The sequence below is a fragment of the Hemicordylus capensis genome, chromosome 3 (genome assembly GCF_027244095.1).
Source record: "Hemicordylus capensis ecotype Gifberg chromosome 3, rHemCap1.1.pri, whole genome shotgun sequence".
Taxonomy (NCBI): Eukaryota; Metazoa; Chordata; class Lepidosauria; order Squamata; family Cordylidae; genus Hemicordylus; species Hemicordylus capensis.
Window position 1 is genome coordinate 257,183,347 of NC_069659.1, and position 60,948 is coordinate 257,244,294.

General features: G+C 42.9%; 1 protein-coding gene across 2 annotated transcripts; it reads right to left on the reverse strand.

The window, feature by feature from the left end:
- Positions 1-1,008: 1,008 nt before the first annotated feature.
- MKI67 (marker of proliferation Ki-67) lies at positions 1,009-50,606 on the reverse strand. 2 transcript variants are annotated; one of them, XM_053310046.1, is made up of 15 exons: positions 50,398-50,606; positions 46,468-46,575; positions 41,876-41,957; positions 41,190-41,305; positions 38,963-39,032; positions 30,909-30,987; positions 26,614-28,107; positions 25,888-26,129; positions 23,343-23,709; positions 23,004-23,119; positions 17,952-18,144; positions 14,608-14,733; positions 8,550-10,912; positions 3,658-6,661; positions 1,009-1,492 (listed from the first exon to the last, which is right to left on the reverse strand). In XM_053310046.1, the coding sequence occupies exons 2-15, from the start codon at positions 46,557-46,559 to the stop codon at positions 1,356-1,358; spliced, it is 8,481 nt and encodes a 2,826-aa protein (XP_053166021.1). In that variant the 5' UTR covers positions 46,560-46,575; positions 50,398-50,606; the 3' UTR covers positions 1,009-1,355. The 2 variants fall into 2 exon arrangements, with proteins under 2 accessions (XP_053166021.1, XP_053166022.1); XM_053310047.1 differs by lacking the exon at positions 50,398-50,606 and adding an exon at positions 50,055-50,089.
- Between the last annotated feature and the right edge of the window lie 10,342 nt (positions 50,607-60,948).

Here is a 60,948-nt window from a genome sequence, read left to right on the forward strand (position 1 = left end):
TTCTCAGAGCCTTAAAAAGTTGTCCCACGTGCTAGCACATCTTGTAGAACCTAGTGTTGTGTCAAGATTGGTGATTGTTTGAAAGAAGCCTATTGTACAGTATTGTATCTGTAAAACAGAAAATTTAACCTATATTTCCATAACCTCATTCCCTAGCCTTTCATATTGGACATTACAGCTAAACTAACCCAACTAGAATCCCTAGTTCTCTGGGGCTGGAACAAGGATATCAAGACATGATTCTACCCACCTCAGTCTCTTCACTGCAAGATAGGATCAGGGTAGCAACTGAAACTTGTGCATACTTTGTGTGTCATGTTTGGCCTCATGGGGATTAAATGAAACAAATCAGAGAAATAACTAACATTTGGGAGATGTGAATAGCATTTTAAAATGTCATATAACTGTTTTCAGATACACAAAACTGCACATAATGGAACTCAAATATAGCAAGGTCCACCTGTGTACAAAACAGATATTAAACTCTACACAAATTTAATTTGGAAGACAACTGATCTGGATGCTGCTGCTTGCATTTTAAAATTCTAATTATTTCTTAAATTAGAAAAAAATATTACCAATTTACATTTTCCAAATGTTCTTGATGGGAAAGTAACATGTTGACTCAAGCTGACAGAAAGGTTGATCTTGGTGTTGTGAAACCTCTGCATTTTTTAAGAAGATGCCCTGGTGAACGTTGACATGTATTGGAAGCTCTTGGGCATCTATCTTAATCAAAGCATTGCCTACACTTAAAAGTAGAGTCCTGTTTACATGACACTGAATGCATCAGAAGGGAGACAAAATAAGTGGAACATACAGTCTGTTAATCCTGTGCATCCACTTGCTAGAGTGCTGTGGTGAAATATGGACTGTGTTTCTGCTTTGTTCTTAAAAAAAGAACAACTAGCACTGAGTTGCTGTTGCCTAAGAATAGAATGCAGCCCAGCATGTGCTCTTATGACACTCATATTAGTCTTGGACTGGAAGAGTATCATTGAAGGAAACTTTTAGACAAATGCATAGTTTAATGTCAAAATTCATAAACAGTAGTATCAACATTTAAAAATTATTACGACAATGCAGTTCAGAGCAGTAAAAACCCAAAACAGAAGCCCCATGTCCTTACATCTTTTTTAAGCCCCACAAACACTTGAAAAGATATTTACAGAATTTTGTATGATAAAGTATATCAAAAAAGGATCAAAATTAAGAACAAAGGATCAAAATTAAGAACAATTACCCAAAGAAAAAAAAATTTCTAAATTCAAAGTACTCTATAAAAACTGGATCTGAAAATCTTTCAGCCACACTTATTTTCTACATAGAAACGTTACAAAAGCCAGTATCAAATATTACAATATTTCTTTTCTTGTTCTTCTGCTTGCTCTCGTCTTGCTTTTTATTTCAGCAGCAGGCTCAGTCATGACTTTGGTTTGCTCTTCTTTCGTTTTCCTTCTTCCTTTTCGCATTATTGTACTTTCAATGTCCTCTGTAGATAAAATGTATTGTTAGCAGAAAGATATATATTATTTACATCATTTATATACCAGAAATAGACGTCCCCCCCTGCTTAGACAGTTTAGGCTAGAAAACCTACGACATAGACTTTGCAGCTAGACTAAGTATTTCAGAAGTTGGAGGGGGAGAAAGAAAGAATAATATAGAAGCAGGAAAGTGCACACTGAAATTCAGAAAAGGAACAATGTAAGAGTGAGAGATACAAGGCAAAAAGACACCATGGTAGGGAACAACAGTGGAGTAGCATGATTAGACAACAGGAAGAGCATTATTCTATTATCTGGTTGGTATCTCATTTCTGCTCATATTGCTTCAGTCTAGGGGAAAAAACCCAAACCATATTTAAACAGCTTCTTAGCTGCCTCTTCACCTCACCGAAAGACGTATCAGCACTGTGGAAGTATGGCTGAGACCATAAACTAACCCTTGAAAAACCTTATGCCTGACATGTAGGATGCAATTCCGCCCCCACCCCACCCTCAGATTCAAGGTGTAGAACTCTTTACTAGGCTTGTGCCAAAACGTTTCAGCTCCAGGGGCCATTTCGGTGCTTTGGCACCGGTGGGGGTAGTCCTTTAAGGGCGGGGGAGGGTGCACTCACCCCTCCCGCTGCATATCCCCCACCGGCGCTCAGTTACTTTCAAGCCCCTCGGGGGCGGCAGCGTTCCTCCCTGCCACCCAATTTTTGTCATCGGCCGGAAGTGGCTGGAAGAAGAAAGCGCGCGTGCGCCTGTTGCTGGCGTGCACGCGCCCGTCTGCCATGCGGGTGCTCGCGCATGACGGGCACATGCGTGGTTACTTCTTCCAGCCACTTCCAGCCGATAACAAAAACGGGGCAGCAGGGAGGAACGCTGCCGCCCTGAGGGGCTTGAAAGTAATGGAGTGCCGGCGGGGGATATGCGGCGGGAGGGGTGAGTGCACCCTCCCCCGCCCTTAAAGGACTACCCCCGCCAGTGCCGAAGAAACTTCGTGCACATCCCTACTCTTTACATTCCAAATAGGCTGGGTCAAGTTGCATCACTGTCTCCAAGGAGACAAATTCATAGGAACACAGGAAGCTGCCATATACTGAGTCAGACCATTGGTCTAACTAGCTCAGTATTTTCTTCACAGACTGGCAGCGGCTTCTGCAAGGTTGCAGGCAGGAATCTCTCTCAGCCCTATCTTGGAGAAGCCAGGGAGGGAACTTGAAACCTTCTGCTCTTCCCAGAGCGGCTTCATCCCCAGAGGGGAATATCTTGCAGTGCTCACACATCAAGTCTCCCATTCATATGCAACCAAGGCAGACCCTGCTTAGCTAAGGGGACAAGTCATGCTTGCTACCACAAGACCAGCTCTCCTCTCCTAATGTAATTATATGGAAGAACATAATTACACATTCTTTACTTGGAAACTGTGGCCGAGACTCTATGGGGCTAAAAAAATGCACTAAATCTCAAGGAAGGCAACTGGCCTACCACTGAGGGCAGAAACCAATTCTGTCTCTTCAGGTATCACGTGTAGCTCAGATTGTTTCATGTTAAATACATATTATTAACTTCATTCATATAAGATAGCCTGTAAGCATAACAGTTTGGCATGAATGGGTTGGTTGCCTGGTTACTTGCATTCCTGGAATGCACTTCTTTTTTACTCCCCCATACACCCTGCCTTAAGAATGCCACAGGGTTCCCAGATTTCATGTGTACAACTGAACTTTTTGATTCATGGTAGCAAAATAACAAAGAAGGAACTACTGTCGTTCTCTTTCCCTCACTAAGTTTGCCCAGCCATTATTAAAATATAAAGTTTTAAGTTGTTTTCCTCTTTCAGCCTTAATGGGGTGGAATCTAAAGAACCACAGTAGTTGTTAGGATTCTCTACTTCACCATATTCTATAAACAATGTAACAAATGTAAATTGTGAGAGATCTCAGACTAAAAACAGAAACAAAACACACACTGTGTTTACAGTATATGTCACTGACTGATTTATAAATCAGTTTTAGAATTAAGATCAGTAGTATAAATATTTCAAATGTATTACCATAACCTCTTATCAAAACCTTAAGATTCCTTAAACATTTTGAACCTAAAACATGCTATTCTTTAAATACACACATCTCTAAATGTAGAGAAATGAGAAAAAACGTCATACCTGCTGGTTTATTTTCTGGAAGCAAACTTTTCTTCGAATCACAAGAAGTGGCACTGATCTCTAGCTCATTGTTAACCTGCTTCCGTCTGCCTCGTTTGGATGATTGTTTTTCCAATGGGAGAGCTGAAAGTTCCAAATCATTCTTTTGATTGTTAGAAATGTTACTTTGATCCATGTTTTTTGGCAACCTTTTTCTTTTATTGACTTTTTGTTGGTTGTCCCCTAAATAATCTTTCATGGCAGAAACAGTATGATCTTTAGTACTAGCACCTACAGTCAATCTACATTTTTCTCTGAGAGAAACAGTTGCTTCAGGTCCATCAACATTTCTTCTACCTCTTCTGTGCGGTTTATCATCTGACACAGAAGTCTTTTCCAAATCTACATTGTGCTTTTCCTGGAATGTCTCCTCTTCAGGATGCTTGCATTTTCTTCTGGCTGATTTGGAATGTGGCACTATTTTATTATTTCTTCTATTACATTTTGCTAGAGTTCCCCCAATAGCATCACTTTCTTCAAGGGTGCTTTGATTTTCACTGGTAGTTTCACTTGGCAGTTTGCCTGAAGCAGATGAAGGTAGAGTGATGCTTACTTTGAGGGAAGGAGGTACTTGAGATGCATGAACATTCCCCCCCCTTCTGCTTATCTTTGGTTGGCCCTCATTTCCAATATTTTTCAAAGGTACATTTTTTACTTTTACAGGTGTGACCTCATTGTCATCTCCTAGTTGGCCATTACTTGCTGTTGACATTTCACAAGGAATTACCTTTCTTCTACCTCTTTTAGATACAGTATCTTTTGTCACACTTTGTAAGTCTTTTGCAAGTGGTTGTAAAACCACTTTTTCTTGGTTGCCATTATCAAGCAATCTAGATTTTTTACTGGCAGAAACTGAGCTTTCTGCAAATGTATTCTCTGTTTTTCTCCTTCTGCCCCTACGTGGCAGATTCTCATTTGGAACAGCTGCAGTTTCCAAAGTGAATTGTTGTTGTTCAACATTCTTGGTTGCTGGTGGCAAAGATGAAATTTCATTTTTGAAGGGATAAGCAGGGGTAATTTTTCTTCCTTTTTTTGACTGATTCTCTTTTATTAAAAAAGTATTTTTGACCACCATATTTTGGTCTTTTGTATTGGCCTCCTCTTTAGTATCATATTCTGAGAAAGTTTCATGAGGAATGACTTGCTTGCTTCTGCCTCTCCTGAGTGAAGCTTGTGTCACCTTTTGCCTTTTTGATGTCCTGTGCTCTGCAGGAGCTTGTGCATTTTCTAAGGACATATTTTGGGCTTCATTAGGACTCTCTTCAATTTTAAATTCTTGCAAAGAACATTTTTCTTGGTCAGAAGTGGAATTGTCAATTGATGGGCCTGCTTTTTCAAGAGTAATATTTTCCAAAGGCAAAGGTACAGTGACAGTCCTTTTCCCTTTGCCCCTTCTTGATGGATTCTCTTTTACAGTGACAATTGTATCTTGGCCTTTTGTATCAGCTGCCTGTTTACAGTCATTGTCTGTGGATGTTTCATGAGAGTTATTTTGCCTGCTTCGGCCTCTCCTGGATGGGTTTTCTTTTCTCACCTTTTGCCTTTTTGGTGGACTGTGCTGCTCTGCAGGAGTTGGCTCATTTTCCAAGGAGACCTTTTGGGTTTCATTAGACTTATCTTTATTTTGAATTACTTGCAAACCTTTTCCTTGGGCCAAACTGAAGCTGACTGCTGATGGGTTCTCTTTTGCAAGAGCAGGGTTTTCCAAGGAAAAATGTATGTTGTCTTCAAGTTTGTCTTCACAGATTTCTGCAATGGTGTGCTTCCTTGTAGAAAGAGATGTACCAGCAGCTGCTTTTCTTTTGCTCCTTCGCAATATATTTTCATTTGTAGGAGTACAGGTTTCCAAAAATGCATTCCTTTTTTCTTCCTGAGCACTACCTTCATCTCCAAGCACACTTGCATCAGAGTTCTCATTCTCCACTACAAAGTGAACCTTTTTTCCTTTCCCCCTTGTCACTGGGTTTTCCTGTGCTTCTAGTGAACCACTTTCCAAAATTTCTGTTTTATGCAGTTTAGGTGCTGTGAGTTCTAAACTTCCAGATTTATCCCCAACAGCTGTGCTTAATGTTTCAGTATCTGTTTGCACTGGCATAGCCTTTCTTCTCCTTGTATTTCTTTTAAGTAGGTTGTTTCCAGTGTAGTCCCTTGAAGTTTCAAGATTTTTGTTTTGCATGTTGTCTTGGGGATTCAGTTTTATAAGTTCAGACATCAGCTCAGGCTCCTTTTTTTTACCTTTTCTATTTCTAGATGTAACATAAGTTTTTGTAATTTGACAGCTACCATTTTCTTGGGTTGCTGCAGTGTCTTCTAAATCTAAGCTTGCTTCAGTTTTCCCATGTCTTTCAGCTGCCACCCTCTTCCTGTTTACAGGAAGCTGTATTTTGACAGGAGTTTCCGTTAAAGTTTCCATTATTTCTTGAGTTTGGCTTATGTCAACAGACTCCATGCTCCCATGTGTTTTTGCAGCATTTTTTCTAGAAGTTCTTCTTGAAGAGCTTTTTGTCATCTCTGAACCTTGAGCCACACATTTTTCAGTGACATTCTGGTCAAAGTTTTCATTTGTTTGCATACAGTTAGTTAATTTTGCACAGCTCTGTGTCATTTTTGTATTATGTTCTCCTGCAAAAGTGGATTTATTAATATTTCCTCTTCTAGTTCTTCTGATTGAAGACAATGGTTCAAGCATTTCTACATTTATTGTTGCAGGATTTCTCTGTTTTGCAGCTGGCTTTTTCACAGAAACCATTCTGGCTACATTTTGGAGATCCATTCCATCTAGAAAGCTTTCAGGGGCACACACTATTTTGTTAGTTTCTACATCTGTCTCTACTTTTACTTCATTAAGACAGCTAAATATAACTTGTCCAAAGTTGTCCTCTAATTTTAGTTCATTTTTACTGTCGTTCCTTGGTATTGCAAAAGGAGATTTTCTTTCAAATGAAGCTTCCAGTTTTGTTTCTTGCTGAAATGAAAAAATGATACTTTTATCTTTACCCATACATAACTAGATGGCAATCAATGACATTAATACTCATATATACAAACAGGACTATTGGATATAGTAATAACCAACAACCTGCCACCAAAAACGATTATTTCGTTTATGTTCATGCTTCAGACGGAAACAATGTTTTAAAATGACATGATCCTCAACTAAAAATTAAGTTCAAAGGAAGGACTAGTTTGGGAGTTGATGTAACATTTCCTTGAAGGTGTGATCCTCTGAGTATGAAGTCCTGCCTTCTAAGCACAAAGGAAGATTATCCACTGCCACTCAAATTCTGAGGTAGTGTGAAACTGCAAATGACAGAAATATATTGCCTTCAAATGTTACCATGAGAGCCTGTTTGTTGGTCCCCTGAGGAGCACCGCTCTGTATTTGGAACTACAAGCCTGTAGTCACCACTGCTTGCACTTTGGATCTCACAGGACCGTGAGAACTCCATTTTGTTTCACCTGTAGCAGACTCAAAGGGCATGTCACTATGGCAAGCAGATTGGGAGAAGGAACTCTCACATCAAGTTCAAAGCACAAGACTGCAGCAGGGCCTCCCCACGTAGTCACCCCCTGATTACTCAACAGGTGGGAAGCTGAAGTAGACATGATTTAATCAAGAGCTATTCCTTAAAGAATAATCCAAGTATTCTCCCTATGTTGGCACAGAGAACTATATTGGCACAGAAAAGTCAAGACAGCACAGCACCTCCTCAGGAAGGAGTGGTAAGAAATCAACAAGTCATATCCTTTTGCTAATGAGCTTGTTAATAGCTAGCTCAAGGCACTGGAAGTTTGCTTGTTTACATTTTAGTTACTCACAGATATTCTGACAGACACAAGAGATAAACTTTGATACATTCATTTGGCCTCTTCCCACACAGGTCTTTTCAGACCTTCCCTAACCTTTGTCCAGGGTTACTCTTCACTTTTGAATAGCACAATGGTATGTCCTGTGCTTTGTCCCTTTTGTCTGCCTTTGCAAGGTGTGCTTAGCATAACACCCTTGGGCAAGAATTTGCCTAAAAGTGGTGAAGACACCATTAATCAGTGTGTGTCTTCTAGGTCACCAGTGCCTTCTGTGTACCTCAGAACCACCACTCTTCCCCCCACATCTTGGTATTGGCCACATCTTGCCCTACACCACCACACCAGGTTTTCCTAATCTGGTCTGCCCAGCATTTGTGGCTGCAAGGTCCAATAAAATTTTGGATTTACTCTTGGTTCATGGACCCCTGCTGGTCTCTGGATCCTGTTCCTACCCCAGAGAAGACAAGTCTTTCAGTAAAGACTGAGCTGCAAGGTTTCAACTGTTTTATCTTTGAAGGAGTGAGGTAGTATATAATCCCTATCCTTAAAACTCTACTTAGCTTTCTCCTCATTTCTCCTTTAATCAAAATCTGTTCGTTCCTCTCTACCCAGCCTTGGGTGAACCTAGTTCGAATACTCAAGCCAAATTAACTCCTTGTGAGCCATAACGTAGTCTTTGCATCTTGTTGGTCTTGTTAGCCTATATCAGCTTAATATCATTGCTTAATAACAATTATTTCTCCCTAAACCCTCAAATAAAACCTTACTTTGTTTTTGAACTTTAAACCTCTCCATTCAGTTTCTTACCATGGCCAAAGCTTTGAAATGTATCATGAAGGTGGACTGCTCCATTTAAGATAGCTAAGTCTTCCACACAAGCCTAAAAAAGTAGCTCAGGGTCCCGCCAAGTCACTGGGAGCAGTTTCATTAACAAAATGTTGTGTAAGAGTACAAAATCATGCTAATGGCTTCCTCAACTGAAATAATGGGTGAACTGCCAATATAAAACAATCTTTCCCCACTATTTAAAATAAAACAAGACTCACCTTATATCCATCCACAGTGTCCAACATTTCTTTAACGCCGGTATAATCTATTTCAGGACTGAGAGAGCTCTGCTTAGGTTCAGCCATAAGTTTCTGCAATCCCAAGTAGTCATCAAATTGCATAAACCTTTGCTTTGGTGTCTTCAAAAGTTGACTAATGCCAACTATATCTTCCAGAGGTTCAGATTTTTGCTTCAGTGTTAATCTTTGAATTCCTTCCATGTCTTCCAATGGCTGCTCTTTTCCCTTAAGTACTTTAATAACTTGATTAATACCAAGTTCTCCCATAAACCGTTTTCTTTGTTTTTGTTTTTTCTTGGTAACACTTCCCATGACTTCCTCTAACATTTTATCTGGAGACTTTAAAAACGTAGAGCAGGCAATTTCATCTCTAATTGCCTCTATTTTGGACTGTGTCCTTGTGTGCCTCTTAGCTGTCAAAGGGGCCTCAGCAGCTTCTACTTCTTGCTTGAGCGTCTTGGCTACAAAAGAGGCCTCAGCAGCCTCTACATCTTGCTTGGGAGTCTTTGATTGCCTCTTGGCTGCTGAAAGGGCCTCATCAGCCTCCGCTTCTTGCATAGGTGTCCTCATTAGCGTCTTGATCCCAGAAAGGGCTTCAGCAATTTCCACTTCTTGCTTGGGCGTCCTTAAGCTCCTCTTGGTTGCTGAAGGGACTTCAGAAGCCTCAGCTTCTTGCATAGGTGTGCTCATTAGCATCGTGACCCCAGAAAGGGCTTTGGCAATTTCCACTTCTTGCTTGGCCGTCCTTAAGCTCCTCTTGGTTGCTGAAGGGACCTCAGCAGCCTCTACATCTTGCTGGGGAGTATCTGATTGCCTCTTGGCTGCTGAAGGGGCCTCATCAGCCTCCACTTCATGCACAGGTGTCCTCATTAGCACCTTGACCCCAGAAAGGGCTTTGGCAATTTCCACTTCTTGCTTGGGCGTCCTTGAGCTCCTCTTGGCTGCTGAAGGGACCTCAGAAGCCTCAGCTTCTTGCATAGGTGTGCTCATTAGCGTCTTGACCCCAGAAAGGGCTTCAGCAATTTCCACTTCTTGCTTGGGCGTCCTTAAGCTCCTCTTGGTTGCTGAAGGGACCTCAGAAGCCTCAGCTTCTTGCATAGGTGTGCTCATTAGCGTCGTGACCCCAGAAAGGGCTTTGGCAATTTCCACTTCTTGCTTGGGCGTCCTTGAGCTCCTCTTGGCTGCTGAAGGGACCTCAGAAGCCTCAGCTTCTTGCATAGGTGTCCTCATTAGCGTCTTGACCCCAGAAAGGGCTTCAGCAATTTCCACTTCTTGCTTGGGCGTCCTTAAGCTCCTCTTGGTTGCTGAAGGGACTTCAGAAGCCTCCACTTCTTGCATAGGTGTTCTCATTAGCACCTTGACCCCAGAAAGGGCTTTGGCAATCTCCACTTCTTGCTTGGGCGTCCTTGAGCTCCTCTTGGCTGCTGAAGGGACCTCAGCAGCCTCTACTTCTTGCTTGGGAGTCCTCAGGAGCATCTTGACTTCAGAAAGAACTTTGTCAGCCTCCATTTTTTGCTTGGGTGTGCTTGTGAGCCTCCTGATGCCTGACAGTGTTTTGTCAGCCTCTGTTTTTTGCTTGGGTGTCCTTTTGAGCCTCTTGACCCCTGAAAGGATTTTGTCAGCCTCTGCTTGTTGCATGGGTGTCCTCATGACCTCAGAAAGGGTTTCATCAATTTCCACTTCTTGCACAGGTGTCCTCATGAGCGTCTTGGCCACCGAAGGGGCCTCACCAGCTCCCGCTTCTTGAACAGGTATGTTCATGAGTGTATTGGCCTCCAAAGGGGCCTCAGCAGATTCCGCTTCTTGCATGGGAGTCCTCATGAGCCTCTTGACCCCAGAAAGAACTTCGTCGGCCTCCATCTTTTGCTTGGGCGTCCTCATGAGCCTCTTGATCCCCGACAGGGCTTCAGCAGCCTCAATTTTTTGCTTGGGCGTCCTCATGAGCCTCTTGACCCCAGAGAGGGTTTCGGCAGCCTCTATTTTTTGCTTGGGCGTCCTCATGAGCCTCTTGATCCCAGAGAGTTCATCGGCAACCTCTGTTTCTTGTATGGGAGTCCTCAATATCTCTTTGACTTCTGAAAGGGACTCTGAGAGGTTCAAATCTTGTTTTGGACTTTTTCTTTTATCCTGTACTCCTACTTTGGCTTCATTTACTGCTGTTACCAGTGAGCTGCTTTTCCTCGCAATCTTTTGTATGGCAGTATTCTCTCCTTCAGGAGTCACCTGTAGCTTGTCTTCTGTAAGACTGGAAACTGGAGGTATTTCTCTCAAGAAAGGTGATGCTACATTTTGATGACATCTTTTTGGGCTTGGTATGTTCAAAGGTGATAAAGTCATCTCTCCTATTAGAGATAAAATTGAAAAAAAATATTGAATGGACTGGTAAAAGAGGTAAGGGTGATTCTAAATGAAAAAGGGAATTCTTGTTTTTCCTAGAGAAGTAGAGCAGTCTGCCTGTTACCAAAGGGGAAATCCAGTTGCCAGAACCCCAGGAGGAGGGCTTCTCACTTGCCTAGACAAGTACAGAAAGAAGCCCCTCCTTCCAGCTACATCTTCAGTTCTCACAGTTGATTCAAGATGTAAAGAAAAAGCAGAGGATAGGAAAGATAGATTTTTCCAGAAGGCTATTCATAATCTGTGTACTTGTATTCAACAAGAGTGAGTCAAACTATCCTAGTTCCACCAAGAGGAGGAGAAATTTACTGACATGTTTAATCCTCTTGCTTCTGGCAGTAGAATATCCTATCAAATGGGATTTGATAGCAATATTTTAATCTGTGCTGATTTTTAAATATGATTTTAAATTTTGTACACTGCCTAGAGATGTACATATCAGATGGTATAAAAATGATAAATAAATAAATAAATAACTGAATGAATGTGAACCCTAGATGGGAAACAAGGAACAAAGTTATCAGAATCTAGGACATCCTATAACATTTTTCTTTCACCTTCACAGAGGACCACCTAGCTCCTCAGATGAGAGTTTGGGGCAGTATACAAATATGCTAAATTAATTAATTAAATAATAAATAATATCTATTAGATAATACCTTGCAAATGTGTGAATCTAACTTCCAAGATATATGTCTTCAGCCAAAGGCTGCTATATTCCTAAATCAATTGATTGCAAAATAGGAGATTTCTATGCAATGATTTGTATGTAAAAGCAACACATATGGAATCAACTTAACGGGGAAGAATGTTCTTGCAATGTGCTAAGGAAGACTAAAAAAACAAAGACTTGCATCACTGGGATACCAATATATTGTCTAAGCAAAACTGATATCCAATCTGTGCTATTCTCTCCCATGTGGAATTGGGACTAAATGAAGGAAGCATAAATTCCTGTTCAATGGAGGGGGGGTGGGATAAGGTGAAAAGGGTTTTTTTTTAAAAGCAGTGGAGAACATTTCAAGCTCTGAAACCTAGAGTTGAGTTGTGATGACCACTAGAAAAAGTCTTCAGCAACTCCCAAGGAATTTGTTCCTGTTCTCTTGCACAAAGGAGTACTTGACAACAATACTGGTGGATACGCTTCTAAAAACCAGCAACATGGACACCTTTAACTCTTCTGGGTCAATGAGCAACCAAAATGAATCTATGCCTGCACTTTCTAAACTCTTTTTCTCAGTTGAGAAAAAGAGGAAACACATCAAACAGGCCTATTGGCCACAAAGTGGTTATAAACACTGCACCCCCACTCCCAACTCCACACACTACTTGAGGAAAAAGGTCACTGTATGAAGTCGCAAAGAGGCCAAGTCTTTGGACACTCAAACTTTTCCACTATTCATTGAAATAGTTGGCTGTCTGCTCCTGCTGGTCCAAGGTCTCCACTTTGGAGATGCTTATCTCCGCTACACATTCTGCTAGCTGGATTCTGTCCAGGCTAAGATCTTGCTAGTTTCTAGGTGAAGACTTCTGGATCTGGTCCCTACCAGTTGACATACCAGTTCTTTTTACCTTCCTTGAATGTTTTATGAGTAGTTCAATGAGAAGAGGAAGATTCTAATCTAGAGGAGGGCTGGAAAGACTACCACAGGAATGTGTTTAGAGGGACTGAAGAAGCAAAAGCAGCAAGAGGTCAAGAACCCTTATATTCCTTCTCCTCAGAAGGAAGGGAGGGAGGGAGGGAGGGAGAGCTGCCTTTAAAAATCATTGGTTTCTACTATCTTATTTTTCAAACAATTTGTTGTTTGGCAACAACTTGCCAGTTTGGCCGCCTATTTTCTGGTAGCCACAACTATGGAAGCCATAGCCCTTACCAGTGTTTCCTCTAAGGCAGGCCTGCACAACATAAGGCCTGGGGGCCGGATTCGGCCCGCAGGGACTATTTTACTGGCCCCCAGGTCTCCTGCAGCAACACAGGAGCTGGAAACTGCCTTATAGTGCCATCCTATACATGTTTTCTCAGAAATATGTTCCATGGTGTACCCAGTAAAGCTTACTCTCATGTAAGCATGCCTAGCATTGCAGCCTGAAAGCAACAACAATTTAGGGAGAGGAAATAACTTGGCATTTGTTTGGGGCTGGCATGCACTCTAGGGGGCCCACTGATTGAGCAGGGACAGGACCTATTCTCTGGCCACTATCCTTGGTTAAAACTATGGATCCATTGACAGGGGAAATAGAGCCACAAACAGCTAATAATATTTAATTATAATGTAATAATGTGCTAAAAATTTGACCTCGGCCCCTGCACACCAAGTTGTGGATGGTTCCGGCCCACCAGGGCATTTGAGTTGTGCAGCCCTGCTCTAAGGCGTGCACATGTGTGCACGCTCACATGTATTTTGATGTGTGCTCAAATAATTTTGGGTCCCACTCAGGTTGAATCAGGAAGCCCCCACTCGGAATGCATGTGTGCACACAGTGCCTTGATACTGCCACCCAGAACAAACCTCATTCTGCACAGAGATGAAAAAACTTAGAGAGAACACTGGCCTTTACCTGCAAACTGAACTGAATCCAGGGAGGAGAAAGCAAACAAGGCTGCAAATAAATAAATAAATAAATAAATAATGTTCTATTTATCTTTCGTAGCCTTGAGTTAAGAAATAGCTACCAGCAAGCACATGTACCAAAAATAAAGGATCGTGAGGGTGGCAGCTGTTTGACCCCCGCTGAGAGGGATAGATGGCAGCACTTGAGGAGTGCGCGGGCACTGTGCAAAGTGTCATTCCCGTGGAGAAATGGGGATTAGGAGCACCCAAGAATACTGCTTTTCTGTGTGAGGAGAAGAGGTCACTGATGCCAAATAACTCACAATTAGAGCCTTTTAAAAAGCCTCTCTCTAGTTCATGATTTAAATAATTATTAATTTAAATAATTAATAATAAACCAAATAGAAGACTGGTTTACTTCCCTTACTTGGCACTCCAACAAATCCTGCCTGGCAGAACTGGCCAGGAGAGCCGCTCCTCCTGATGTCATTGAATCAGGGATTCTGTCTGCTACCAGATGGAGGTGCAATCTCACCTGAAAGACAGGCCTACTGCCACAAGGGAGGAAAAAACAAACACTTTCTCTAGTAGTCTTTTCAGCAAGACTACAAACATTGTAGAAGTCCCTATAGCTTTAGTACAAGAAGCCATAAGCATATACGATGTAGGGCGAACACATAGAAATATGCCAATTGGCTTTGGCTGTTAAGCCAAAAACTATTTTTCAACTACAAAACTGATAGAAATACCGCATACGTATGTTTTAAAAAAAGGAAGTTGTCAAACCTTGTGGAAAACATAAGCTTGCTTGCACCCTTATGCAGTTTGCAAGCTTCCAAATGGCCCTTACAAACCCTTGAGACAACCAGCTATATGGTGGTGGTGTTATTTGAACTTTCTTCAAATGTGGAGGATCACTGAAGTTACCAGATCACAGAAAACCTTTAGAATCATGACTTTATCCAGTTTCCAATGTTTACAGTTGGGTTGAGTTCAGACAGATCAAGTTACCACTTGAGGATTATTCACAATGGATGTTTTGAAAGAAAAGGAGAGAAAAAGCGGGGGGCGGGGGGAGAAGAGATACAAACCAGATTCTTCTGGAGTGTGTAATTCTGAGATTTCTTCTTCAGGTGGCATATTAGTCTTGTGAACAGAAGACAGACGAGAACTTCTCCGTTTCCAGTTTGGTGGACTGTTAAACATCTCAGCCATACCTAAAATAGCATTAAAGTCCAGTTAAAATATATTTCGTTTGTAGGCAACTAAGAGGAATAAATAAATAAATATATTTTATTTGTCTGCTCCTCAGAATAACCATCTTATATACAGTGCAATCCAAGCCCACAACATCACAAGCATTGATGCTCACAGCTGTTTGCAGCCACAAAATCTACAAGTAACATCAGAACGAACAAACTGTAGGAGCTCTTATGTTTCAATTTTTCCTCAGATTAATGATTCACTATGTGCTACAGATGAGTGGTCAAAAAGGACAACCCCAAAATCTATTGAGCTTAAATTAGTTGAACTGGTAAGACATTCAGGTGCAGTTATTATTTAATAGATCTCTTATCTTTCATTTTTGAATTAATGATGATGTGTTCCTATTTTAAAATTCAGTAGCTGAAAATTAGATAGGCTTATAATCAGGCATTCTGCTGTGGAGAATGGGGCTCACAAAATAGCTTACATCTTCAGAACAGCAGTGTAAGAATGAATTGTTTTGAACTGTTTCCAACAATGGACATTCTACCTAGCTGCAATGGCAAGGTGAGAGCGCAGGCCTTCTGAATCCCCTCCCTCACCCTCCACAAAAGTTTCCACATCATTATGTGGCCATTCCATCATCTTTATGTACCACTAGGAGCCAGCATCGCGTAATGGTTAGAGTGTTGGACTAGGAATGGGAAGACCCGAGTTCGAATCCCCATTCAACCATGACACTCACTGGTCAACTCTGGGCCAGTCATGCATCTCTCACCCTAACCTACCTCACAGGGTTGTTGTGAGGATAAAAATAACTGTGTACCGAGCTCCTCTGAGGAAGAGGGCGATATAAATGTTTTTTAAAAAATTTTTCCTTCTCTCTCTCTTCCTACCCCATCGCTTTTAGGGATGTGCCTGAAGCACGGTTCAAGCACTTTTTTGAAAAGGGTCCCAGGAACTTTAAGGAAAAGGAGAGCAGGTCCTTACCATGCAGCTTCCTGCTGGGGTGACACATGTCCCAATAATCCGCTACACGGCACCAGCACACATATGGCATATATCTGCAGGCACCATTTGCATGCTAGCGCTGCACGAGGAGTTATTAGGATGCATGCCGCCCCAGCAGGAAGCTGCATGGGGCTGTGGGGAGCAGCAAAGGAACCTGTTTTCCTGTTCCTGGGACCCTTTCTGAAAAAGTGCTCAAGGGATCAGGCACATCCTTAATCCATTTTTCATGTTGTATTACACCTATTAGATTGTAAAAGCCATTATTTTAAATTGTAAACCATCATGAGTGTATTGTAAAGAAAGGTGTTATCTAAATGTAGTATGTAAAAGTTACTTATCTCATGGATTTTTTCAAGTATGTCCTATAGTGGAAGGAGTAGAACAAATGGAAAAATACTACTACTAGATCTGAAGTTGTGAAGCTAACCCTGGATATAGAGGAAAGAGCATCTGCCACTATGCTGCATGTTTAACATTCGGCACCCTGAGAACTTCACATTTTAGATTTAGGTTTTTAGCATTTATACATGTCAAGATGGACTTGAAATTATGTAGTCAAAGCCTGATGAGTTCAGAAACTAGGAGAGGGCTTGAGCTTATTTATATAGAAAGGAGCTTCAGTTCTCAGTGTTACTTTCCTTTCACCATGACTAGTATGTAGACTAAACAAGTACATCCAAATCTGTTTAAACACAGTTCAGTTTTTCTTGGTGCAGGATATTGCATTAAAAAAACCGCCACAGGGCATTTGTCTAGGTATAATTAGAAGACTGACTCAAGTCAAAAGAAAAGGAGAAGAATTTGGGTCAAGGTTTCAGTGCATGAGAAAACCAAAGTGCTAAGTATATACTTTCAGATTAAACAGGTACGTTAAGATTTTAGTACAAGAGAAGATCAAAATACAACTTTAAATTGATATTAAGGTGCCAATTATTTAATCATGGTCAGTTACATCATTAGGACAGACTTCAGTATTACACTTGATTTAGGTGGTGACCTAGCTTTTCAACAATATCATAGCACCATCTGTTGGCAAAGTCAAGAGCTCGTATGTTGGCAAGGATAAAAACCCATTACACACCTCATGCTCCTCAGTTTCCTATTAAGCATGCTCATATGTTTTTCTATATTTAGAGACCGATAGCTCGATTTAATTTTATTTAAATGTACAATCTATCCCCAGTTCAGATGCAGCAGCAAACCATGGTTTGTCATTATGAGAGCAAATTCTGGCAGTCTTGCCTCTTCCTCTCTGTGGAGATTAGAAACTTCCACTTCTGCTTTACAGTAAATTACTGTTTTGTTTAAAAGCATTAACAATGGTTTGCCATCAAATCACAATTTTATATCCTTGTTCTATGGTAAACCATTGTTTGCTGTATTCAGAAAACACAAGAAACAGAAGCTTCTAATATCCCCACCCCCACCCAAACACACACATGGGGGAAGGGAGTACATAAGCCTGAGGCTTTACTAGTTCTCCATGGTAGGCAGGTCTATCGAAATGCATTCTATAGTGCACTGGTTGCAGAGATTAAGCTGAGCTCTAACACAATTAAAATCTTAACCATCTTTAATTCAATCTACTCATTTATTAAATCTGCAGAAGTTTGCATATTTTAAATGGTTCTAAAGAAAAACATTTCTTTCTTTTCACACAATCCACAAACATGTAGCAGAGACCATCTTAGAAGAGGCATTACTTCCTAGACAAGAGAGGAATGCCTCATAAAATGCACCTACCACCCATGGCATTTGAAAGTACTTGATTTTTTTAGAGGTTAAAAAAAATCTGCTACCTGATTAAAGATCTTGATTAAACATTTCACTCTACTAACTAGGTTGTATGTTATCTGATTAGACTACATTTGTGTAGGACTATTTAATGTTATTTAGTTTACAGAAAAGATATTTTATATTGCAACTGTTATGAATAAGGAACATGTTAATCAACATATTGGGATAGGCAGAGCAGTGCTTCCTGTTTCCTAGCCTTTTTCTTACTCAGATTATATGGTCATATGGAGCAAGGTGAGATAGTATTTCTTCCTGAAAGACCAAAACTGTTAGATTATAAAATATAATGATATTTGACCATCCAAACCAACCAGGTTCTCTCTCTGACCAGTCATTCAACTTCCTATAGGAACACAATGAACTCATGCCATTTTGTATACAATAGCAGAACTTCCATTTAATCAAGATTTCTACAATTTACCTGTAAAACTTTCATTTACATCACAAGGTTGCTTCAAAGGATAGTTGATCATCACTTTAGGGACTTGTGCAGCTCCACTTACGACATTGGTATGAGCCTTTCCAATCACAATTGGAGCAGGAGAATTTGCATGGCCTGTAGTAAAGTGCCCCTTAACTTTTCTTGTTGGAGTTTTAAACACTGAGACATTGTTCTGAAAAAAAGAATATAAGCATAACCCATTAAAAGCTCTAGTGCAGGCAGGAACTTTCAGTGTGAGGAACAGCTCTGTATTTCACAGTCTGCATGCACACCAAAGTCCAAATAAAAACCTCTAGCATATCCTGCACGGAGCATCCGCGTGCTAGGGCTTTATTGCTCACTCACTCACCCACTCTCTCTGCCCCCCTTCCCCCCCGCTCCCACTAGCCCTTCACTCACTCAGGGAGAGTTTCCTTGCGAGGAGGATGGCCGATCGGTGGCGGGAGAGCATACCGAGGGCTGGTCTCTGTCACCCTACTGAGTCTCCTTGTGAGGATGATGGCTAAGCTGGGGCTTGCTGTCTGGCCTTCATGGAGGGCCCTCAGTGCGCTTGTCCTCATGAGGAGACTCGGCGGGGCAACGGAGGCCCTGCAATGCCTCTGCTCAATGTCTCTTCTTTCTTCCTCCATCTCGGCCCTTCCTCCTCCTCGGCGGCAGCAGCTGCCCATCTGCCACTTAGCCCTACTCCGTGCCTTTTGTTTTTCAATCAACTCTCTCTCACAACATTTGCGAGATGTGCCACGTACCTCCTGAGATGTGATACATACACTCAGGCTATAGATAGACAGATAGATATATGTTTTCAGTTCATTGGTTCTCAAAGAGGTCCCTCCTTGTTCCAGTGGATCAAAGGTCCTGGATCAAGGAAGAACCTTCTCCAGCAAAAACCTAGACTGAGTGTGTTCTTGTAACACCCTCACTGAGCCACATCCTTTTCTTTTCACCATATTTTCTTTCTTTCTTTATCAAATTTGTACACCGTCCCAAACTTTCGTCTCTGGGCGGTTAACAACAGCATAAACCAAGTTAAAAACATATACAAAAAACTTAAAACAATTTAAAAATTTAAAAATAAATCAGAGATTAAAACCTAAAAAGATTTAGGAAGCTGAGAAAGCTTGGGTGAAAAGATGGGTTTTCAGGTGTTTCTTGAAAATTGCCAGAGATGAGGAGGATCGTATCTCAGCAGGAAGCGCATTCCACAATCTCAGGGCAGCAACCGAAAAGGCATGTCACTGTGTAGCCACCAAATGAATTGGCAGTAACTGGAGACTGACCTCCTCAGTCGACCTTAATGGGCGGTGGGGCTCATAGTGAAGAAGACGCTCTCTTCGATACCCAGGGCCTAAGCCATTTAGGGCTTTATAAGTTATAACTAGCACTTTGTATTTTGCCCGGAAACCTATCGGCAGCCAGTGTAGCTTCATCAGTAAAGGAGTAACATGGTGTATCCAAGATGACCCAGAGACCAACCTGGCTGCTGCATTCTGAACCAACTGAAGTTTCTGGACTACGTAAAAGGGAGCCTCACGTAGAGCACATTACAAAAGTCAAGTCTGGAGGTTACTAACAGATGTACCACTGTTTTGAGGTCATTGATCTTGAGAAATGGGTGCAGCTGGCGTATCAACTGGAGCTGATAGAAAGCACCCCTGGCCACCGCCTCAACCTGAAAAACCAGGGAGAGGTGTGAATCCAGAAGTACTCCCAGACTGCCAATATGTTCCTTTTGGGGAAGTGTGACCTCATCTAGAACAGGCAGATCAAAATAGTCTCTGGAGTTCTGACCCCTGCACGATAAATATTTCCATCTCATCTGGATTCAGCTTCAGTTGATTCTCCCTCATCCAGCCCATTACTGCTTCCAGACAGGCATTTAGGGAGATATGCCAGATCCTGAAGAAGTTGACATGGAGAAGTAGATCTGGGTGTCATCAGCGTACTGGTAACACCCACCTCCAAATCCCCTGATGATCTCTCCCAGCGGTTTCATGTAAATGTTAAAAAGCATTGGAGAAAGTACAGAGCCTTGAGGGACACCATACTCAAGCTCAGATTTCAAAGAGCAACAATCAACACCATCTGGAATCTATCCGAGAGGTAGGAGCAGAACCACTGTAAAACAGTGCCTTCCATCCCAAACTTCCCCAGACGTTCCAGAAGGATACTATGGTCAATAGTATTGAAAGCCGACGAGAGATCCAAAAGGACCAACGGAGTCACACTTCCTCTGTCCATTCCCAATTGGAGATCATCCATCAGGCTAACCAAGGCAGTTTCCACCCCATTGCACATCCGAAAACCTGTTTGAAATGGGTCTAGATAATCAGTTTCCTCCAAAACCGTCTGGAGCTGAGAGGCCACAACCCTCTCAGTTACCTTGCCGAGCCATGGGAGGCTGTAAACAGGCCTATAATTGCTCAACTCTGCGGGATATAATGCAGGCTTCTTTAGAAGAGGTTTAATGATTGCCTCCTTAAGACGAGGAGAAATCCTGCTCTCCCTCAGAGAAGCATTTATGATTTCTACCAGGCTGGCTACAACAGCCTCCCTGCTAGATCGAACAAGCCATGTTGGACAAGGGTCAAGGGAACAAGTGGTAAGCCACACTGCTCCAAGCAGCATGTCCACATCCTCAGGAGTCACAAACTGAAACCAATCCAATCGAATCACATAAGAGAAGTTGTTGGGCACCTCCAGTTCAGACATCAAATTAATTGTGGGGTCTCCATCTAGGTCAGCCCGAATCCAAGATATATTATCTGGAAAAAACCCTCTTTAAATACATCGCAGCGGGTAACTGATGACTCCAAATTCTGGTTCAAGGGAAGGGGAGCAGATACTAGTCCCCTCACAACCCTGAACGATTCTGCTGGACGTGAACTTGCAGAGGTAATACCAGCAGAAAAGAACCACCTCTTTGCTGCATGTATTGCCTGAGCATAGATCTTTAGATGTGCTCTATGTCGCAATCTGTCAGATTCGAGTCGAGTCTTTCTCCACTTGTTCTCCAATCGCCTACCTTGCTGCTTCAGGCATCGTAGATCTTCCATATACCAAGGGGCCAATTTTGAAGTGGGTTGGAGGGGATGCTTGGGAGCAATTGTGTCTACTGCCCTGGTGAACTAGTTGTTCCAATTCTCAACCAGGGAATAGGAACACAGGCATCAACAGGATCACTGGCAAAGCCAACATTGAATCCCTTCAAGGCTTCCTGGAATCTTACTGGATCCAATAAACTCTTTGGGCGGACCATTCTAATAGGTCCCTCGCCCCTGCGGAGGTGGGAAGTGGTTGTAAGTCCAACCTTAACCAGATGGTGGTCCATCCATGACAATGTGGAAATTACAGGGGTCCCCACCCACGGAACACCACCCTGATCAGAGTAAAATACCAAATCAAGCGTGTTACCTGCAATAAGCATCGGTCCAGAGACCACTTGAGATAGGCCCATAGTTGTCATGGCCGCTATGAACTCCTGAGTTACCCCAGACAGATTGGTCCCGAAATGAACATTGAAGTCCCCCAGCACCAAGAGTCTGGGAGACTCCAACGCGAGTTCCACGACCAAGTCTGTGAGCTCAGTAAGGGTTTCCGCTGAGCAGCGGGGTGATCAGTACACCAACAGAAGTCCCAATCCATCCTTGGTCCCCAAACTCAAGTACACACATTCAATATGGTCCGATACCCTGACAGGGACCCTGGTAAGGAAGATGTTATCCTTATAGACCACAGCCACTTCACCTTCCTGCCCACGTCCCCTCACCTGCTCCTCTACAGAATATCCTGGAGGGAGAAGCTGAGACCAAACTGGACCACTAGCCTCCCGCAGCCAAGGCTCGGTAATACATACCAGATCGGCCCCTTCATCTATGATCAAATCATGGATGAGTTCAGGTTTATTTTGGACTGACCTGGCATTACAGAGGAGCAGGGTAAGGCTATGTGGGTTGTTGGCAGTGCTCCCCGAGGTCAAAGAGCTGGCAGGACAGCCGGAAGGGGAGACAGCTATTAAATTTCTGACTACCCTTCCCCTGGAACGGCCTGCTGACCTGCCAACGTTACTTCTTCTATTCCCCACCACCACTGGGATAGCTGCCCCATAGTCAACAAAGGAGCCCCCTGTCCCCCCATCGCCAGACGAACCCAAACACATTACAACTTTCTCCACTTGCGCTCCAAAAGAGCTTAAAACTGATTAAACAAAAGCCCTCTAGCCCTCTTCCTTCCCCCAAGGTGGCTCCCCCAACGGGGCGACCCCCTTTGGTGTCAACTCTTCGGTGGTGGGCCGCCGCCACAAAGAGCCTTCCTATAAAGCCCAAACTGAGCAAGCGACCCGAGAAACAGCTGAGTCACTCAGGGGCTGGTCCCAATCCTGTCCACACTTCCCACGTTACCCTGAGGCTGCAGCCCCACAGGGCAAGCAGACAGGCAACAGCAGACGGAACCACAGCAACCACCTGGTCTCTCACTCCAGGCAGCATCGGGTGGGAAGTGGATGGACTTTCCCTCTCCACCAACTGTCTCCTAATTCAACTTAATTTTGGAAGGAATAACTGCTGCTTAGTTCTAATAAAAGCTCTAAGTATGATCTACTCCTTCTCTAATAGTAGTGTTCGATTAGTACCCCAGTCCACAAACAGTTGTGTATATCAGGCCGCACACAACTATGCTTGCTAAAGACTTTGAAGCTTTGGAATACCAGCCAAGGGCTGTGTGTAGGAGCTTAAAATAACAGAGGGATACTCTCTAAACATATAAAGCTGCCTTATACTGACTCACACCACTGTTCCTTTTAACCCAGTATTGTCCACTTACTGGCAGCAGCTTTCCGAGAACCAAAGTAGAGATTTTCCTCAGATCTGTTATCTGGAGATGCCAGAAACTGAACTTGGGAATTCATGCTTACTAACCCTGTGTTTTACTTACGGGCTACAGACACTATCCTCACCTATTCACAATAGATTCCACGAGAATCAAGGACTGAAAGAGATATTTTGGGGCTATTTACTTAATGCGTTTGAGGAATACCTTTGGTTGTTTTGCAGGTATCTTCTTGGTTGATCTTTCAAAGCCACGGTTTGTAGTAGTCCTTAGTTGTGACTTTAGAGCACCCTGTTTCACTACTTCTGCCCAAGACCTTGAAACTGGAATAGCAATTATTTAAGAGGTTAGTTATTTCCATGCTTAAATTACATTTGCTATGCATTCAGATTCCTCCAGATGTATAGGGTTAAATGTTGCAATACTGGTTTTCTAGGGTATTTAGCTATGTACCACAACATACCAATTTATAGTTATTTAGTGGCTATTAATATTTTTATTTTATTAATATGTTAGCAATCCTGGAACAGAACAATTATAACAAACCTATTAAGTTGGCCTCAGAAGCACCACTTCTTCTTTTAGACTGAATAGCACCCATGGCACCACTTCTTCTGTGCAAAGAAGTTCTCTTTGGAGCAATCTTCTTGCTCTTCTTTACTGATGAAGGTTTGAGTTCTTGCTCAGAAGGTTCAGGTGTCTTTTCTTTAATAAAATCTTTATTTATATGCTTGTCTCCAGCAACAGGATCCTCTTCTATCGAACTAGGTGGGCTGATAACATGAGAAACAGAGAAGCGCCCTCTTCTGCTGGGAAGGTCAAGAGATGGTGAGATGGCTGGGGACCTGTGGGCCAGAGGTGAGGCGGCCTTTTGGGGCACAATATTCTCATGCTGCTTCTTTTCAAAGAAACTCTGTAAGACAAAAGGAGAAAGTCCATAAAAGTAGATTAGCAGAAGTATTTCAGTTCCATTTTAAGTGACATTCAAGCCCTATTGAATGTATACAACTGGGTATGTTATATAACCAGGTACAGGGTGAACCAAAGCCTGACAGCGGGCCACACCTTTAGCACAGATGCACTCCACAGCCACACACCCTTGCTCTCCCTGCAATTTGGAAGAATCACAGAGAGAAGGTCCCCTCAGGTTCAGTAGTTGCCTCTGCTGACAAGTGCTGGATACAGGCAGAGTAAGGGCATGGCTAACTGGAGCACTTCCCTTCGACTTATCTGAGTACAAGACCCAGTTACATGAGGACTGAATGTGGCTGCAGAAATGCACAAACCACACCCTTTAAAAAAGGAAATATCAAAGAATTAAGTGTACCATCATGCCCAGAGTGATTTTTTGACTGGGAAGACCTGCATTCAAATCAGTGCTCTCTCTAATTTTTTTCATCTATGTGCAGAATGAGTTTTGTTCTGGGCGGGAGTATAAAGGCAGTGTGAGCACACATGGATTCAGAATGGGGCCTTCCTGATTCAACCTGAGCGGGATCTAAAATTAACTGAGCGGACATCAAAAAACTTTGTGAGCACAAGCACTTGTGCACACCTTAGAGGGAACACTGATTCAAATATCTGCTCAACCGCTCTCATCCCTCTTTCTCATCTATTCTCCTTCATATGGTTGCTGAGGATAAATGCAGTAGCGATAGGTACGTTGCCCTGAGCTATTTGGAGGAAGAACAGGAGAATGTGATGCACAAAAATAACCTGGTTCCAGCAACAAGGTAGTTCTCATTCATGTGCATGCTAACACTTTATTCAGAGTACATCTGGTGTTTACATAAAGTAGGTTGCTGGGAGGAGAGACAGGCAGCTTTTCCTCTGCACAAGCTACATAGTGTTTTTCCCCTCTCCCACAAGGAATTTGCATAATCTATGATGTATTTTCTTTCTGGGCTGGGCTGGGGGTCTGGACAGAAATCTAGGTTTTATAATCCTGTATAGAGGCATGAAGGCCTAAAAGAGACAGAAGAACGTAGAGAAAGGGACACAATCATTTTTCATTTTGCCTCCAAGGACTTTTTCTAATTGTTCCAGTAGATTTTTTTTTTTAACTTACAGATTATTTTCTTTTCCAGACTAAAAGGGCAGGTTTTTTTCATGCTTTAAAGACCAAGTTTTAGAATATTGTTTTATCTGCCCTTTCTAATCTCAACATGCTTTCTAATGCAATCTGATAATTATACTTTCTACAGACCAGACTGCTGTATCTCTCATATTCTCTTGACCAGTTGGCAGCATGTGAAAGAAACTGATCTATGTTTGGAAACAGATATACCAAACCAAGAAATAAGCCAACATGTGAAAGAGTAAAGAAGTTTGTTTCAAGTCGTGCAAGCCTTCAATTCTGTGAAGACCATGGAGATAAGAATGCAAGTTCAGAGTTAGAAAAAGATTCTGACTAGACAAGAGTGTGGTTGACAAGCAGGGATGGGGGGAAGCCTAAAATCACACCTCTCCCCTCCACAATGAAAAGTGCTCTTTCATGAGTGCAATGTTAGTCTAACATTTCTGTCAGATAAAAACTTCCTTGGTTTATTACAGTGTTTTGGCTTCAACTCAAATTTTTATTTTTTTCTTATTTCTCCAATTGGCAAGCACTATGATAAGTTTAGGTACAATCTGAAACAGTTTGCTGCTCCATACCGAACACTGGATATATTTTTAATTATATTAATAAAATTAGAGCAGTTAGAATCTTAAATTACATAAACATACCAATGTACGTATGTCTTAGGTTATAAATAATGTCCTTTATGTTATTAAATAAGTAAAGTAAATGTATATCTAAAATAAGAATAGAATATATTTCCTTTCTTGTCCATGGATCCATTAAATTTTACATCTCTAATCTTAAGGAAACTTCCCTCACCCTTTTTAACAAATGACATTATCAAACATATAGTGCATATAGTGCTATCTGCACAAGCCAAGTTTATAAATAAAATATTTTAAAACCAAAGCCTTCATTCCAAATAGAAGAAGCAATTTTAGACAGATACTATAAGTTCTGGAAAAGGAAAAGGATTATTGAACTTCTAGATCCACTGTTTACATACTTCAAAATTAAAATCGTAGTTACCTTAAGTACAGACTGTCTAACACCAGAAGCTTTTTTCAAAACTGCTCGAGGAGAGTTTTCAAACGGTAAGCTCAGTCTTGCCGGAATTGCACCTCTTTTAAGTGGCGAGTTGGGAGGCAAACGTTTATCAAATAGTTCAGGACTCAAGTGACTACCAAAGGACACTCTTTTTCTTTTCCCAAGTGGTTGATCTAGTAATTCAAGCTCTCTAGCTTTCCGCTTTTTAGGAGATTTCTTGCCCCCTACAAGACAAGAGTAAAAGATAACAAACATTCAGTCCTACAAAGCTAATTAAAAAGTTGATCAGTTTTCAGATCTAAGGGTTGGGTTTTTTTTTTGTAAATGTACTTCAAACACAGTTGTTTTTTTTAAAAGTTATTCACAATTCCAAGATCAACATTTTTCTCCTGTTCATACAGAAGTATGCCTTCTGCCAGCAGTTCAAATAGGAGGCTGCTGTAGAATCATGATTCCCCCCCTCCCTAGTTTAGCAATATCAAGTGCCAGCAGTTTACAAAGGGGCATGCTGATGAATGAAAGCTGTTGGGATCTTTTTAGTTTAATGAGATTCAAATATCATTTTATAAACCAACAGATGCTGAAAAACGGTTATCTTAAAGAAAAAGATAAATTGCCACATTAAGAACAAAAGTATCATTATTATGTACGTTTCCAAAACAATTTAGAAATGACAACCTTTGCTTTGTTGGTACTGTAAACATTTACCTGATGCTCTCTTTATACCAAATGGGCTTGACACATGCATTTCAGAAACAGCCTCTTCCTCAGGTGGAACTTGAGCACTGTTTTCAGGCAAGCTGGAAGATCCTTGCATTTTTTTCATCTCAAAATTCTGTTTTTGGCTCTTTGTTGCTGAACCTCCCTTTATTTTGTTATTTTCCTGGGGACAATCTTTAGCTATGTTTTCTTCAGGTAGCTGGCTAGGTGTTTGCATTTGACTTTTTCCAGGAGATGCATGTGTAGAGGTTACCAATAACTCTTCTTTTGTTAACATCTCTGTAAAAGAACTTCCATGTGAAAAGTCCTTATTTTGTTTAATGCTCCTTCTAGGACTTCTCCTATAGCAAAGTGAAGCCACAGTCATTCCAGAGCTTTCATCTTTTTGCATCTCACTTACACAAATCTTATTTTTCATTTCTTTCAAAATATGTGCATCTAAAGGCTCTTCTGTGGCCAACACTTCATCTCCATTTATTTTAAGATACTTCTTTTCAGATTCATACTCCCCTGAAATACTATGCATAGAACCCTGCTCAGTTTCAGCAGTAGTTTCTGTGGATATCTCCAGTCCTAACAATGAATTTGACTCAATTTGTGTAGCTTTTGAAGAACTTCTGACTTCTCTTGAATATGGACTGGAATAAGTTTTAAAACTCTGTCTCTCAGACTTTGATGTGGATAAAACATTTTCAACAGATTCAAAAGTGTCTGTTAAATTAGCTTTGATTTCTACATCAGCTGTGTCTGTTGGTTGTCCTTTTGATTTTTGAGAGCGCCTTGGGCTATGCAAATATTCCAAGGATTCAGCAAAATCTTTAACACTTTGTTTCCTTGCTCTTAAAACTGCATCATTTGTAAGTACTTCTTCAGGTTGGTTTTCTTTGATGTACTTAATAGTTAACGGATCTGTCTCTTCAACTGTTGTTACATAGGTTTGAAGACTTGCAGATGATCTTCTGGAACTGTTCCCTTCAACTGATATTTGATTACATACACCACTTTTTATTCCTTGATTTTTACTCTCTCCAGGATATTCATTCTTCTCCCAAATTACTGCTTCAGTCCCCTTAGTCTGACCAGCTGCAGATCTCCTGCGTGGTTTTTGAGATGCAGCTTCAAGCAAGATAATATCTTTTTGAGGTGAATATTCTCGTTGCTCTGTGGATGTCTCCTTAGTCTGACCAGCTGCAGATCTCCTATGTGGTTTTTGAGATGCAGCTTCAAGCGAGATAATATCCTTTTGAGGTGAATATTCTTGTTGCTCTGTGGATGTCTCATTACTTAAATCTTCTGCAGTTTTTGTCTTGCCTTCATGCTTCATTAATTCATAAAGTTTGCTAAAAGGAGACATCTCATTTTGTATGTTTGACCTGCCTATTTTAGATGTAGATTTCGGGCTCTCATACTGCTTGATACTACATTCTTGAGTTCTTTGCTTGTTACTCCCATTAGTATTTTGACCATCCTTCTCAGGTTTGTCTATGAGATAAAAGCATACAGACACATTCTCAAACCTGAAATTTTTAAAAGCCAGAATACATTCATCCATTTCTGTCTAAAGCTTAATTGCTTCAAGAGGAAACAGTATTGCATTATTCCATATACAAACAAGAGTGAAAAGGATAAACAGGTTGTTTTATAGCTGCTTCCCTCACAAACACAAAGTAATCTTTAGATTTAACCAAGAGTTTATTCAATCAATCAATCTTTATTATGGTCACAGACCAGCATAAAGTATAAGGGAAATTACAAGTTAAAATGAGAGCAGGTAAAAGTGATTACATGCAGAATGGTACTTAATGATACTAAAAGGACTAAGAATACTAAAAATAGTAAAAATAGAATCACACCTGAGAAATAGTAAAATAGTCTATGCAGTCATAAAAATGCATAAAAAGCTTTTAAAGTGGGGGGAGCATAAAGCTGTATGAAGGTAAGAGTTTATTCAGAAACAACTCCATTTTCTTTTACTCCTCTCCGACTCTACACCTCAACCCCCACTCTCTACAGGATCCCCACTGGGACAAACTTCTAAACAATGAAACACAAAATATACTGGACAGAATACAACACATGCTTTTGAGGAACTAACAACAACACATCAGCACCAAACAGTGTTCCCACTAATTTTTCTCATCAGTGAGTGGAATGAGCAACAATGCTTTTCAATATCTACATGAAACCGCTGAGTGAGGTCATCAGGAGATTTGGTGCTGGGTGTTATCAATATGCTGACAACACCCAAATCTACTTAACTTTTTAATCTTCAGGAATGGCACTCATTCTCTAAATACCTGCCTACAGGCAGTAATGGGCTGGATGAGGGATAACAAATGGAAGATGAATCTAAGCAAGTCGGAGGTGCTCATTGGGGGGGCTCAGAATCTGAGGGGTGAGTTAGATCTTCCTGTGCTGGATGGGGTTACACTCTCCCAGAAGGAGCAGGTGCGCAGCTTGGGAGTACTCCTGGACCTAGGCCTCATCCTGGTATCTCAGGTGGAGGCTATGGCCAGGAGAGCTACCTGCTGATTCAACAGCTGCGCCTATTCCTTGAAGAAGATGACCTCAAAACAGTGGTGCAGCAGTTGGTAACCTCCTGGTTTGACTATTGCAACATGCTCTACATGGGGCTGCCTTTGTATGTAGTTTGGAAACTTCAGTTAGTTCAAAATGCGGCAGCCAGAATGGTCTCTGGGGCAACCCGGAGAGACCATATTATTATTATTATTTTGATTTCTATACCGCCCTTCCAAAAATGGCTCAGGGCGGTTTACACAGAGAATAAATAAATAAGATGGCTCCCTGTCCCCAAAGGAGTCACATTCTAAAATGAAACCTAAGACCTGGTAGAGCCAGCTGGAGGCACCCCCCCCCATGTCTTCCTTCTGGCAATGACACCCAAATAGCAGGTTTTGCCTCCCTTCCTGCCCACCTCCTATTCTGATTGCTCTCACCCAGGTCTGATTTTGCAGCGACAGCAAATAGGCAAGGGGAGGGGACTCGGGCCACTTGGCTTGCTGTTTACAAGTAATGAGAAGACGGGTGTCTGTTCCGTCCTAATGGGCTCACTCTCACTGTAGCTTCAATACCAAGGAAGGGAAGTGGAAGCTAGGATACAATTGTGGGTAGGGGAGTCTGTAGTTATTACACATTAACTCAATTAGGTTTGCAGACAGTACAGTGCAAGGACTATTCATTTCTCACAAGAAGGAACTCGACAACATGGGCTCTGGCTATGGCAAGATTGGGGAAATCTCAGCAGCAAACAGCCAAGGGGAGGGGACTCAGAACTGATTCCCAATCTTGCAGCAGAAGAGCCCAGGTGGCAGCAGCAGGAGAAAGGTGGGGAGCAGCTGCTGCCGAGGAGGGAGGCAGGCGAGCATGGGGGAAGCAGCAGCCACATGCAGCAGTGTCTGGGAGGATTGGGACTTGTTGTGAGAGCAGCAGCCAGATGGCGAAAGGGCGGCAAGGACACATCTTCCCAGCAAGTGAGCTGTTTGGGATTGCTGCACAGGCGGGTTAAACTCTGTGTGTGCGCACACAGCCGCTCAGTTTATAAGGGAACCTAGTTCTGGGTTGAAGACTAAGATTAAGAGAAAGGTCCTGAACAGAGATAATTCTATTGATCAATCCATTTGACTAGGTTGGATGAGTAGATTAATGATATAATTACTGGTTACTGTGACAGCATACCACCACAGAACCAACGCTCTGTTCATACATCATTTCTTCAATGTGGTTGTATGTCCTCGCCTACTGAGAGAAATGGTGGGGGAACCAAATATTCTTTCTGAACCTGGAGGTTCCATTAAGCCATCATGTATAAGAGCTGTTGACAGGTCTAAACATAACCTCCATAAACTCATCTAATCCACTTTTAAAACCATGCTCATGACCATAACCATGTCTCGCTGCAGTAGCTCCTATTTGTGTTTACCAATAGCGCACATGTCTGTCAATTCAAAAAGCCTATCCTACCGTGTGGATGGGATTCTCTTGTCATCCAAACCAGTGAGGACGCCCATTCACATATAGAAGTAGTACATTAACCAAGCTTTTGCCCTCAAGAATATTATGCAAAATTGAAGGTAGATACCAAGAAAAGTAATTTAGAGCTCACTGATGAGCCACATTCCATCCACTCACCTATAGCTACATCTCAATGATTGCTTTGATTTGGTTTACTGCAAATCTAGGTATATGGGGGGTTTTTTTAGTTGTCAAGCACCAATATAATGATCTATTTATATAAAAAGCAACAAGCAGAAGGAACTACTAACCAGGAGTCTGAAGACTTTTATATTCTGAATTCTGAGAATGCAACAACTGCTCTTGTTCCCCCTGCTGAACATGAAGAACCTGTGAATTTGTACAGCATATAGCAGAGTAATGAGTACATGTTCGTTGTATTAGAGACATTCAGAGTAGTACTTACAAAAAATATCAAATGGCTCCATCTTTAAATAATTGGAATAGAATAAACCTTATAATTCAGTAAAGAGAGGATGTGTCTCTTGAGGTAGCCTACATCTAGTCTAATGTTGCAAGTGCACAATGGAGGAAGGACAATTCTACTTGATCCCACCTTCTTCTCCAGCACTCTATGCCACCCAAAAATAAACAGGGGATCGAGGGTGGGGGAAATAGGCTATTGTCCACCTGCTATATTATTCAATGTTTGCAACTAAGTCAGCCAACATTTCTTATGTTACACATCATTCTCAAACCTCACCAAATTCATACTGAAGAAAACTCAGATGGTTTACTCATCAACTTCTATCCTGGGGAAACGGAGCATTGGTTTCACTTACCATGAAGGCTTCTTCTGGTTGCTGAGGACAGGAACATCTCTATGGGTTATCCCCTTTCAGGAGCTCCGAAGCAGGACAGATTTGATTGGATCAAAAGAAAAACACACCTTCCTTATCTTCCTGAGGGGGATAACCCCTCCCCAGTTCTTTCAGGCCGAGAAAGCGGAAGCGGAAGGATAACTTGTAGTAGGAAAAGAAGAATGTAATAAGCAGAGACAGACGGAACAAGGTGACAAATATGGAAAGGACCGGGTCCCCAATGCTATGCAAGTCCAAGAGATAAACAGAGGCCAGCAGTAGGTCAGAGCGCCAAGTAGCTGGGTGGGTCGAGATGGCCCTGTCCTCAGCAACCAGAAGAAGCCTTCATGGTAAGTGAAACCAATGCTCCATTCTCGGTTGTTGGAGGACAGGGACATGTCTATGGGACATACCACAGCTGGCCAACTCGGGTGGGAGCGCTCTGGCCTTGTGTCGGGTAAGAACCTGTTGAAGCACCCGCCTCCCAAAGGAGGCCTGGGCGGAGGCGTAGTTGTCAATCTTGTAGTGTCTGGTAAACGAAGACAGAGAAACCCAAGCTGCAGCGTTGCAAATTTCACCGACAGATGCATTTGTGGAAAAGGCTGCGGTGGTTGCTGCAGCTCTTGTTGAGTGGGAGAGGATAGAGGTGGGAGATCTGATATGCTGAGCTTCGAACGCCAGCGCAATGCATGCCTTTTATCCATCTTGCTATGGTTGCAGAGGATACAGCTGAGCCCATGGATCTAGGATGAAATGATACAAACATAGTGTCTGATAGCCTGAAGAAGGCCCAACGGCTGATGTAGACCTTAAGGCACCTCCAAACACCCAGCTTATGCCATCGCTTTTCAGAAGGATTGGTCGGGTGGGTGCAGAAGGAAGGTAAGACGACGTCTTGTGCAAGATGGAAGGGGGACGCCACTTTCGGGCGTATGAATGGGTCAGGAATCAGACGGACTGGTCCTGTAGGACAATGAAGAATGATTTGTTTATGGAGAAGGCCCGAAGTTCTGACACCTGCCTGGCGGATGTAATTGCCACTAGAAAAGCCAGTTTGAATGACAGGATCCTGATGGGAATAGATCATATGGGCTCGAATGGGTGTGATTGGAGAGCGTGGAGGACAACATGTAGGTCCCAGGTGGGAGACCTGTGAACTGTAGGAGGGAAGAGGAGCGAGGCGCCCCTCAGGAAGCGACGAAGATGAGGATGAGACTGAGTGATCTGCACGGTTTGTCTGGAGATCAATGGAACTAAAGAGGCCGCTTGCCTCTTCAGAATATTTGGACAGAGACTCTTCTCCAGCCCCTCTTGCAGGAACAGAGGATGCTGTAAGGTGCCAGACTCCCGCAGGATAGAATGTCAAGCCATCCAGAGCAGAAATGCCTTCCAGGTGTACTGGTATACTCTTTCTGTTGAAGCACGGCAAGATGCTAACATTGTGTTCAGCACACCCCTGGAATATCCCTGCAGGCTGAGGAGGCACCGCTCAGTCTCCAGGCGGCAAGACGCAGCCAGGTCAGGTTGGCGTGTAGAATGGGCCCCTGGGAGAGTAGGTTGTGGTCCGGATGAAGCTCTCAAAGAGGAGTGATAGACAGGTGAAGTATTTCCGGGAACCAGGGTCGTGGTCAGAATGGGACTATGAGAAGGACCTCAGCTGGGAGAAGGCGAATTCTGCGTAGGACTCTGGCTAGGAGGGGAGTTGGAGGAAAGGTGTGAAGTAGGCCCCTTGGCTGACATGGCATCAGTTGTGGTTGCGCCCTGACAGGGGCACCTTGACATGTACCTGGGCAGTTATGCGTTGGGAGGCGCTGTGAATAGGTCCATCACCGGCACTCCCACGCATTGTGTGATCTGGTTGAAGACCCAGGGGTGCAGGCTCCACTCTCCTGGAGACACATCCATGCGACTGAGCCAGTCTGCCACCATGTTCAGGTCTCCCTTGATGTGATGGGTGATTATGGACCCCAGGTCTTGCTCCGCTCATGAGAGGAGAACGGCCTTCCTGGTATAGCAAGCGGGACTGAGTTCCTCCCTCACTGTTGGGATACGTCTTTGCCATCGTGTTGTCAGTCTTGACTAACACGTGCGCCATGTGGAGAGATGACTGGAATGCCAGGAGAGCCAACCAAATGGCTCGCAATTCGCGCAAATTGATGCTGTGCGCCTTTTCTTGAGGTGACCACCAACCCTGGGATGAGAGATTGAGGCACTGAGGCCCCCAGCCCCTGCTGCTCACGTTGGTTGAAAGAATGATCCTGGGAGGGTCCAGGAAGGGCTTGGCCTGTTGGAGGTTGTCAGGCATCAGCCACCAGAGGAGAGATGCAAGAGTATGTGTTGAAAGAGTGAGCATCAGTTTGGCCTTCCAGGCTATGGCCTTCTGGTAAGGAAGAAGGAACCATTGGAGGTCACGGAGATGGAAGCGGGCCCATTGCACGGAGTCCAAGGTGGCCGCCATGAGTCCCAGAATTCTTGCTAGGGAGGAGAGAGAAGACATTGATGCAGCTAGAACTGACCTGGCCTCCGAATGGAGAGTGTGCAGGCAATCCGGGGGCAGGGTGAAGTGGCTGCCTCAGTGTTGATTATCACTCCTAGATGACTTAATCAGGATGCCGGAGTTAGATGACTCTTTTCGTGATTCACAAGGAACCCGTGGAGGTCCAGGGTCGCCATCATGTCCTGGAGATCCTGTTGTTCTTCCCGTAAGGTGTGGAACTGGAGGAGCAGGTCGCCCAGATATGCAAAGACCCTCACCCACCCCACTGCAGGTGGCGATGCGCTACTAGCGGTGCTAGTACCTTTGTGAAGACACGGGGGGCTGAGAGTCCGAACAGCAATGCCGCGTACTGAAAATGTCGGCCAGCATACTTGAAACAAAGGTATTTTCGACTGTTTGGGTGAATTGGGACGTGGAGGTACGCCTCCTTTAGGTCGATAGATGTAAGAAGGTTGTGGCGGTGCAGTGTCTCCGATATTGATCTTAAGGTTTCCATGCGGAAATGGTCTTGCTGTACTGATTTGTTTAAACGTTTTAAGTCCAGCATGGCCCTCCTGGTACCATCTTTCTTTGGCACCGTGAACAATATAGAATAAACCCCTCTTTCCTCCTCCGGAGGTGGTACCGGTTCGACTGCCCTGATGTCCACCTTGTGTTGAATTGCTTGGAGCATCTGTGAATGTTTGGCGAAGGATTGGGATCGTAGTTGGCAGGAATCTGTAGGAGGGAGGAGTGCAAAATTCTATTTTGTAGCCATGGCGAATTACCTCTAGAACCCAATTGTCCGCTCTTGAGGACTCCCATGCGTGGATGAAGGCAGACAAACACCCCCCATGCCAAGTAGGCCTGGCGTCATTGTTGTTTGGGTTTTGAATGAGTGGAGACAGGCTTGAAGGCACCGGAGCCTCTAAAGTTGTGGCGTTGTCGACTCCAGGAGCCTCTTGAGCCTCTGCTGTCCGTGCCCCTAAAGGGGCGGAAGGCTCAAAAGGAGTGATTTGATTGGAACTGAAAAGGTCTCAGAAGGGAGGTTTTGACTGGCTTCTTCAAGGAGGCTGTAGGCATGGTCTTTCGCTTGTCTTTTGAATCCACCAGAATGTCCTTCAAGGCTGATTCACCGAAGAGCTTGGTGGAATCGTATGGCACTGTAGTGAAGTTGAGCTTTGAATTGGCATCTACTGGCCAATTTTTTCGCCACAAGTGGCATCTGCCCACAACTGATGCGGCGGAAACCTGTGCTGAAAAACAAATAGCGTCTAGGGTAGTGTCAGCCATAAAGGCCTGTGCGTGCCTTCTGGATCTTCAACAATTGTTGACGCATCTTGGCTGGATCGGATGGCGGGTTACCCAGGAGGTTATCCACAGAGAGCAGAGAGGCCCTTGCAGCCATAGATGCCGCCGAAGTTCCACGGGTGACCAATACTGAATTGTTATGCACGCGTTTAAAGGCCAGTTCTGCTTTTCTGTTGCCCATGTCTTTGGGGGAGGCCTCGCCATCCTTCGGGACCAGGGAACCGGATATGAGTTGGACTATTGGCACATCTGCATTAGGAGTCTTGAGCATGTCTGCTGCTCCCTGTTGGAAGGAGTAAAACCTGTTTGCTATTGCCATGGGTCTGCGGTTTGCCGCCAGGAGTAGCCATTCTTCCTTAATAACATCTGAAAACAAATCAGGCATAGGTAACAACATGTCTTTTATCTGGGAAAAACTAGGTCCCCTTTTCTGTGGACTCAGATCCCTGAGTATCTTTAGTCTTTAGGCCAATTGTCTTAATTTTTCCCATGAGTGTGGTAAAGTCCTCTGCTACAAATAAGCGCTGGGATACTGGGGAGGACAGTTCCTCGTCCTCTTCAGACCATTCGCCCTCCTCTCTCCTGGGGGGGCACGCGCATCTGAGTCTGGGTCAGAGTGATGGGGGAGTTCCTGATCATGGTCAGAAGCATCTGAGGAGTGAACTTCTCGTTCAGCAGCCCTTGCGGATGGAAGCTCATGTTTCTGTTTTGCCTTCGCTTTTGTGGGGGGAGGGCTGGGTGAGGCACCAGAGGAGGAACTAGGGCTGGGTGATCTCTGTCTAGTTCTCTTTTTGGCCTTTTTTGCTTTCTTGGGTGGTCTGACCTGTTGAATGGTATCCACTATTGCGTTTCTAAACCATGTCTGCCATTCTGGAGGAATTACTTTAGGTAAAGAGATGGCAGGGCTCTGGTTGGCAGCAGCCACTAGGTTTGCCGCGCTCAAAATGGAGGAAGAGAACTTGGTGCCAGACCCCAATTGCTTATGCGAGGAGAAAGGTTGTCGCTTGTCCCCAGAGCCCACCCATGGAGCGTATTAGTTCTGTTAGAAGTGCCCGCCCTTTCTGAGGGCATTGGGGAGGAAACCATCATTTTGATTGACTCACTGCTTTTTGCACAGAGGCTGATCAGGCGAATCTCCTCCGAAGTCGGTGGTGCGTTAGCCACAGGGCACCTAGAAAAGGTTATCTCCCCCTCTCCGTGTGCTGCTCTCTCCAGAATTTTTAGGCGGCGGGCCGCAGTAGATCGCGTCTCTCAGCCTGGGGGCTGGAGACACGCAGCAGAATTGGTGGCGTGGGAGGCTGAGAAGCGGCCGTCACTATAGCAGCAGGGACTTCGGGCGGCTGGCGGCATGGCAGCAAGAAAAGTGGGCGGCTGTTCGGTGGCCGTTGCTGCTGCTGCAGGAGCTTGCCAGGTGGAAGGCGGGCCGTGGAAGGGCTGTGAATGCCCCGGTCCAAAGTCTCTCTGATTTGCTCCCCTTGGGACTATGATGATTCTCCTGCCCCAGAAGCTCTGCTCCATGCACCGGAGGGATGAAGTAGAGAGAAGGAGACAAAGTTGCTTTTTTGTGTGTTATAGAAATGTTGAAGATATTGGAGAAGGAGAGCTAGGAGAGAAATGTGAAGGAAAAACAGCAGGATAAGGTGGAAAAAAAACGCTGGAAAAAACCAGGAAGAGAAGAAGAAGCTGCCTGGAGCTGCTGAGGACAGAAAGAACTGAGGAGGGGTTATCCCCCTCGGGCTCAGGAAGGCGTGTCTTTCTTTTTATCCAATCAAATCTGTCCTGCCTCAGAGCTCCCAAAAGGGGATATCCCATAGAGATGTCCCTGTCCTCCAGCAACTGAGAAAAAACTATTTAAAAAATAATCTGTCACCTTTGAAAATATCTATTCTTGCATAAGCACAAAAAATCCAAACACCTTAGAATTAGAATGCAAACCTGCACTGTATAAAAATGATTAAAGACTCATGAAAAATTATGTTACAAATATACATCCACAATAAGTTATTACTTCTGAGGGGAAAAGATTTGTGAATGCAGTAGCTGTATATGCATCCCAATGAAATCAAGGATTATAATGGGACACATTACAGAATAATTGCATAGATTGCTTAGGATAATTTGTACTAAGCTGCTCTTTTTTAGAACACCCCTCACTTATCGCATTTTATGCTATCCCTTTTTCCCCTTAAGGCAGTGAACCAAGCATATTTGTATTTTTACTTCTGTTATATCAGGGCTGAACAACTTCAGCCCTCCAGCTGTTCAGCTGCGACTTCCATCATCCCTATTGGCCACTGTGGCTGGGATGATGGTAGCTGTAATCCAACAATAGCTGGAGGGCCAAGGTTATGCAGCCCTGCCTTATGTATTTCCTTTGGATACCTTTAAAGCATTCTTTAAGGAGATCCTAAGCCCCAATAAATTGGAGCTTCTTCGCTTCGGTCAGTGCAGCCCTGGACTCATGATGAATAAATTTAACATGGGAAGACTAATTGCAGGGGTCTAAGTCTGGCCAAAAGTGGCAACTGTCAGCAAAAAGATTCCCTCCCCCAAGTTCCCAGTGAATTATACTGAACACAGGAGAAAGCATTTTCTTGATCTGAAAAATCAGTATAGGTTATACTTAAGTTAGTCAGATTCTGGGATGTACAACCACAAGATCAATGTATAAGTACGTTGTAAGCAAAGAGAAAAATAATGAGCATATGTTTCTATCACTGGCAAGTTAGAAACTATATCAAAACTCAGCACACAATGTTTCATACTCGAACTCCCAGATTTTGAGTTATTAATTAAGTTGAAGAGAAACAGTAAGGGTTTATTATCCAAAATATTCTTACAGAAGGGGGAACATTTCAAACTCAGATGAGACAATACGTTGCCATGTCATTCAGGAAAACTTCTCTATCAGTGGATTCACCATCCATGGATTTGTGTATCCACGGCCAGGTAATAAGACACCCAACCTGGGCATGCGCCGGGTGTGTGTGTGCTAAACTCACGTATTTGCAGGTTGGCAGTGGCCAGAAATGACCTCAGAGGTCTTTTCCAGCTGCCATTTTAGGAAGAAGAATCATTTTGTCTCTCATTTGTTAAAAAAACAAAACAAAAACAGAAGCAAAAATAAAATGTGATTTTTCACAGAATTATGGGGGTTTGGGGCTTGAGGGGGATATCGAAGACCCGCAGAGCACAGCAGGGCACTTTATTTGGCCGTTTTCGTGGGGGTTTGCCGCTTTTCAGTACTATTTTTGAAGTCTCAGAACCTAACCCATGTGATCCCATTGACTTCAATGCTTCATTATCTGTGGTTTTGTTACCTGTGGTAATCTGCAAGAACGGAAGCCCCACGGATGAAATCTACCTGTATTTCAAATGAAGGACAGTGCCAATCTCTAATCAGTTTAAGAGAATTACTACTATTGTTTTCCGCTACCACAAAAAACTGAAAAAGAGGTTTCCATCCAGTTTTAAATTCTGTTCACTTTCTTTTCCAAAGTCCAGCAATAAGAAAGAAACCGTTTGCCAGAGGATTCTGCACAAGGAAGGAGTTGGCACTACCACAAACGATGCCTGGCTATTAAGACAAGCAAAACATCTGGGCCACTAATTATTAGTGAACATGCAACTATCTCAATTACAACCTGTCATTTTCCCAGCACATTTCTTTCAAGTCAGTGAAATATGAACACATGAACTATTAGCATCACAAAGCTACCTGTAATGTTTCCTTTTCTTGAGATCTGGAAAGTCTCTTCCGTGGAAGTGACAGAGGTGGATATTCAAACCTGTTAAAAAGGCAATTATTTAGAGCAGTGAAAGTTAATATTTTGACACTAATTCCAGCAGTGTACATGGAAGCAAGTCCCACTGACTTTAATGTTTACTTCCTTCTAGGTGTGCACACAGAATTTAAGGTTCAGTTATCAAAATACTGCTTGAAAAGACATGCGTACTCCAGCCTGGCATCCTTTTTCACAGTGCTCAGCTACTTGCTTCCAGAAAGCTCCAAAGAAGTGCAGCAAGAAAATCCCAAAAACCATTCCCATGCAGTGCCAACAAACTATTATTGTGGTGTAGACTGCCCTTGAACATGGAAGTTCCACATGAGAGCCAAACCACCTGTAAATATAGAGGCTTCATTTCTTAAGTATGGACAAGTGAGGTTTCCACATTCACTGGCAGTTTGACTCTGATGTAGAACCTCCATGTTCAAGAACAGTCTGCACCAGAATGGTGGTTTCTTGGTGCTTATTGGGAATAGGTTTTAGGATTTCCTTGACATTCCTTCTTCAGAACTTCCAAGCATGGATTAGACCTTCCTAGCATGATCCCAGTGCTATATATTTTTACCCAGAAGTATTCTACCAAAGAAAATCACATTGGTCGCCGGTCGCCAGGAGTCGACATAACTTTACCTTTAAGCCCCAGAGAAATAAATGGGGTTCTCCTTGGGGTTGTCCTCTCAAAAGGATTCCCCCTTATATGCTTTGCTGAGGGACTGGGAGGAAGAAAAAAAAGAGAGAACCCACATTCTTTCACTGGATCGTTGCTGGTCCCGATTCCTATGTGTGTTTACTCAGAAGTAAGCTCCAGTGCAATCAATGGACTTAATTTCTAGTAATTTATTCCAAGCTTTGCTGAGGGCTTCGTTTCCCCCTGCCCCTTTGTTGGGGGTGAGAGAAGGGGCAGAGGGAGAAATCTGATCTCATGACTACATCTTCTCCTGAGCATTCACACTGCAAAAGAATTTTTTAAATGGTTTTCTTAAATTTTTCATTCAAGATTAGGGGAACAGGAAGTTTTTCATACACGTCTTTCTCACCCAAACACAAAACTTCTCACTGCTTCTCTCTCCTTTTTATTTTGCTACCCTCAGCTAGCGGCGTACCATACAGACTTGACCACTCTAAACCAGAGGAGAGCAATCTCACTGGCACAGTTTAATGCCCTGCCTTCTGCCACTTTGGATGGCAGATTTAAGAGAATACCGCTCAAGAATTGGCTATGTCCATGTAGTTCGTCCATCTCACATGTGCTTTTATGCTGTTTATATAGGGACATTTGCATTGCCTGGACTGAACCACTTCTAAAAAAACATGCCAGGTCAATCAGAAGAGTATCATATTTCCTTTCTTCGGGCAGACCAGTATATAGCAATTACAGCTGGGGTAGCAAGATTCTATGCTGCAGAATGCAAAGTGAGACGAGAGCAGATGATTAATTGTAATTAAGACTTCTGTATGTATGTGTTTTGATACTCTATTACCCAATCCTTTAAAATAAAATTATTTCTACTTTAATTTTATCTTCCATTTTATTTTTGATTCTTGGTCAATGACCGCAATAATAAATTCATTCATCCCTTTTTATCTTGCCACTTTCCTTCATCTGTGATCCAGGATTTACATTGTAGATTCCCTGACACTGCTTATAGTCGTTTAACATGTTCTCTCCCCTTACCCCAGCTGAGTTTTTCTTGGAGTCTAGACACGTTTCTCTCTCCTCTCTGCAGAATGTTTTTGTTTGGGTGCGTGGGAGGTGCTTTATTTAAGAGTAGGTGGCTGAAGTTACTGGCTATGGGGAGATACACTGTATGTTGGAACAGGGAGATAGCAAAAGCAAGTCCCAGCTTAAATATGGGGGTTTGATTAACGTTATGCTTGATACAGAGCCTTAAAAAAAAAAAATCTTTGAAGGGTGACCAAGAAAGCAAGATCCAGCACTAACCTATAAACCGTTAGTTACCATAGGCAGCTGGGTGAGCCACAATCTGCATGTCTGAACTACTAGTTGTCTCTCACCTTGTGTGCAACTCTACTGATTTAATAGATGTTATCAGTCACCACTATGACCTCAAGCAAATGTATCCAACATAGGTAACACCATTGCAGAGTCTCTTTTACTTAAGTGTATCCATATTTGTATACATCACTGTTACCTACCTGAAAGATCGATCAATAATAGTCAGTAGATCTCCATGCTTTAAGTTTGTGGGATGCTCAAAGAAACTTCCATTCAGTTGTGTTGGATTTACAGTGCTTAAATTAATTAGCGTTGCCTAAAAACAAATCAAAAATTTCCAGCTCAGTCAGTTAACACAAAGAGTTGTTGCCAGATGTATCAAATCAACTGTGTGTGTGTGTGTGTGTGTGTGTGTACACACCCACACCCAAACTATCTAACAATGCTTACTTTTTTCAGGTTGCAGAAGGAATTCTTTAGGGCTAGACATAATGTTCTCCCTTCTGCACTCCTACAGGGTAGATACTACAAAGTGCCATTAGCGGAGCGAACTTGCCCATGCAAGTCAAAGGAGAGAGAAACAATACAGTATGTTCTGCTGTATTGTCCCTTTTATAAGGACTCCCATACAAAGTATATCACCCCTCTATTGCTGAGGTTCCCAGATATACTGGAGGGATTTTATATTACATTACTGCTTTCAGATACAAATCAAACTACAGCCCGTATGGTAGCTAAGTTTTGTGTAGCAGCAGTGAAAATACATCAAATGATTCAGCCATAATCCAGTGGGTTGTAATACTTTTGTTTTTGTTGCTGTTTTTAAACCTTGTATTTGATCTAAACGTAAAATAAAGATTGATCTTGATCTCTCTGTCGCACATACCTCTTTGTTTTCATTGACTTCAATTTTACAATGTTCTTTGGAAACCTGAGGAAGCTGGATTCGGATGTCACACTCTTTTTTCCTTTAAATATAAATCACACAATTATCATATTTATATGTGCAGGTTACGTACCTATGTACCACCTCTGAAAACTTGCCATGTTTCTTTTCAAATACAAAAATATAGAAAACCTTGAAATCTACCTAACTAGTTTACTAATAAAAGAAAGGGCAGATTCTAACAGGCAGAACTACTACTACTACTACTACTACTACTACTAATTATTATTATTACTAGCCAACCCCCACACAGAGCATCTGTTCGCTCTTTGGGGCCGGCTACCTCTCCCCAACCCCCATCTACCCCAGTCTCCGGCCAGGCCGAGTGCCAAGCCCAGGCTGCCGGGCCGAGTGCCGCGGCCGGACCTGTCGCCGCGTCGCCACCCCGCAGCCTGGCCGGGCCCGCCGCAACCTCTTCACCATGTGGCCGGGCTGGGCCTGCCGCCGCCACCACCGCACTGTCCGGCCCCCGCCCCGCCACCTCACATCTGCAGCCAGGCTGGGCCTGCCAGCCGCCGCCTTGCATGGCCGGGCCCGCCGCCTAGCATCTGCCCAGCCAGGCAATTCTCCTGGGTGCGCCAGCCAATCAGGCGCCTCCGCAGCCCAGCCAATCAGCTGGGCTGCATTTCCCCTGGCACACCCAGGAGAAATATATATATAGATTATTATTACTACTACTATTATTATTATTATTATGTTTATCATCAAACAAGAAGTTCCCATATGAGTTTATGTACACGAATGTTTTTTTAATGTTGAAAAGTGTATGCACATGTTTTGGTTTGTCCCATTTTTGTTTCTTTGCCTGAGCAAGCATTCTGGGATAGAATAAGAACAAGGACCTTAATCACAGAGAAAGGATCTTAATCGTAGCCATACATAATCTGACTACCTGATGTAAGACATCGGTGTGTTTATCAGAGAGAAATAGGTTTATGTAAAACTCATCAGAATTATTTGGGTATCTAAAAACAAGAGGAGTAATATCTAAAACAGAAATCATGACAAAAAGAACTATATTTAATAAGAGTAGTACCAAACACAGTGGCACCTTTGCATTCTAGACCAAATTGTAAAGAGAGAAGTGATTGCTTCAGTAGCTACTTCACATTGCCCCAGAATACAGGGACATAAAATAGATTCCAATTCCCACTGCCTATCCATATCTGAGTTGAGTGTTCTTCATGCAATTACACTTCCATTCTGTTAACCACTGTTTTGCATAGCACTCAGTTCAGGCCAAGATCCAATCTTTGTTTCTTTGCCTGAGCAAAGCATTCAAGGACAGAGTGCAGATGGCCAGGATTGATCTAGAATAGTCTCCATTGTATATAACTTAAGGCTATGTTGTATATACCAGAGATTCCTTCTTGCTTCTTCAAGACCTGTTAACACAGTACAACAAGAAAGCCTACATAGGAAACTGCTATATACTGAGTCAGACCATTGGTCTATCTAGCTCAGTATTGTCTTCACAGACTGGCAGCAGCTTCTCCAAGGTTACAGGCAGGAATCTCTCTCAGCCCTATCTTGGAGAAGCCAGGAAGGGAACTTGAAACTTTCTGTTCTTCCCAGAGTGGTTCCATCCCCTGAGGGGAATATCTTACAGTGCTCACACATCAAGTCTCCCATTCAGATTCAACCAGGGCAGTCCCTACTTAGCTATGGGGACAAGTCATGCTTGCTACCACAAGACCAGCTCTCCTCCTCAAGACATGCTACTGTCTTGCTAGCCTCAGAGGCATGAAAGAGATTCATCCTGCATCCAGGATGACTGCATCCAGTCATCAAAAGTGAGATGGGACTAGCTCAAAGATTAGAAACCACAATTGTCTTGAATCAATAAGCGTCTGTTGACATCTAGAAACACTCAGAAAAGGATTATGTTAATTTAGAGCAACTACTGCAGCAGAACCAGTGAAGAGCTGAAATAATAAACAAAACAATGCTAATATCCTTGGCTTGTGTGAAGTGACAAGATCCAACAACCAAGCTCAGGGCTGCACAACCCGTTGGAAGGTTCTGACCAGCCCACAATAGAATGAGGCCAACACCAATACTCCCCTCCCGTGGGTGGGTGGTTGGCAGGAATGGTGGCAAAGTGGTGTGCTGCTGCAGGTGTAGCACTGCTTGCCTCCCATGGCCACTCACCCTGGCTCCCGATCCTTCCTGTTCTAGTTAGGGGGAGGGTGCTATAGGAGCTGCTGCAGGCACCAGAAGCTGCTCACCATCCCTCTCCACATTCCCAAACTGGATGGGTGGCAAGGCGGCACACTGCTCACCTCCCCCGAGCCCCTCCGCCTTCTTCCGGGTCAGGAGCTTTCTGGCAATAAGGGTGCAAATTCAGCCTTATGAAAACAAAGGGTGAAGGCACACCCTCATTCCCAGCCTGTTGATATGGGCAGTGGAGGAGGCGAGATGCTCCTGCTGCCTGCCCAACTCGAGAGCAGGGGGATGGTTAGTGGCGCCTGTCCCGTAGCAGCCTCCGACTAGAGCAGAGGGGCTCAGGAGTCAGGGTGACGGGCCACAGGACATGAGCAGCATCATGGTACCTCACCACGGCTCCTGCCGCCCACCCCAGATGTGGAGCATTCAGTCATGTGACCCGTCACAAGGCTGATTTACCACCTCAGAAAAAATCAGATGCTGGATGCCTAGATCTGATGCCTAGCTAAGGACAGTTACCCTGTAAGGACATCTACATCCCAGTTACCCTGGGCAACTACAGGGTAAACTCCTGAGATATCAGCAAATCATTTGTAAGAATTGTTTTTAAAAATGCATACATCTCCCCCTTGGGGTTTGGAAGAGTGTTGGTGAGGGGGAAGGACAGCCTGGGGAGCAGTGTGGTCAGGAATAAGGGATAATGGAGTTGTAATGCCTATGTTGTTATAATGTAAAATGTCTTTGGGGGGAAATTCTGATCTTTTTTTTTTAATCCCCGTTCCCAGAACCCCCTACCCAAACGCATTTCCCCCGCAACCAAATCTCATTTCCCCTGAGGCGATATACACCCTACCTACCAAAAGCAGGATTTGCTTTATCCCATCTGTTCTATACAACCTCTCTTCCTTCTGTGTGCTGGAGGTGGCAGCAATATTTTGCACTGAAGTGCCTTGAGCTGTCCCTGCTTAGCAGATTTTTGGCCTGCCAGAGCTTTAACAGTTAATTTTAACTAAATTCATTTAAATGAATTTAATTTTAATTTTATTTATTTACTATTAAACAACATTTCATTAATAATCAATGCCCAACATTTAGGGCCTAAAAATTGACTTCGGCCCACACACACCAACTCATGGTTGGTTTCAGCCCATTGGGACATTTGAGTTTTGCACCCCTTGTCAAGCTTAATTTTCAGGTAAAGTTTAATACTAAAAAACTTCTCCAAAGAAGAAAAAAATAGCACTCTCCAGGGGTTAAATCTAAGACCAACAGTTTCATTATGTTTGCTTTCATGCTACTTAACATTAGTAGCAAAGTTACAGGCTGAATTCCTTAAGTAGGCAAACTCCAAACAACATTAATTCTGCAGCATTACACATGCTTCTATCTCCAGTAGGAAGTAACTCTTTCCTACCCCATCTGAGCCATTCAAAACATGCTCATTTAAATGAGAAACCTTTTCATTAATTTCCATTGTATTTCCACTTAAGACATTGTAGAACTGGAAAAGGTGCAGAAGAGGGCAACCAAGATAATCAGGGGCCTAGAACACTTTTCTTATGAGGCAAGGCTACAACTGGGGCTGTTTAGTTTAGAAAAAAGATATAATGAAGGGAGACATGATAGAGGTCTATAAAATCATGCACGGTGTGGAGAAAGTGGATAGAGAGAAATTATTTTCCCTCTCACATAACACTAGAACCAGGGGTCATCCCATGAAATTGATTGCCAGGAAATCTAGGACCAACAAACGGAAATACTTTTTCACACAACGCATAATCAACTTGTGGAATTCTCTGCCACGAGATGTGGTGACAGCCAACAACCTGAATGGCTTTAAGAGGGGTTTGGATATCTTCATGGAGGAGAGGTCTATCATCGGCTACTAGTTGGAGGGCTATAGGCCTCAAAGGCAGGATGCTTCTGAGTACCAGTTGCAGTGGAATAACAGCAGAAGGGAGGGCATGCCCTGCAGGCTTCCAGTGGCATCTGGTGGGCCACTGTGTGAAACAGGATGCTAGACTAGATGGGCCTTGGACCTGATCCAGGAGGACTGTTCTTATGTTCTTAAGACAGGTTCAAACCTGAGGGTGTGTGTGGGGGGGTGGGGGGAGAATGTAACACATCCAGTTAAGCTTCCTGTTCTGCTTTCTTTCAAGACCTTCCAGTTTCCACCAGTGTGAGAATATCTTGAGCTGATAAGCTGGTGCAAGGAGGTAATATAAGGGAGATACTTGAGAGTTTGCTATGAGACTATTTGAACTTTTAGTATTTTAAAAAGGTGTTATGATTTTCCATGATGCATACAGAGTTTACAATGGGATTCCAACAAAGAATCTATATTTCCTAGTGGCATTAAATCTTACCTTCCAAATAGGCAGATGTTTGCAGTCAGTGGGAAATGAGTGCCATCAGTCCCATTCCTTTTAATGACAACAATTTTTCCAAAAAGCGGCATCTCCGCATTTGAAGACCTTATATGTAAGAAAGATCAAAGTTAGAAGCTCTTTACCTAATTATCCTGTATAGAAAATATTTTTCTATTAAGAGGGTACACAAAGGATTTTAGCTTTCTAGAACTGCAATGTATCCATATTGTTAAGAAACACACTGTTACTACTGCAATAAGACAATGTGTGGGAAAATATTATTTTAATCAATGCAACTAGAAAATACAGCATCAATTATAGAATGAATATTTACAATATAGTCCTTAGAATATTATAATTTCAAACAGACACACAATTATGAAAAGTGACTATTTGTTGCTGATCTCTGAAGCAATATGTTTGTGTACATAGCTTCAGGACGACAATGTATTGCAAACATTAAGTGGCATGTGTAAGTCTCATCTGTTTGACTTTATAAGAACAGTGGCAGTCCAAGACCTAGGCACAACTGATGCAGGGCTCCAAATCTCCCCTACCCCTTTGTGCACTTTTTGTGGGGAGGGAGAACAGCTGCCACTGCACTAAACATGTGCACAGACATTCACTGCAAACACCAAGTTCCTCCTCCTGGGCCAGTGTACACCCTCCTACTTCCTTTGTGCTGGGCAAATAATGAAATGGGGAAGGAACTGGAAGAGTAAATCATGAGTAACAGAGTGTTTCCCACTCTGAACAAGTAGTACATAATTTAGATACAGAAGACACCTGAAAAAGGGTATAGCACTTCTGCATGAGGAAAAGTCAACATGATCTCTAAGAGAAACTTTATGGTGACAGATGCACATACATTATTTTGCTGTGCATATAAACAGGCACATATGCAATAATCATTTATCAACATGCACAACCTTTGCACTACGGATGTGCAGAATGTTTCTAGCTCGAAACAAACTGTTTCAAGCACTTATGTATTTATTTCTCTGTGTAAACCGCTCTGAGCCATTTTTGGAAGGGCAGTATAGAAATCAAATAAATAAATAAATAATAAAAGTAAAACAGACACTGGTCAAATGAAGGGCCTGTTTCAAGTTTGGAATGGAACGATCCCATTCCACATTAGAATGTTTTTGTGAGGGCAGTGGCAAGATGGGTGGTGCGAGGTACCTTTTAAAATTACCTGGTTACCGCTCACACCTGTGAGCCTCTGTGAGCAGTAGCGCCCCACCCAGCATCTTGTACCGAGGCTGCCCTGCCTACCATGCTTTGCCTTTCACCATCCACCCTGATGCCGCCCTCACGGTGTTCAAAACACTCAAAACGTTCAGAGCTTGTTCTGTCGGAACCACTGACTCAACCAGTTGTTCTGACTGAACACGCCGGGGCATTTGTGCTCCATTCCAAACTCCAGTTTAGTGCACATCCCTAGTCTGCACAGCTTTCAAGATCATAATTTTAGGTGGTGTTTCCATATGTGTACAAAATTCCTCATATTTGAACTGGTGCTTATAGATCTTTTTTAAAAAATTAAATTTGTTTCAACATACAGTTACATACAGTGTAAGCCTATGCATGTTTATTCAGACATGTTCAATGGTGCTTATTCCCAAATGAGTGAGCATAGAACTGCAGCCTTAGACACATAAAATGTCAGTGATCGAACTTATTTATTCAATTTTCCTTCCAAAGACAAAAAATTATATTAACACATCTACATAACCTTCCACAACTGGAACATATTTATTTAGTCAAATTTATATATCACCTGATATGTGCATCTCCAGGTGTACATAATTTAAACCAACAAATGTAAAACAGAGTAAAAACAGTCAAAACAATTCTGCAGAAGTTAAAACAATATCATGAAATAAAAGCAAATTAAACAGTTTAAAATTAATTTCAGTTAAAAGTCTGACAAAACAGGAGCATCTTGAGGGTCTTCCTAAAAGCAGAGGAAGCTTTTATTTCAACAGAGCGCATATTTAGGGAGCACATGAACAATGTAACCTAGCAGTGAAGGAACTTGCTACATTTTGTTGGAATGTGAAGTTTGATGCAACATACCCTGTACAAGTAACAAGTCCAAAAATATGAAAGCCTTCCCCAAAATATGAGAGATTATCTCTCTCAGGGAACAGGAAGCTGCCTTATAATAAGCAGAGCATTGGTCCATCTAGTAATCAACTTTGGCCCTCCAACTCTTATTAGACATCATATCTGATTATTGGCCAGTGTGGATGGGGATGATGGGAACTGCAGTGCAACAAGAGCTGGACATGCCAGGGATTGAATCTAGAACCTTCTTCATGCAAAGCAGGTGCTCTTCCATGAAGCTACGGTCCTTTCCCAAAAAGTAGCACTCCTCTTTGACAGGGCTTGTCTAGCAGTTTACCAAGGACCTCTCACACCCTCAGTGAAAACCATAACTTTAGTGGCCTACAGGTATGATTTTCACTTAGGGTGTGAGAGCTGTACTTGTTGATATATTCTGCACAAAGTTCAGTCTATCTTGCACAAAGCAATCTAGCACAAAACTTTCAGTTTTTCAAGGAAAAACATGAAAACAGTCTTGTAGTACCTTCTCTTTGCTGCAACAGACTAGCAATGCTTCCCCTCTGCCAGTTGCTAACAAGTCATATAGACCAGGGATTCTCAACGTTGGGTCCCCAGATGTAATTGGACTTCAACTCCCAGAATTCCCAACCAAAGGCCACTGGGGCTGGGGATTATGGGAGTTGAAGTCCAAAAACATCTGGGGACCCAACGTTGAGAATCCCTGATATAGACAGTCTACCCTCTTCTGAACACATACATCATCACCTACTGAGCTTGCGTTGTAGGCTTCCTCCTCCAGAAAACCTTCATACTCTGGCAGATAACCTCTCAATCACCAGGGTTTCAGATAACTTCTCCTGACAGTTTCTGGTCCTTTTTTTCCTGGGAACCCCTTCCCTTTCACAATTAAACATGACAGAAGCATGGTCACAGACTTGCATCCCACAGCCCTTTGGGTAGCACCCGTGTGTGTGTGTGTGTGTGTGTCCCCTGCATGCACACACATGCCAGACTGGGGACAGCTAACATCACACATCTGTTGCAGCAAGTGGGCTCAAGCACTCGAAAACTTGGGAACATAGGAAGCTGCTTTATACCAAGTCAGACCATTGGTCCATCTAGCTCAGTATTGTCTATCAACACAGACTGGAAGTGGCTTCTCCCAGGTTGCAGGGAGAAGTCTTTCTCAGCCATGTCTTGGAAATACCAGGGAGGGAACTTGGGACCTAGACACTCTTCCCAGAGTGGCTCCATCCTCTGAGGGGAATATCTTCTAGTGCTCACACATCAAGTCTCCCATTCAAATGCAACCAGGGCAGACCCTGCTCAGCAAAGGGGGCCGACAATTCATGCTTGCTATCACAAAACCACCAACAGTCCTCCTCCAACTTACGCCCCAACAGAGGTGTCCGTTTTTTTAAAGTGTCACAAAATGGTTTGTTGTGCTTGCGCCAGCAGGCGAACACGAGTACCCCTCTGCAAACCCTTCCTTTATTTGACGTGCCTCTCACCTGGGTCTCTCCACAGCCCCCTTTGAGGGCTCACACTCCACTTCTCCCCCGTCACCCCCACTCGTGCCGCGACCCCCCCTCCCTCCCCACAACTCTTGCTTCTCGGGAGAGGTTTGCCCACAAGCCACCACAGGTCGCCAATCGCAGAAGATCAGTCTCTCTCCATCAACTGCTCTCTCTCCCGGTCTCCTGCCAGAGAGTCGCTTTCCTCACTACCCAAGAGGCCACCGCAACCAGCTCCGTTTCCTAAACAGAAAATAACCGGGACGCCTCTCGAAGCAGCGCTCTTCTCCCCGTGCCGCTCAGAGAGGCGGCGGAATCTTTTAGTCGCAACGACACTCACCTGCCTGCGCACAGCCTCTTCAATCAGGGTCCACGCATCCGGGTCTCAGACACGCGGAGCCCCCAGCCTCACTCCTGCCTCTCTCACAGACTGACTTACTGGAAAACACAGCGCGCGCGCGGGGACTTGTCTCAGCTATTCAAATTGCCGCTCCGTGGCCGACTCGGCGTGGCCTGATCACTTCCGGTATCCCTTCGCCACATTAAAATTCCCTACCACCGTCTGGTAACTAAAGATACCTTTAAGAGTGACTATAGCGACTCTTTTTCATCTGCTGAACAAATCCAGCTCTCACGAATCCCAGAACCTGGACTTGCTGAAGCAGACTGCTAGAACTACTTCGGTCTGTTTACGCGGAAGAATAAATTATAGTAGGGGGACACTGTACAAGTAGATTTTCAAAAGAGGCGCGGGGCGCCCTGATTGGTGGAACTGAAAGGGCGTACGCAGCAAAATAATCCAATCGCAAGTCCAAAGGGACGTTCAATTTCTAACAGACGACGACGACGACTCCTCGAAGCGCTCTCGGTGTTTTCGATGATTCGATCTCTCTGCGTCTCCCGCCGGATGGGAGGGAGGAGGGGAAGTTGTTTGTTCTATACGACTTCAGACTTGGGCTTCTTAGAAGCGTGGTGGTTGAGCATCTAGTGTTGTGTATAAATAATAGTCCTGTTGGGTGCATTTAATAACAATGATCTACATCCAGACTAAGTCCGATTAAAATTAATGGGACTTTGGTTAGCCGCGACTAGACGCGGATGCTGCTGCTCATACTTAAGTTATCGACACTTCAAGAACTTAAACGAGAAGCTGTACAGTGATGAATTTTTAAAAAAATCTTTCCAATTTTCTCCAAGATAATCTTCCTCTGAGGCGAATGTTTCCTTTTAACCTTTACAGACAAAACGACTGAAATGGCGTTCTGTCAAACCACTTTAAACGGTTCCGTTCGTGAAATCTAAAGTTACCTTTGAATGTAACTTAGTATGGTTTATTTCCAAATAAACGTGCAGGTAGTTTAAAACAATCGGATTTGAAATTTAATTTGGCGTTGAAATATTGGTTTTCTAAGGTACCCCAGATTGTGCCTTTCTATTTAATGTTAAATAGAACACCATTAAAGAAAATCACAGAACTATTTGAGGAGAGACTCGAGAGGGAATAAAATGTCGTTCTAATGTTACTGTATATGATATAATTTTTGCACAAAATACTATATTCTTCAGCTGCAGTATGTTATCTTTGTAGTACTTAAAACTTCCATTTGTTCGTATCGTTTAAGAGAAAAGGTACTGTGCATGGTGAACCTGAATTTAAAACTGACTTATTACTGGTATGTTTGAAGTAGTTTAGTTTTTCTGGATGGTTGTTAATGTAGTGTGCAAGCAAGCTGTGTCATGAAGCCTGTGTTTATAAATATTAGAACTGAATGAAATACTGTAACTGACAGTTCGTTTAGTTTTTTTTAAAAGGTGCTAGTAATCTAAGTAGTGTTTGGCTAGGTTGGTTGAGAAACAGAGCTTCACTGTTCTTGCAAGATGTAGTGAGGGTTCTCGCTAAAACACACATATATACACACACTTAAACTCAATGGGAAAGAATGCCTGCCTAACAACAATTTTGACAAAGTGCTTCCCACAGAAGTAATATTATCTAAACTGAAAATGAATCTAAAACCAGTATTATGCATTATTAGCACCCATTTTGTAATTGCCAGCTAGAACAGACAATGGTGGGTGGTGTCGACTACAGAACAAGGAAGTTGTTGACTCTGATGATGATCTTATTATGCAGTTGGCCGTTCTCACAATAAACAGGTTAACAGTTTCAGCACTTTTTTTGAAATTCTGTTTCACCAAAAGGTTTTGAACTTGTTTTTAAAGTTATCTTTAGAATGTAGCGACATAGGAAGCTGCCATATACTGAGTCAGACCATTGGTCTATCTAGCTCAGTATTGTCTTCACAGACTGGCAGTGGCTTCTCCAAGGTTGCAGGCAGGAATCTCTCTCGGCCCTATCTTGGAGAAGCCAGGGAGGGAACTTGAAACTTTCTATTCTTCCCAGAGCGGCTTCATCTCCTGAGGGGAATATTTTACAGTGCTCACACTTCTAGTCTCCCATTCATATGCAACCAGAGAGGACCCTGCTTAGCTAAGGGGTCAAGTCATGCTTGCTACCACAAGACCAGCTCTCCTCTCCTCTTTGTATATACTGTTATGAAATATATAGTCACTGAAAGAAAGAAAAATAATGTGATGCTCCTTTGTCATAAACCTTGCCACCTGTTACAATCTTCTGGCGAGGTCCAGTTATGGATGACACTGGCTCGTTTGGTGACAACCCATGACTGGGCTTGCTCTGTGGCTGCCCTGGGTTTTGGAATATGCTCCCTACTGAAATAAGAGCATCTCATCTCTGTTTGTTTTCGGGAAGAACCTCAAGACTCTCCTGTTTTTTCAGGCTTTTAATTAGAATTAATTTGAATAATTTCAAAACTTGTTTTAATATCTATTTTATTCTATTGTTTTTATTGTTGTGTATTTTAATTTGTAACAGTTAAATATTTTAAATTTTGTACACTGTCTAGAGATACATAGCAGGTGGTATAGAAATATAATAAATAATTTTTTTTACTGCTTTATAGTCTCAAAATCCCAACAAGAATAGAAATAGATGCAATGTTTGCCTTTACTCTTTAACAAAATACTAAATAACATCTATCCTTCACTTGCCCATTTTTAGTGCAAAATTCCACAGGTACCAAATCCTGCCCCTTAAAAAAGCAAACAAACCCCACCCTTACTAGAGGATTTAAGCTGTTGTTACTAGCCAAGCTTGCTATGCCATTTTGGAGGAGCTTTAGTTTACCTCTAAAGCTAGCCTTTCAACCATTTTCTTCCTTTAGCATGACTGGAACAGAAACACTGGCAGCATTCCAGACAAAAGGTTGTTCTGGCAAGGTGTTTCCCTAAAAAGTGCCTCTTAGATCCCTGTTGCAAAGGACTACAACAGGCCAGAGGAAATGCCCTTCTCTGATTGCATAGGAGCATAGGCAGAGAGAGATGCAGAGCAGACCTGATTAAAGTAGAAAAGAGACAAAAGCAAAGGATTGCAAGCTCTCTTTCTCCCATTAAATATAAAATCTCACCTCATTACCTTCCCATATCTGTTCAGGTGTTTGCTCAAGACAATCTCTTTTGTGAAACTTTCTTTGTCTAAAGAAGCCTGCATTAGATCCCTCAGAGTTGAGCAACTATAGGCCTCTTTCCAACCTCCCATGGCTGGGCAAGGTAATTGAGAGGGTGGTGGCCGCTGAGCTCCAGGTGGTCTTGGAGGAAACTGATTATCTAGACCCATTTCAAACTAGCTTTCGGGCAGGCTATGGGGTGGAGACTGCCGTGGTCAGCCTGATGGATAATCTCCAGTTGGGAATTGACAGAGGAACTGTGACTCTGTTGGTCCTTTTGGACCTCTCGGCGGTTGAGGCGGTGGCCAGATGGGCTTCCTGTCAGGTTCAGCTGATATGCCAGCTGTGTCCGTTTCTTGAGATGAACAACCTCAAAACAGTGGTACATATGTTGGTAACCTCCAGACTCGACTTCTGCAATGAGCTCTGTGTGGGGGTGCCTTTGTACGTAGTCCAGAAACTTCAGTTGGTACAGAATGTGGCGGCCAGGTTGGTTTCTGAGTCTTCTTCATTATGAGCCCCACTGCCCATTGAGGTTGTCTGGAGAGGTCCGTCTCCAGTTGCCGCCAGCTCGACTGGTGGCCACACAGGGACAGGCCTTCTCGGTTGCTGCCCCTAGATGGTGGAATGCGCTCCCTACTGAGATACGATCCTCCCCATCTCTGGCAATTTTTAAAAAGCATTTGAAAACCCACCTCTTCACCCCAGCTTTTTCAGCTCTTTAAAAAAAATTTAGGTTTTAATCTGTGGTTGATTTTTAAATTGTTAAATTGTTTTAAATTTTTGCATATGTTTTTAACTTGTTTTATGCTATTGTTAGCCGCCCAGAGATGAAAGTTTGAGGCGGTGTACAAATTTGATAAATAAATAAAATAAAGGAACATACAGGAGAGCCACCCTGACATAACCTAATCAATAAGAAATATACACGCCTTATTGGGAATGAATCTCCCAACATCATGGATTCCTGAAAAAGGACCTGTAATCCCTCAGACCTGCCTCAAGGTATGTTTTTGCCTATTTCCACCCCCAACCCATGGCGTCTTGCTCACTCATGCGCTCACTGTGTGCCATCACACTTGCCACAATTGCCATCAAATGCTGTGTCTCATACTGCCTGAGTGTACCTCATGTGTGCTTGCTTCACACTTATGCTCTCCACAAAGAAGGATTTCCCCAGCTAGATTCAGGTAGTTATGACAAATGCTTTCTCTCTTGTTCTTTTCTTTTACCCTCAAATCTTTATCCCCCTTCCTGGTAGTGCAACTTGGTAAACGTGCCTAGCTTCTTGTACCCACATTATCCCTCAATAAAATGGAAACTCTGTTTTCAAAGATTACATCTCCATTCTCTTTTATCCCTTCCAGTGCATCCATGCTGCCATGGTCACAATCCCGCAGGACTTATTTCCTTGCTGTTGATTGGTCTGTATCCATTTGACATTAATTTTCCCCACTTTGAGGGCTGGTGCTAGGGGTTCTGGCACCCCACTGCAACCTATAGATCGGCACCACCCTCATTCATCAGTATTAATGGCAGGCTATACTCCCCCTTTCCCCAAACTCCTTTACAAACTCTGTTTGTTCACACGATGCTACTATTTTTCCTTCAAATCGAATGCTGTAATAAGAAAAATGCAGTGAAGAGGTGACTGCATAGTCAGAATAAAAACAAGTACTGAGCGGTAAATACTTAGCAACGTATGAACAGGCTGTCATAGTCCAAGGGTTAATGTGATCAAAGCAAACAAAACCAGCTATCTATCTATCTATCTATCTATCTATCTATCTATTTATTTAAATAATTTTTTAAAGAGGTTTTACAAAAGGTTACAACCACTTAGCTTCTTGTACTTTCATGTTTATGAAATTAGCAATTAATTCATTGATGTCTAACTGAGCACTTATATCGATCTCAATAGCAACCATGGCAAGGCTTAAAAGTCTTTTTTGAGAAATACTTGATCGCAAGTAATTTTTAAATTATTTTTAACCGTGAAAATGATCGCTTGCCACACTGACAGGAATTGTCAGCAATATTTTTAGGGCAATGCTCAAATTCAGGAATAAGAGGTTATTTGAATGAATGAATTTGTTTCATAAGGATTACAAAATTGGCATAATGCAGACTTAAACAGATCTTCAAAGGTGCATAGTTCATCATAGATGTCATTATCGCCATCTGATAAATGAAGTTGCAAATAATTGCAATTCTGTTGGAGCTTTTCGTGGTTGGTTCCGGCAAGTTTATTTGTGTTGAATAAAAATTTGAACTGATGGTTGTGTTGTTCTAATTGTTCAAATATTTCATTGAGGGAAGTCATTGTAGGATCCGAAATTGTAAAGAATAAATTTACATGAAATTTATCCTCAGATGATTGGGGCAATTGGTTCCATCTTCTTACTGGAACGCTGTAGTCGTTCTCTCTCTCTCAGATGTCAGCAGTGGCTTTGAACTCTGGTTCCCCCTCAACCTCTTGACAAAGTTGCTAAAGAGTTTTAAGCAATGACTCATAGTTGGAATTGGTAGTCAGGGGGAAAGGGCTTTCAAGTTCTCAATGGCTGTCAAAGCGGTATCTCTTATCAAAGTATCTCTTATCCAGACTGCTTGGGACCAGAAGTGTTCTGGATTTTGGATTTTTCCAGATTTTAGAATATTTGCATAATGAAATATCTTGGGCATGGAATCCAAGTCTAAACATGAAAGGTTACTAGCCCCTCCTTTTTAGTCTTGCGAAGGCTCCAGGCAGCTCTCTCTAAGCACCGCAGTGCTTTCACTTTTATTTTTATTTTCTCTCTCTCTTCTCCACCCTGCTTCCTTGCTCCTATCTGGCTCCATTATGGCCCTTTTATTTGCATGGCAAGACTGCCCCCCCCCCGAGTGCTTCACATATGAGTGCTGAGGGGGTCTCAGCTAACCGCCCTGCGGGCCCACTCTGTGCCACCCATGACACCGCTGCAGAGCCCGTGTCCGCCAGCCCCCTTTTTTCCCCGGCTGGAGGCCTCCAGAGCATGTGGATGCTGCCGATCAGCTGTTTGGCGGCATCTGGGAGCAGCAAAGGCCGCAGGTCTATTGCGGAGAAGGTGGGGAAGCAGGCTGAGCAGCGCCTCTGCTTCCGCTTTCCCCAGCTACCTCTCGCCGGCCACCAACAACAGAAAGACTGGCATACCCGCCACCCCCGCTCGCCTAAGTAAGTTTTGACTGCATGTTTAAAAGCAGCAAAATTGGGAATCTGCGAGTGAGTGAGCTGAGGCTTTTTGTTTTTTGTTTTTGTTATAGCATGGTGTCTGGATTTTGGAGCATTCCGGATTTCAGATGGCCGGATAAGGAATACTCAACTTGTACTTTGCTTTCTTGATTGCAGACAAGATCTTTTCATTGATGGCCTTGCTCAAAATTGCAATAATTTTATTTTGTATCTTTGCTCAAATAGTGGTATTTGGATTCCTGTCTTATGGCTCTCTCTATGTTCCTCACCATGACAGGATCAAACTTTCTAAACAGTTCTACCAGTTTCAGAAAGTTGCTATTGTTCCCCCTGCCCCCCCCCAAAGACAAGCCTCGTAGAGCCAGACATTGAGATCTAATAAACTTGATTATTTCAATGAGCCTTGCAGTCACATCCAACCAATGCTTTCCCCCTAGTTCATCCAGTCTTTGATCTTGTGAGTCAAATGTAGTCATGTCTTTGAGATCCTTTCTGAAGTCTATCCACATTTTCAAACGTTTCATACGTACAAGACTTTTTCATACATATGCAGTGCCTTGGATAAACCCCTCCAGTTATTGTAGCCAGTTGATATAAAACTGCTGGATGAATCGCTTTGATCTACTGGTGAAAACAGTTTGCAGCAGAAACAGAACATGCGGTCTGAAAGCTGAGTACACTAACCATGGCCTTGGCAGTAGTTCACCATTTTCAATTTTTTGGTTGTAGTATGTGTCACTTAACTTGCATCCACTAGAGTCCACAGGATACGAAATGCCTTTCTTTTGAACAAGTCCTGATTCTGTGAGAACAATTCTTATTTTGTCACTGAGTTTCAGCCATTTTGAAGGATCTGCTAGCTCAAGTGCCAATGAGCCTGAAGTTGATGAAGCTGGTGGTGGATTTGGCCTAAGCTGTTCCTCTTCAAAGGTTCCTCTAAAGTATGTGGCAGCTCAGTTCGCTCTTCCACACTCATTGCTGTTCCTTTCGAGAAATCCATCATCATCAGTGAGAATAAATGAATTAGAAGTTGTTGAATCTTGGTCAGCTATGAGCTTCTTGACTGGGCTTGCTCCAGAAGTACTTGTACTTGGTAGGTCTTTCACCTAATTGTGCTCGCCTGTTGCTTTCAATTGTTCGATATAATTATCAAGTGCCCCAGCTTGCCTCTGGAAGGCCATTGGTTTTCCCACCTTCCTTTTCCTGTTTTGACAACCGGAGAGTTTCTTTTTTGGTTCCATTGCAACCAGTTTGGGTGAACTCACACAGAAAAGCTCTTTGCTTCACAACTAGAAAAATGAAACAAAACTAAATAGCCAATGACTTGTAGCTCCACCCATAATCAGTGTTCCCTCTATTTATTTATTTTTAACTGTGAGCAGAATGGCTTTTGCTCTTGGCAGCAGTATCAAAGCAGTGTGCGCACATTTGCATTATTATGTGCCACTATAGATAATAAAGCGTGCACACACACGAACACACACACACTCTAAAGACATGAAAGGAAAGAAATGTATTTTACAATTCTATTATATTTATAAAATTGGATTTTTACTTTCTTTCACTTCACATTTAAGTATAATCAAAACAAGGCACAATCTAAAGGAAGGCAGAATCAAAGCTGAAAGATTTAAACCTAAAATAAAGCATATACGTTGCAAAGAATGATTTATTTTTGGAAAGGGGTTCAATTTAAGATAGCATTGAGCTTCCCTAAGGCCGGGGAAGAGGTGGGAGTAAACTGCTCTAGTCCACACCCACCCTCCTGGCATTGTTTGTTTATGTGTGTGTGAAAGAACTGGGCTGTCTTAAGTTGATTGTGCTTTAGTATGAGAGATTAGAACCTGACTGGTGGCCTACTGGCCCCTGCCTCTACCCTCACCCCCTCCCCAACACCTCTCACTTCTTTCCATCTTTCACATTTGGTTTCAAAACCTCATTGGATGTAATCCCTTAATCACTTCTCTAGAAATCCAGCAGCTTCATGGTGCAATCCTATGTATGTTGTCTGTGAACCTTTGGGCAGGGACCTGTCACATTGAGCATTGTGAAGCAGCACCATGTACAAAGATGGTACTACTGTTGATAGCAAGTGAGTCACACTTTATCCATTGGGACTTGCTGCTTCACAGGGGCATAGCAAGGTTGGAATGGGCCCAGAGACAAGATTTTAAAATGGGCCCCCCAACCACTGAAGCTCAGCTCATGAAGTAAAGAAATCTTAAATGAGGCTGAATAGTGGTAACAAAAAGCATAGTAATATATATACCTATGTGCCACAATAGAACATCATCCTAAATTATTTTTTTAAAGGTTCTGTAAATTGTGGACGATGCAAGTCATTTAACGGTACTAGAGAAAGACATGCTGTTCTGGTAGCTACAGGTCTTAACACTCACATCAATTTCGGAGGATGAATACAACTGAAGGAAGCCCGGGCGGGTGCATGGCTGGGGGAATCAGTCATCTGACTTGCCTCTGGGGAGGCCCCCCAAGGCAGTGGGCCCCCAGACAACTGTCTCCCCTTGCCCTATTGTAGTTCCGCCCCTGCTGCTTCATATGAGTGCAGAGAACCACTGGTTCAAGTGATTTAAATGGGAAAACAATATTTCTAGAGAACTTTACAATATACTAATATTTTCTCTCATAGGTTGTTTGAGACTTACATTCTCAAATTGTGGGGTCCCCAAAGTCCCCAAGACAAGAGCAGGACAAGTAGGGTGATCAAGAAGCATTAAATTGCAGAGAAGAGAGGATCCTGTGGCAGGTTAAGATTCTTCTCTTAGGTGAAAAGGGTCACTCAAATGAACATCAGATATTTTCAGATCTTACTCTTGTTAGTTTGTAAAAGGTTTGTGAAATAAGAGCCAGTCCATACATGCACAGTCATCTTTCATTGATTGCAACATCAAATGCCCACATGAAAAAGCCACTACAAATTAATCATGGGCCAATTTCCTATCCCTTGAGCCCATTCAAGGGTTATATGAAGTGGGGACACTGTATTCACATATTTGCATGTTCCCAAGAGCATGTATGGAAGCCCCAACTAGCAATGGAGTCTGAAATGCAGCCCCCACTCTCCATGGCTACAGCATTTGTCTGAAGAGACAAATGTATATATGGAAAGATCCTCCCCACGATATGGAACCTAAAAAGGAGCATATACGTTGCAAAGAATGATTTCTTTTTGGAAAGGGGATCGATTCCTACTTGGGAGCTTATTCAGCGAGACACACAACTTTACAACATTATTCCACTTGTATGATAGGCAGTGCTCCTTCTAGACACTATTTACTTCAGTGAAATAAGCAAATATTTGTAGTGACTTTAAAAGCTTATTTATAAGTTCCTATATTTAATATTTTTCATTGGTGATTCTTATTTTGATGAAGCGAACATTGTCTGGTTCACTGTCTTCACCACCTATCATACCTATCGTTACTCTATCAACCAGCTATCACTTATTATTCTATCAGTGGAATAATGTTTTTTTACCCGTGGGCTTGAACAACTTCCCTACAAGCAAGGTTGAAGTGTTTGGGTTCTTGGGTTGAGAGATGTACACGGAACTGGTGGGGGGGGCATACCTTTAAGGAAGGGGGAGGATGCCCTTATCCCTCCCCCTGTGTTTCCCCCACTGGCAGTTCATTTTAAAAGTATCCATTGGGGAGGCAGTGTACCTCCCTGCCACCCCGTGCCCTCTTCAGCCAGAAGTAACAAGAAATACCCAGTGCGCGTGCACACGCACATCACGCTCATGCGCCCAATTTGTGGAATTTGCTGCCATCGGATGTGGTGATGACCACTTGTTTAGATGGCTTTAAAAGAGGACAGACAAATTCTCTGAGAAGTATCACTGGCTGTTAGTTATGATGGCTGTGTGGAACTTCTATGTTCAGTGGCAGTATACCTAAATGCCAGTTGTGTGTGTGTGTGATATAGTGTAGATAAAATGAATAACATTTGTAGTTGAATCCCACAAATTTCCAACTGTTCTTTTACTTCTCTTTTGCAAGCACCTTAATTTAAAAATCTATTACATATATTTTATTCCTCTATCAGAGTATTCTCGGGCGGGGGGCTCACAGGTGGGGCCATTTATACAAACCAAGTATCAGTTCTGAGATTATATATATATATTCTGCAGTTTTAA

Bases quoted from the DNA above. Each gene is read 5' to 3' on its own strand.
- MKI67 (XM_053310046.1), bottom strand. From the start codon at position 46,559: ATGCCGCTTTTTGGAAAAATTGTTGTCATTAAAAGGAATGGGACTGAT. The intron at 39,033-41,189 runs GTAGGTAACAGT...CCTTTTTAACAG, and splicing joins ATTATTGATCGATCTTTCAG to GTTTGAATATCCACCTCTGT. The intron at 28,108-30,908 runs GTTAGTAGTTCC...TTTATCTCATAG, and splicing joins TAAAAGTCTTCAGACTCCTG to ACAAACCTGAGAAGGATGGT.